Here is a 72,089-nt window from a genome sequence, read left to right on the forward strand (position 1 = left end):
GAGGGGGGACGGGAGGGGGGACGGGGAGGGGGAGAGGTTTCTTGACTCAAAAGAGGCAAACACCTTCAGGTTTTTCCTGTCCATTATCTCCACACAGAACAGTTCATAGTCAGTATGTAATCTGAATGAGAATTGGAATGGTTTCCACGTTTCTTCCTCATCCCCGCCGTCATGGGATTTGCGCTGTGTTGATGCTGCCATCTGCTCCCAACCTTCCATCCCAATGACCTCTGGGAGAGAAACGCTGTCCTTGAAGGACTGTAACTGGCACCATGCTGCTGCCTGAATTGTGTCCTTCAGGACAACATAATCTTCCTTGAAGAAGAGAGAAAAATTATTTGTGTCTGTACTTGACACCCTACTCTCCCAAAACCACAAAATGGTATGCAAACAAAGGCTACTACTACTGATGAGTTTTCAGTGATAAAAAACACTATTCAACTAGTCATCAGACTATTTCATCTGGCTATACATACAACCTCCAACATTACACACATATTACATACCAGGTTCCCAGGTTCCAATTCCTGGTCTTCAGTTTTGTCTGGAAATAAAACAGATTGATGTCTGTAATGTTGAGTAGGCCAATACAATGGAATAATAAAAGTAGGCCCTAGTATGCAATAGATCAGCCATGGAGTAGGCTATAACTTGTATATTGATGGAGATATGTGTACAACTTAATTTGGAAGTAGAAGCCTAATAGAATCAATCATATCTCACAAATACTCTGAATATGTGTAGGCCTACATGGATTCACCTGGATTAACAGTCTATACATGACCTGATCCTTCAGAGCTGGATGCTGTTGGAGCAACTCTAGCCCTTTTTGTGCAGAGATCTTTAACCTGAAATGTATTAGTGGTGGGAGGGTGGTAAGACTATAGTCTTTCAAAATTGCTCTAAGACAACATCACACATTACAGTATATGACACGTACCTGTAGCTTTTTTTCCTCCCGTCTTCTCTTCCTGCTTCCTGAAAGCTCCTCTGCAGACCTTGGTGAGTAAACGGCATACATTACATACATACAAATATATAATAACAATATATAAATATTAATAATAATAAAAAATTAAGAAAATGTACCTCTGTATTTAACCGAGGCATGGCATTTAATGTGATGGTCGATATCACATTTTGACCCTTTGTATCTGCAGAAGGGGCAGTGATGTAGACCGCTGCTGTCCAGCTGTATTTCAGGGCTCTCGCCATTCACAATTACACTGACGTGTCTCTAAAAGTCAAAGAAAACCAGTATAAACAGAAAAGCAGTTTTCTACAAAAAAACATTGCAGCGTTTCGGTTTTCTATTTTTCGGCTGCTTTGTATAAGATGGCTTGTGCATATACACAATGTAATTAGACTAAAATAATATTGATATTCGATTTCTGTGGACTCTTATGAACATTTCAAGACCCAACATGAAGTATCAACTCATTGCTAAGGATATCCACAACTACGATAAAGTTAGAATGGACCAAGGGAGGAGGAGGTTGAGGGGGGCTATTTTGACCTAAGACACTAGGATATATTTGATCTATATTCACTAAACATATTTATTCCACCGAATGGTTGACATTGGTTGACATTCCTGAGATTCTAAGCTTTCAAACGGTGTATGACATCATGACTATATCACTCAACCTTATGATGCTGAAAATTGACCTAGCATGTTGGGGGGAACATGCTAGGTGTAACTAAAACTTCAAAGACGTTTAAGTAGTTAACAAGACATAATACATAATTGCATGAATATTACTAAATATATTAAGCATTTTGACAGACTCACTTACTTGCATGTTTTAGGCATCACTCGCTCGGGCGGGCACACTCTAATTTCAGGTAATTTCAGGTACATTTCAGCTAATTTCAGGTCAGAAACGGGATCAGAAATGCTGTTTGACCAGTCCTCAATGTGAACTGAGTGGCCGCCCCCTCGATGTGGACGGGCGTGGCGTCAGATCCGAGATCCGAGTCGGTTCGCAGTGAATACTCGAACGCAGCATGAGTATCCGCCCCCTCCATGTGGGCGGAGTGCCGGCCCCCTCCATGTGGACTCCGTCTGCGGGCTGCAGTCAGGGGCTTCTCAGACAGAACCGATCCCTTGGCATTGTCCGACGATATTCAGATTTCAGACTTTATTGTCATTGTGCAAACAACGAAATTGGGGTTCTCCATGAGAGATACAGATCAGAGGGTGTTCGTTATTTGATCGTCCTTTTGGACCTTATGTAGACAATGCTTACTGTTGCGCATTGTGTCTCCGTGACTGAGTGCTAGAGTGGAGGTAGCGCGTCAGTCTTGAATTTCTGCGCGGGTTCGACTCCCAAGTGACGCGAATTTATGTGAAGCTTCAAAAAGTCCAAATTCTCATGCATAAGGAATACTTATTCACTAAAGCTTATGGAATTATATTTTTGTGCTTATTTCGAACTTGAACCCATCCACTACGCTACAGCCGCTACCTCTCAGCGGTTGAAAACATGCAATAGGCTACATTTCTTACATAGGGTGTATTTAAAGTGAATTCCCTAAATGATAGAATAAGGCAGGATGGACGTTGTTTATGCATCTTTAAATCATCATCATTCTATTTGGATTAATGGCGAACAATTCTGCATTTGGCATAATTATTTTATAGACAATATGCAGAATCTTTTCACTTGTACGCACAACAGCTTTATAAAAACTAATTCCTCCTAGATCAAGCAAGGCAATGATCAAGGGAGAAAAAAGTGAGTCTGTAAAGACTCCGGCTCTATTCCGTGCTTCATGGAACCCATGAAAAGGAAAAGAAAACCAGAGCAACACGGTTTCCATTAGGTCCGCTACCAGCGGGGGCGGAGCTACGGAATTCGGCTCTCCAATAATGGGACTCTCTCGGCCGTTTCTTATTTGAAGAAAACGGCGGGAGTGCCTCACTGGTAAACAAAACCACCAGACAATTGGCGAGCCAATAGAAAACCCCCGAGCCTGTTTTTCATTTGAAAAAAGGTGGGAGAGTAAGAGACTGGTAATCAAGACCAACTCGCCAGCCGGCGAGAGGAAATCCAACCACACCGCTTTAAAGAACATGTCTATATTCTTAAGACGTAAAAGGGGTCCCGGACTCTAGTACAGAGTTGCCGAGTGAGCCCCTGGACATGTCTAACATGTAAAAACGGACAAAGGGGCCGGGGGAAGAACAAGACGCAGCCGCGCAGATGTCTTCCACCGAAACGCCCTTGAGTAGAGCCGTTGAAGCGGCCACGCTCCGTTTGGAGTGAGCTTTAACGCCCAACGGTGGCGCCAAGCCCTGCCGAGAGTAGGCTAGGCAAACACCCTCACATACCCAGCGAGAAAACCGCTGCTTAGAGAGAGCGCGGCCCCTGCTAGCGTCGCTATAACACACAAACAACTGTTGTGTGGAGCGGAACGCTGCCGAGCGATTCACGTACATAGCCAACGCCCGAACCGGGCACAGGAGATGCAACTCTGCCTCCGCCTCACTAGAATGAGGCGGGGGGTGAAAAGCCTTAAGCACAATATCCCTCGACCGAAAATAACTATTAATGTTCTTCGGGAGGAACGCAGGATTAGGTCTGAGCAACGCGAAGGAGCTGTCCTCGTTTAGCAACAAGCAACTCGGGCTGACAGACAGAGCGGTTAGCTCACCGGCCCGCTTGGCAGAAACCAAGGCCAACAAGAGGGCCGTCTTAAATGACAGGGCATCCAAAGGGGCCTGGGAGAGAGGCTCGAAAGAATCCCTGGACAATCCGCGCAACACGGTGGGGAGATCCCAGCGTGGTGTAAGCACGCGTGAAACAGGCCTAACCCGTCTAGCCCCACGCAAGAATCTCTTGACCAGTGGATGGCTGAAGATCGGTCCACCATCACAGCCTGCATGGCCAGCCGAAACAGCTGCCGCATAGACCTTGATAGTGGAGAAGGCCAAACCTTTTTCCAATAAGTTTTGCAGAAACGAAAGCACGCTTCCCACCTCGCATTGAGATGGGACAGCGTGGTTCGTCTCACACCAATTAGAGAAGGCGCACCACTTCGCCGCATAGAGGGAAGAAGTAAAAGGCGCACGAGCACTCTGAATAGTGTTGATAACCGTCTCAGGCAAACCTTTGCCCTGCAGGATTAACCTCTCAGGAGCCAAACCAACAGCCGTCCCGAGACATCGGGCGGGTGGTGCACCGTCCCGTGGGCCTGTGAAAGCGCATCCGGCCTGAATGGTACTGGCCAAGGCGCCGACCGCGAGAGCGCGGCCAGCTCTGGAAACCACAGAGCTGAACGGTTCTCCGGGGCCACTAATATCAGGGACAGTCTCTCCTGTCTGACCCGTTCCAGAAGAGGAAGGATCAGCTGGAGCGGGGGAAACGCATACAAGAGAGCCCGCGGCCAAGGTGTGTGTGCCAACGCATCTACCCCCAACGGGGGAAGATCCCGAGGGCTGAGGGAGAACCACCACCTGCAGTGCGTGTTCTCCCGGGACGCGAAGAGGTCCACCTGCGCTGTCCCGAACCTCTGCCAGATCAGTCTGACAATGTCGGGATGTAACCGCCACTCGTCTCGGCGGGGACCGTCTCGAGACATGAGGTCCGCCCCAAAGTTCTGGGCGCCCGCGATATGCAGGGCTCTCAGACTGCGGAGATACTGATGAGCCCAAAGCCAGTGCTCGACCGCCTTTCGGTGGAGAGCAGGGGAGCGGACTCCCCCCTGTCTGTTGATGTACGCCGCCGCCGACACGCTGTCTGTCCTGATCAGAACGTGGCGGCCGCGCACCAGGTGAAAGAAATGCAACAGCACTTTCCGCACAGCGTCGAACTCCAACACATTTATCTGTGCTGTAGGGGGCGTGCGCCACTCGTCTCCGACCGAGTGAGAGAGGCACGTTCCTCCCCAACCCGTCAACGAGGCGTCCGTGAAGACCACTACGTAGGACGCCACCCTGCCCAGTGGAACACCCTTGAGAAGGGCGGAGGGTCCTTTCCAATATTCCAGGTCTGGCGACACCGAACGGGGGAGGAGGAGCACCCTGAGCTTGTGTCGCCTGGGGTCCAACCGTTGGCGAGCAAACCACCGCTGGAGTCTGCGCATAAAAAGCAGACCCAGGGGGACCACGGGGTGGCAGCTGCCATCAGCCCCAACAGGCGCATGGTGGACAGTGCGGTCACGTTTCTGCGAACGTGAAAACGGGAGAGCGCCGACAGGATGGCGTCTCGCCGAGGAGGCGAAAGCATCGCAGTCATGGTGGCTGAGTCTAGGCAAAGCCCCAAGTAGACTGTCTGCCGGCTGGGGATCGGGGAGCTCTTCTCCCAGTTGATGGCAAAACCCAGGAAGGAGAGATGGTTTATCACCAACATGGTGTCCCTTCTCGCGGTCTCTTCTGAGTTGCTCAGAATAAGCAGATCGACTAGGTAGAAGAGAATCCTCTTTCCCTGACGTCTGAGCGGTTCCAACGCCGTCTCCACACACTTCGAGAAGGTGCGCGGAGCCAGGGAATAGCCGAACGGCAGACACTGGTACTCGTACGCCATCCCCATAAAGGCAAAGCGGAGAAACTTCCTGTGCGCCTGCCGAACAGGGACGTGGAAGTAAGACAATCTGCTTCTGGAGGCGGTCGGGGGGCAGCGGCTTTTCGTTAAGGAGCCATCCGGCGCCCGGACAGAGAAGCGCTGCCAGGGGAGGCTCCAGACGAGGGATCCCCCTCGCCTGAGCATCGGCCCACCCCTCCACGTTGGTGAAATCCGTGTAGGATCTTACCGGAGCCTTCAGGGTCGAAGGGTCCTCACCGGCAGCAATAAACAAGTGCTGCAAAGGCGGGAACAAGGGGCACTGGGTAACCCGCCGGGAAAAAGATGGGGTGCGAAAGCACTCGCCCTGCATATCGTCAGATACGGGGGCGAGAGGCGGGGCCGGCATGGGAATCCCTTTGATGGCCGCCGCCTCACCCATGATCTCCCGGAAGAGATCGGTCATCCGGCGCGGACCCTCGTGTTGTATGACGGTGGCGGTTATAACCCGAGAGCGGGAAAAACCGGACGCCGAGTCGCCCAAGACGTCGTCCAGGGAGGCGTCGATGATGCCATCGTCGACGTCAGGTCCGAATATGTCGATGGCGTCAGCCATTTCCACCGCAGGGGAAAAGAAGAGATGCCTGGAGAGGATCCCCTCTTCAGGCAGCTCCCGGCAGGCGACACAGGAGACGGGGGCCGCCATAGCAGCCACGGCGTGGTCGGCGCCGAGGCACCAAAAGCACGCCAAGTGCCCGTCACCCGGTGCCAGGGAGGCGGGACAGGAGGCGCATAGGAGTCCTGAAAAGGACCTAGCTCTAGGAGCGCTTTCAGGTGGCCCTGAAAAGGGCCGTTTGTCCGCGGCCTCGCCCGAGCCGCTGCCACCGGCTTGGGAGATCCGTGTTGAAGTTCTCATCTTCTTAATAGTAGTTCTCAATTTCTCGCTGATAAGCACAAGTGCTGAAAGAAAAGGGAGGATGAGCGACGGTATACACCACGTTATATAGACACGATACCGTGGGAAATGTGGGCGGTGCCCACGCTGATAGGTGCATAGTTTGAATTTTCAGCACGCGCAGGCGCGCGCACGGGACAAGCCCATAAGGCGAAGCCTAGACGGCGTAGCCTACATGAAATAGAACCTGGTTCAACTAATTTAATCTAAAGTGAGCTTCGTAGTACCATTTAACTCTGATTGCGAGTTGCGGCTCTGTCGAGCCAGGTTTTCCCAAGAAAGCCTGGGTATGTTCAGCGAGGTTCGTGGTATACCCCCCTGGTGTCGTTTTGTTTACAAACGTATCCGAACGGTAAAGGTAGAAATGTATTTATTAACAACCACGGTAATAATATAGACCACATGTATCTCGATTTCCGGGGAATCGCAACCAAATCACGTCAAGTCAAATCCCGCGATACCCACTCATAATACGGTAACTCTGTAGGGTCAAACAGTTAGACAGTACATCTATCTACATCCCCCTTCTTAAGCTGTAGCTCCTGAACATGGGAAACATAAAACCTTACACTTCTGCACTAACAGCAGTTTTATAATATAAATATAAATATGATCAGCTCCTGAACATGGGAAACATAAAACCTTGTACTTCTGCACTAACAGCAGTTTTATAATAGAAATGTAAATATGATCTGGTTTTAAAATTAACTGAGTGCCCCACAACTAAATGCATCATCAACAGAATAGAACATTATGCAGAAGTCAAATAACAAAGCCTTACTTCTGACATTTTGGATTCAATAAACTACAACAGCTAGCTCAGTTCATATACTTCCTATTTGGCCTAGAGGCTCTGCCGGACCTAGTGCAAAACATAGGATTGGCTCCTTGAACTGGGTTTTTGGCCTGCGGTCCGACACATTGCTCGGATCCCAGTCCACGCCTTGCTGGGATACACTTAGGGCTGTAACGATACACAAACTCACGATTCGGTTTGTATCACGATTTTTGACCCACGGTTCGATACATCCCACGATTTTTTTTAATTTAAAAGTTCATTTATTTTATTCAAACAACACTCATATACCAATTAACTTAACGTAACATTTAGTATCAAATAATTTGGAACACTGAACAGATTTGAACAGGGAGAACAGAAAGAATACTATTAAAGTATAGCTTAATTAATAAAGAAATAACCAAAGATTGCAGTTGGAGGATGCTTTTTACTGGTAGGCAAAAACCCTGAACTGTTTGGTTGGTTTAGTCAAATATCCTTATTAGCGCTTCTTATTAGGCTATGAAGCTTAAATAATGACATAATCAGGCCGTATAGAATGCAACATGTTTAATAGCCTAACTTTCAATAGATGGGGAAAAACATGAACGTCTAACATGAACGTCGCAATAACGGGGCATAGTGTTATGAGTAGCATATGTGTGTGCGCGAGAATGGCAGTGTGCGTATGCGTGTGTGAGTGACGTCAGCGAGTGAGTGGACGAGCGAGGAGAGCGAGTGGTAGCGCGTGTGTCTAGTGAAGAAGCGAACGAGTCCGGTAGAATAAAGTACCCATCCTGTCAATAATCGGTGGCCGCTTCATTCCGATCTATAAGCAGACAAACTGCCAGTCAAATCACACAAAAAAATAGAGACAGGATCACACAGGCAATTTTTTTCGCGCTTGGCCCACTCTGGATAAATGTCGTTCATATCGCATATCTGAGGACTTCGACGGCTGTGGAGAAATGCAATCCTCCGTAGCAACGGAGAGCTGTCATCACAGAGAGCGCATCTTGTCGCATACTTACGGCATCGATAGGAGGGGGCGCTGTCAGCAGACTATTTTTTAGACAAATTATTAGCAATTTCAATCGGACAATTTGACCGGAGAGTTAGAAAGGGCTTATCGCGCTTCTGCCTTCTCACACTGCGAGACAGGTTTGTGGCTTTGAGTGTCGTGATTTCGGTTTCGATACGCGTAAACGCGTAAACGACGCGAGTGATGCGAGCGACGCGCTTCCTTTCATAGTCTACACAGCATACGCGAACGACGCGGGCAAAGCATTACATGCAATACACCACTCACGCCACGGGCGGCAGCAGAATCACCAGTGTTTTCGCGGCTTATATTGCGGGTGACATTCCGAGTGCCATTCCGATCAAAATGTCTACGGAAGAATTTTATTGCTCCTTTTACATCGGCAACGACAACGCAGGATGCGCAGAGATAGGCGGTGGTATGGGCGCCCTTTGAATACCACACGAGATCCGGATGGGGAATTTGTTTCTCTGGTGCTTCCAATGCGAAGCATGGACGAGGAGAGGCATTTCCAATATTTTCGTATGTCGGCGCCAAAGTTCGATGATCTCCTTTCGCGAGTCATCCGTAATCTTCCCGACTCTCACCAAATCCACCGGAACCCGATCGGGGCTTCCCAAAGGCTTGCCGTTACCTTGAGGTACCTGGCAACCGGCATCGGCCAGCAAGCTCTTTCGGCCAGCTACAAGATGGGCACCAGCACTGTGTCGGGCATCGTGGAGGAGATGTGTTCTGCCATCTGGGACACCCTTCAGGGGGAGTTCATGGCCTTTCCTTCCCGCGGTCAGTGGCAGGACATAGCGGAGGACTTTTGGAGGCAGTGGCAGTTTCCCCTGTGTGTCGGGGCGATTGACGGGAAGCATGTCAGACTCAGAGCTCCAGCACGATCGGGAAGTGACTTCTATAATTACAAAGTTTTTTTTTCAATTGCCCTCATGGCTGCTGCTGATGCCAACTATAGATATATTTATGTTGATGTTGGCGCATACGGGCGTGAGAGCGATGGAGGTGTCTTGGGTCGCAGTGCCTTCGGATCCAGACTGGCAGAGGGCAACCTCAATCTACCCGCCCCTGCTGTCCTACCAGGCACCACAACGCCCAGTCCTTATTTTTTTCTGGGGGATGAGGCCTTTCCCCTACAGGTGAACCTGATGCGTCCCTATCCAGGTGAGAATAAAAATATTGAATAGCTATTTATTGTTTTTATTACATCAATTAATTATACATGATTTAATTAATTATACATGAATTAGTTTAACGAAAAAAAAGGCATAGCCTACCCAGGCAGGCACACAGTGCGCGCAATGGCACACTTGACCATTACTATTCAAAAGCCGTGTTAAGTTGGAGTCAGCCAAGTCATCTGTTCTCTCATCTGTTCTGTGTTCCTGCATGACACTTATTTGTCTTCTCATTAGATACTAACCTGCAGGATAGGAAGCGCATCTACAACTACCGACAGGCCAGGGCGAGACGCGTAGTGGAGAATGCCTTTGGCATATTGGCTGCTCGCTTCCGAATCTTTGGCCGTCCAATTGACTGCCAACCTGAAAAGGCGGTGAAAATTGTGAAGGCGTGCGTGGCTCTCCACAACTTCCTGGCATCCACCGAACGAGCCAGATACATGCCCGCCTCCTTTGTGGTTACGACCGCTGACACCGGAGAGGTCCAGCCTGGAGAGAGGAGGCAGCATGTTGAGGGGGACCGGAATATGGTCGACGGACCACGGTGTTCGGTCGGCAGAGCCAGACCATCTCAAAGAGCGGCCCTTGTCAGGGAGCAGCTGGCAGATTATTTTCTGTCAGATGCTGGCGTGTTTCCCCACCAGTACAATGTGCTACGTTTGGGTATGCGCACTGACCAATAAACGTATTTTTCCCTTGGAAGCATGACTTTTAATTTATTAGTTATCACATTACACAAGTTAACTAATTTGGTTTACGTCAAACTCATTAATTCATATCCATATGAAATGTTTATACAACGAGCTACTGCCTTGACAGATGAAGGAATTATTTAAGTGTACGCCTATAGCCAAAGCTTGCCGCATAATGTCCACAGAAATTATATGGTCGGAAACATTATTAGAGAAAAGGGGTTTATTTATCAAACACAGAAACTTGACCCACCATGCATGCACACATTTTTCATTCACTCACGCTTTCAAATTTCATTCACTCAAAGAGGCTATATACTGAACTTATGTTTCAAACAGAACATGAACACACAGAACATGAACACACAGAACGTGAACACAAAACATTACGTAATTAATTAAAATAGGCTAAAACAAATAAGGCAAGTAATAGAAAGAATATCGGGTGAGAAGAAAATGATTAAATTGGCTCATAATCCCGCATCAACTGTTTGATGTCGCGCATCAAAAAAGCACTTTGCCCCTGTGGAAGCGTTCGCATGAATTGGCACAGGTAATTGGTAAAGGAGAAGTGAATGTCATTCATATCTCTTTCCCTCATCCTCTCTCTCTCATTCTCTCTCTCCCTCTCTTCCACCCTTTCTCTCTCCCTTTCTCTCGCCTTCTCCATTTCCTTCTCTCTATCCTGTCGAATTTCCTGCAGCCTATCGAGGAGGGCAGTCTCGCATGGATCCGTATTCGGCCTGACGCTTTTCCTCTTTCTTTTACCCCCACGGGAGGCTGATGATGTCAGGGTAGGGGGATGAGATGATGGGGTAACTGACTGAGGAACGGTCGAAGCCACTGCAGTCAGGGTGGTGGGAGGGTGGGGTTGAAGAAGAGAAGAGGTAGAGGCAGAAGTCATCAGAGTGGTGGTAAGGTAAGATAGTGAGGAAGAGGTAGCAGAAGCCACTCGTGTCGCGGTGGGAGGGTGGGGTGGAAGAAGGGAAGAGGTAGAGGTAGAAGGGTGAGATGTGGAAGAGGTAGTGGTTAGAGGGTCAGATAGAAGTGAAATTTGGGATAGGGATGAGGCAGGGTTGGGGGTTGATGGAGGTGCCTGATCTGCCTGCAAATTAGGCCTTTCCTCCTCCTCCTCCTCATCGTCTTCCTCACCTGCCTACAGAAAGACACCTGTTTTCAAACATCCTGACCAAGTAAATAGCCGGATGAACTCGCTCAACCAGCTAAGTTGGGTCAGGATTTTAGGATAGCCGAAAGTTATTTGCCCAGCACCACTTCTGCACGCAATCTTCCATTTTTTATGCGCTCTGGCGTATTTGTCCCGGACAGCTTTCCAGTCTGTTTTAACTTTTGCAACCGATTTTTTCATTGCACTTGCAACCTCCCTCCACGCATTCTCCAAAGCATTCTTTTTGGAATGTAACATGGATGAAGTGTCATATAAATGCTCATATAATCTAATTTGCTCGCACAATTTTTCCTCTTCGCCCGCCATTTCATTCAAATTTTCTTCCGTTAATATAACCTATAGTTGAAATTAACATACAATATTTGCAGTATCGCCCCCACCGGCAACGCATGGTATTGCATGGATCGGCGCGTCGCGTATCAAAAATTTGGAGGACGTGTTTTGCTACGCATCGACGCATAATGGCGGCCGAAGCGTCGCGTAGCCTTTTGGACGCGTATGCGTAGCGATGCGTCGACTATGTAAGGGCCCTAAGTGTGTAACCTGTTGTGTTCAATTCATGCACTGCAATCACCTCAAACTCTGGCCGTTCTGCCTTCTGGGGGCTGACGTTGTACCTCGGTGCACGTGAAAGGGTGTCAGCTAAGTAGAGGTGCTTTCCTTTTTTGTAGGTGAGAGTCAGGTCGAATCATTGCAACTGTAACATCATGCGTTGCAGACGAGCTGGGATGGTGTGAAATCGCTTGTTGTGAATGGTGACCAAGGGCTGGTGGTCAGTCTCAATCACAACCGGCTTGCCTTAGATGTAGTCATAGAACTCGTGGCAGGCGAAGACCACTGCCAGAAGTTATTTTTCGATTTGAGCATATCTCGTCTCCGTCTGGGTCAGTGTGCGAGACGCGTATGCCACGGGATTCTCCTCTTGGAGGCAAGCGGCCCCTAAACCATATTGTGATGCATCGCAGGTGAGTGTCACCGGTTGCCTCACATCGTAGTAATGGAGTACAGGTGGGCTGCTGATGCAGGTCTGGAGCCTGTCAAAAGCATTCTGTTGATGCTCCGTCCAATTCCACACCACTTCCTTGTGGAGCAGCTGACGTAGTGGTGTGGTTAGTTCACTTAGGTTTGGAATGAACTTGCCCAAGTAGTTTACCATCCCTAAGAAACGCTGAAGAGCTGGCTTGTCCTCTGGGGGTGGTATTTCACTGATTGCTGTTATTTTTTTAGGGTCTGCTTTCAGTCTGTTTCACCTGCCTGGCACGATCCAGAACCTTTTTCAGGTTTCTTTCATGCTCATCAGGGTCTTTGCCACCGATGATGATGTCGTCCACGATTATAGCACATGGATTTCCTGCGAAGATTTGTTCCATGGCTCTTTGAAACACTTCTGAGGCTGTGCAAATTCCGAACGGCATCTTTAAGAACCTGAATCGTCCATACGGAGTGAATGTCGTGCGGAGGGATGAGGCATCATCCAGTCTGACTTGCCAGAAGGAGCTTTTAACATCAAGGACGGAGAAGATAGTGGCACCTGACATCTGAGCGGCAACTTCCTCCACCGTGCGCATGGGATGGTGAGGGCGAATGAGGGCCTTGTTTAGGTTTCTGGGGTCTATGCAGATGCGCACGTCACCCGTCTCTTTCTTGTGTGTGGCCACTAAATTTGAAACCCATTCCATGGGCTCATCTACAGGTTCAATTACAAGGGTTTGCATTCTTCTGAGCTCTTGTTCCACTTTTCTTTGCATTGCAGCTGGGATACGACGTGGAGGACTGACAACCGGTGTTATCCCTGGATCTACCTTCATCGAGTGTGTTACAGGTAGGTCACCGATCTCATCTTCGAACAGGTCTGCATATGCCTTAAACATCTTCTGCGACAGGGTGTGATCCTTTACACAGTCCAGGTTGAACACCTCCCTGCTGAAGGCGACAAGCTTCATATGAAGGCTGTCCTGTAGGCCAAGAATGGAGTGAACACTTCCTTTCACGACTTGAAACTGTAGGTTATACAGCTGTTCATCTAGCTTGCATGGTAATGTCACTGTGCCAATTGGTGTGATCATAGATCCGCCAAATGCTACAAGAATGACCTGCTTAATTGGCATTTGCAGTTCTTCATTGTGCCTGACAAGTTTGTATGTGTTAAAGGACATAACGTTACATTTCGCCCCTGTGTCCACTTTTAGGTTTAATTGTTTGTCATTAACTGTCACAAAACAATGTCCTTCCTTGTCAATCTTCTGCTCATCATCATGCAGGGACAAGCCTTCGATGGTGAATGTGTCTTCACTTTCACTGCTGGAGTTTGTTTCGGCATATAGCTGGTTTATCTGTCTGTTTGGTCTGCTTGACTTTGTAGACCTGCATTGACTTTTAAAGTGGTTCTGCTTACCACAGTTGTGGCACTGTTGGCCGAAAGCCGGACATTGGTCACGTTTCGCTGGATGGGTTCCCCCACAATTCCTGCAGCAGGAGTTTGATGGAATTTCCCTCATAGTGCGCTTCATTTTGCTGTAGATGTTTCTATGTTTTATTTGTACAGCATCCACACTGGCGGTTGCAGCAGTTTTAGGCGTGGAGAGGGCTTTGCTATGTTTTTCAGTGAGCTCGCTAATTTGGCGTAGTGCTCTAGAGTCTAGAGCACTACGCATTTGCCAAATTAGCGAAATAGAGACTGAACTAACACTGTCTAGAGTCTAGACAGTGTTAGTTCAGTCTCTTTTAATAATAATAATAATAATTCATTTTATTTGTTGAGCACTCTTCATTCTAGCAGAATCTCAGAGTGCTAGTATACAATTTTTAAAAAGTAGGAAATGCCTTTATGAATAAAAAGGTTTTTAGGCCAGTCTTAAAACAGGCTAGTGTTTGTGTTGCCCTTAAGTGGTCCGGGAGGCTGTTCCACAGTCGAGGGGCTGCAGCGGCGAAGGCCCGGTCGCCCATGGTGCGTAGCCTGGTGTTTGGGATCTGCAGGGACAGAATGTTATTGGATCTGAGGGGGCGGGTTGATTTTTGGGGAGTGATGAGTTCTTGCAGGTAAGGGGGGGCATGACCGTTTATGCATTGGTAGGTGAGTAGGAGGACTTTGTAGTTGACGCGGGATGAGACAGGGAGCCAGTGCAGTGAGTGTAAAATGGGGGTTATATGGTTGTATTTCCTGACTCTCATCAGGATCCTTGCAGCGCTGTTCTGGATGTACTGCAGCTTTTGCTTTTAGCAGCGTTCGTCTGACACCGTCGCTACTTATTCCACAGACCAGTTTGTCTCTTATCAGTTCGTTTTTGTTGGGCAAAATAACCTGCTGAGCACATCACATGTACATTATAAATATAGCTAACTCCTACCCTAGCTTAATGAGCACATCACATGGCAGTCACCTTATAATATAGTCAACTTTTAACACATAACACATACATGAGAATATAGTCAGGTCAGGGCCGGAGCCAGGGCCCCATTTCTCCTCCCGGCAGATGGTAGACACTCAGACAATGCACCAGTCATCCTCAAGAACGGGAGGACCACAACAGGAGATGCTCTGAAGCTCTCCCCCGTGAGGAGGAACACAAGAAGATATACATGCATACACTAGTGCCTGGGAGCCAAGGTCAAGTAAAAACACACAGAACCACACACATCTCAAACGCACACACCTCATCACGAGGAGATACAGCATAAGACTGTATCACTCTGAGACTCTTCACCTTCTTCTGAAGCAGACCTTCCACGGAGGCGAAGCTCCGGACGAACCATCAGCGCTGATTAGGGACTTAGACATATTCGATTTCTCACGCTTATGACTCTGTATAACCGTTGCCACTTTACTTAATAAATCCAAGGTCCTCGTGCCGACAGACTTTATTACCTCTCCGTCTCATTTTATCTGGTCCAGTAACTAGACAGACCGTTTTTCCCTTCAATTTGGTGACCCACGACGTGATTTTTCTAAATTGGACCGCAACTGGGAAACGAGAGACGGAGAGCGGCACGACCTCGGGACCCCGGAGCACCGGACCGATTCCTGCAGTCTCACCTCGCGCGCGCCCAACAAAAGGTAGGCAGAACCTGTTGATAAAATCCAAACTCTGCATAGTTATATAGGAACCACATTAGGAGGTGAGACTGTGAGAACGGTTCGCTACGGGATATCTCGTGGGGACGAATAGAACTGCACCCCAGCATTTCCCCATAAAACCCGATTGACCCTGAACGCGTGACACATCGAATATCGGCTCGTTGCATGGTGAAAGAATACCCTCGAGACCATAGGGCCTATAAGAATCGGTCATAGTGATACAAGACTACCGATGGCCAAAGTAATAAATGCCTGGGCCACAGAGTGGACTCAGAAGGATGCCTGGACCGAGGGTGGAACCAGAGGGAATAATAAATACCTGGGCCATAGAGTGGACCCAGAGGGATGCCTGGCCCGAGGGGGGAACCAGAGGGAATAATAAATGCCTGGGCCACAGAGTGGACTCAGAAGGATGCCTGGACCGAGGATGGAACCAGAGGGAATAATAAATACCTGGGCCATAGAGTGGACCCAGAGGGATGCCTGGCCCGAGGGGGGAACCAGAGGGAATAATAAATACCTGGGCCATAGAGTGGACCCAGAGGGATGCCTGGACCGAGGGGGGAACCAGAGGAAAAAACTAGGCTCGTTGCATGGTGGAAAAATACCCTCGAGACCCTAGGGCCTATAAGAATCGGTCATAGTGATACAAGACTACCGATGGCCGAGTATTGGATGTGTATTAAATAATTCTATGTGGTGAGAAGGTTGGAGTCCTTTATCAGGGTTAAAGTCCCTTTGCAAAAAGAAACAGTGTGTGTATGCGCGAGTGAAAAAGAAACAGTGTGTGTATGCGCGAGTGAAAGAGAGACAGCGTGTGTATGCGCGAGTGAAAGAGAGACAGCGTGTGTATGCGCGAGTGAACGAGAGACAGTGTGTGTGTGAGAGAAAGAAAGAGAGCGAGCGTATTTTTGGGCCGGCTGAAATATGGAAATAAATCAATCAGTGATAACCCGGCTATGTGTGCAACGCTTGCTTGCTTTGCTATGCTTAACGCTATTTTGCCGTGTCTGATGATTCTGGGTGCGGGACACAGAATGAGAAGTCTGTCGATATGTTTCTGTGTGCGTCTGCGAGAAAGAGGGAATCTGTGAGTGACTCAGTGGGTGTGTATGCGTGATCCGCTCTATCTTTGCCCGCTAAAACGGGTAAATGTAAGAATAGATAGATTGATAATAATGAATAATGTCTCTCTGACGTATTACGTTGCCCTATGGCGTAACCTGCGGAAATAGATAAATTGACAATGATAAATAACCTTTTTTACTGTGTCGCTTCAATTTACTGTTTGAACCGTTAAAACTAGACCTAGATAAGTTGACAAGGATAAATGATATCTCTTTTTTCTCTGTGTTTCTTTGAATTACTGCCGGACCTGTCGCATTGATAAACTACGATACTAAATAACATCTCTTTGCCGCGTTGGTTGACGGTTTAGTCTGTTGAAGCAGATTAATCAATAAAGATAGATAACGATTATTGGCTATGAAGAATATCTGGATGTATTGAATAACGTCTTTAGGCCCTGTTGTTGTTTTTTGCTTCCCTCCCCCCTGTTTTTTCCTCCTTTTTTCTCGTTCTCCTCCTCCAAGAGTGACAAAAGTTACCCCCTAGTCTCTCATCCGCTCTCGTGTGTTAGACAAGCCACACAGAGTTATAGCATCACGGCCGCCATTTTTTGAGTTCTCTCACTCAGTCCCAAGCCACACCTCCCCCTCCGCCAAAGTTGGACCACTCCAACCTTACCCTTCCCCAACTAGACTGCCCCCTGCTGGACCACTCCAACCTTACCCTTCCCCAACTACAGCGCCCCCTGCTGGACCACTCCAACCTTACCCTTCCCCAACTACAGCGCCCCCTGCTGGACCACTCCAACCTTACCCTTCCCCAACTACAGCGCCCCCTGCTGGACCACTCCAACCTTACCCTTCCCCAACTAGACTGCCCCCTGCTGGACCACTCCAACCTTACCCTTCCCCAACTAGACTGCCCCCTGCTGGACCACTCCAACCTTACCCTTCCCCAACTAGACTGCCCCCTGCCGGACCACTCCAACCGTACCCTTCCCCAACTAGACTGCCCCCTACTGGACAACTCCAACCTTACCCTTCCCCAACTAGACTGCCCCCTGCTGGACAACAACAACCCTGCCCTTCCCCAACTACACCGCCCCCCAATGGACAGCATCAATACCAATCCAACCCCGACTCTCGATCACCCCCTGCTAGAAGAATTATCCCGGTTACTAATAAATATAAAGAGACAAACCTCCCCGCACCCGGCCTTCAGTGCACGGGCGTCCACAACCCCGACCACCCCCATTTGTCGACCTACACCATTAAGGCAGTACAGAGAGACACACTAACACACAGTACAGAGAAAGGAAATAGAGAGTGTGTTCAACTGAAAGCGTGTGATGGCCATACGCCATAAAATACCACATATCCAAGGAATACAGGTAGAGCTCTGTTGAGTTTTCAGGCTTTGATAAATTTGTAGTTCCCCGTCTGCCATGTTTGAAGTTCTTTGTAGTCTCTGTCCATAGGTTTCACCTGAACAACCCCTCTGCTGGCCGAGAAAAGGAACTACCACTGGTTTCTCTCACACCCAGCCCCCAGAGCACGCTCGCTTTCAAGGCGTTATGGCCGCAGGGAGACACGCAGAGAGAGAGAGAAGCCACATTCCACCCTTATCTGTTGTCTTGCCCCAAACAGCACCCCGTACTGAGGAGGGAGAGAGAGCGTGTTCTCCTGAAGGAGGGAGAGAGTCACAGGGAGACACGCAGTGGATATTCACATTATGGCTAATTTGTTGTTCTTTAAGTTTAGTTTTTATTTTGTTTTTTGTCTTCCTAGGACAAAAGTAATGATAATCTAATGCAATTGGACTAAAGAAGGTGTTGCTATTAACTAAGTGATTATTATTATTTTCACACAGGAAAGAATAATTGAATAAATATGGATATGATAAAGATGAGGATAATAATTAAAAATATATGCATAAAGTAAAAACGTAATCTTGATAAACTGTACAAGTAGGACTACACCAATTAAAATATAGGGTAAATCTCTTTGGTCAAGGATGACGGGGATTAGCGCTACATCTGCTGGGAAGGGATCCCACATGCTATGTTGTCAATTTGGATTCGGAATTAGTGGGTTTACCTTTCAAATGCCACTACTGCTGCTGCAACACTTTAATCATTTTAACTCTGATAAATGACTTTTTGTTTTATAGTTTCCCTGAGGTGTATCTTTTACGCACACACACGCTGCATAGGGCAGAAGCGGCTGAAGACTGTCTCCATCCCTCCACCTTGCGATCTATACCACCATATAGGTGGGGATTGATCGTATCCCAGGCACGGCATCCTGCAATAAGCCAGTATGGAAGGCTGGTTAGCCAACGACGGGTAAGATCCCACCTTGACACCCGGGACGACCTAAGGCAGGCACAGTCACGATTACTTGGCAAAGTCGCTGTGGGCACTGGCTTACTTGATCATGAAGTCACAAGCTGCAACAATCATAGGAAGTGCCGGGTGGGGTGTAGGGTGGAGGAGGAACAGGCGTCAGATATGTCAGCTCTTGCAGCAGAGGTGGTCTTGGAACGGGGCATGTCGCGTTTTATTTTATTTTATTTTACCTTTGTGGTATAGAAGGCCACTAACGCATGTACGTTTTTTCGGTTTAGTGCATGACTTTGGAACAGCGTGGTTTCAGGCGGCTGATGGTAAACCCACCCATATTGGGCTTTGGATTTGGACATACTGGTTTCGATTTCCCTTCCCAAAAGATTGGCTTTAATTTGCTGATGGTTAAGGTTAGACGTTTCGACGTTGGTTGCACCAACGGCGTTCTTAGATTTGCTTATCATTTAATGCGCATGGTGTTGACCATTGCGCAAGGGGTGAGGTATTGAGGAGAATTAAAAAAATAAAATAAATAATAATAATAATAATTAGAAAACAAGGTTTTTCTTCACCATACTTGCAAACAATGATTGACATCCAGCTAAATGAGTGTGAAATACAGTGTTCAACAGATGGGTAGAAGCAGTCCCATCAAAAGACCAAAGTGCGACTACAGTAATCAAGTTTCTGACTGGAGAAGTCAAGACACGGTTTGGAATTCCGTCAGAAATAAGCTCAGACAAAACGTTTATTCAGAGAACACTCAAACATGTGATTCAACATTTGCATGTCAAATAAAGACTAGATTACGCCCCAATCCTCAACCACAAGGTATGGTGGAGAGAGGAATGGGACGCTTAAGACAAAGATTAACAAAATTAAATTAGAGTACTAAATTAAAGGACTAATGCACTACGACTGACACTAATGAGTTATCGCATGAAAACTAACAGAACGACGCATCTAACCCCGCATGAAATGCTTAAGGGTCGACCCATGCCTTCACTTAACATTCAAGGGTCCCAAAAGGGACTTCCATTAGAGTAATTAGAAATAGAATTAAGGAAAATATGTTTGAACATCTAACTGTTGTACATAAGTTTGTAATTCCAGCAAGAGAAACACAAAGTTCCAGGGCCAGAGGAGGAGCCAGATGCAGACACGCCCGGAGCCGACCAACTACCCAAGGATGATGCAATCAAATTTCAGCTGGGTTACAGTCCCTCAGATTAGAGTTGGCAGAGAGCTCCGGCATTAATGACCCCTTCACAGGATGGATGGAGAGCCCAATGAGCGATGGGCGCTCCAGGTGCAGCAGGTGCCATCCAAGCTTACCTGGGGATCGAGTATACACCGGAGAGTTTGGACGAGGGACCACCAGAGGGGCCCGACCTGATCTGGCTGGAGAACATAGAATAGACCCCCTGCACCATTGTCCAAGAGCCCCCACGCCATGCAGCGCACCAATACATGAAGATCCCCTGATAATTTTTGTGGTGTTGACTTTCAATGCATGCTGAAAGTGTAGGACTTTGCGTCACATATATTTAGAGTTATTTGTTGTGATTTTGATTCTTATTTTGTTTATGGTTACACCTATTTGTATGCCCTCTTGGATTTACTTATTGATTTACTATTTGATTTATTATTGCTTTACTATTTCATTATTCATTTACCAATCATTAATTGTTGACAGTGGTCTGTATTTCCTGTGCAAACTTTGACTGTGAGTATGGCCTCCCTCACCCTGCACCCTTTGACTTTGAGTACGAGCTCCCCTACACACTCCCAACCTACGCCTCCGAAGAGACACTCCCAACCCCCGCCATCTACTGTGTCCCCGCCGAGCCGGACATCTACCCGTGAGTGCTAGTGGCCTCTCCAGGTGCACGGCCCCGGCGTCCTGTTTCCATCACCGTCGGCTGACACCCCACCGCAACACCCCTTCCCTCTTCCCCCCCGCCTGTGACGTGCTAGTAACCTCTCCAGGTGGGCTGCCCCATTCCCGTCCCCGCCAACGGCATCACCCCCCTCCCACCTGAAGCACCCACGACGCCCGGACCAGGGATCTGCGTTCCGGTACCAGGGGCTGCGGCCCGCTCCCTTAAGGCTTGAGGGCACCCCTGGCTGTATTCGCTTCTGTACGCTTCACTGTTTTTAGCCGCTCCCATATCTATGCCCGCGTCTACGCAACCGACGCCGGGAACGTAAATGTTGTTGTTTATATCGCTGTCCCACTAGATGGAGCTCGGGGACACACACGGGCGAGATTCCAGGGGCCTTGATTGCCCGTTTATCAGATGAGGTCCTGAGCGCAGTTGAATAAAAGGGTCTAATGCTCAGGTGGCGCCTTGCGACCACCTGCCCATGATGACGCTCAGGACTATTCCATGGTTTCAGTTGTTCCCGTGCCCCGAGCCTACCCTGGATGCCCCATGCGTGTGATTGCTTGTTGTAACACGACCAGTCAACTCCTCCTCACATCCTTAGTGTGTGGTCCTCTAGGGATGGGTTGAGGGGGATTGCCATTCGTTATCTACCTCATATCTTCGCTATTATTTAGGGACACGTTTCGTGGTTACATTTCTTTCCTGTGATCGTTAGTGTAGTATTTGTGTGATTGTTGCATTTTTATATTGTTATTGTTTACTGTTCGTTTTATTGTTGCATTTTGTTGTTATGTTTGGAGTTTGTTTTATTGTTGCATTTTGTTGTTATTGTTATGGTTTGGTGTTGGTTTTGTTATGTGGCCAGCTTTGTTGTTGGTTGTTGTTTTTGGTGTTTGTTTTTGTATTATTGTATGTTTATGGTATGTTTTGTGTATTATCTGCTGCTATTATTGTTGGTATTGTTTGCTCGCAATGTAGGGCCGGGGTGGATGCCACCCCCTAGGTGGGGTGTGTATGGCATGCCCATGTCTGAAGCATGGGTGGCGTTTCTCCCACGTGGTTCCCCATACACCCGGTTCAGCGAGCTGTTTTCGTCCCAGGCTCATGGTTATTTGTTTTTATGGTCATTTGCCTTCTTTCTGTTACTTCTAATAATGTTATAATGCTAGTCCCGCGCTGGAGTCCTATCCCTCGTACCCCTAAGGAGTAGAAGTCGTCTTGCGACGACTTGAGGGGGATATGTTGGGCAAAATAACCTGCTGAGCACATCACATGTACATTATAAATATAGCTAACTCCTACCCTAGCTTAATGAGCACATCACATGGCAGTCACCTTATAATATAGTCAACTTTTAACACATAACACATACATGAGAATATAGTCAGGTCAGGGCCGGAGCCAGGGCCCCATTTCTCCTCCCGGCAGATGGTAGACACTCAGACAATGCACCAGTCATCCTCAAGAACGGGAGGACCACAACAGGAGATGCTCTGAAGCTCTCCCCCGTGAGGAGGAACACAAGAAGATATACATGCATACACTAGTGCCTGGGAGCCAAGGTCAAGTAAAAACACACAGAACCACACACATCTCAAACGCACACACCTCATCACGAGGAGATACAGCATAAGACTGTATCACTCTGAGACTCTTCACCTTCTTCTGAAGCAGACCTTCCACGGAGGCGAAGCTCCGGACGAACCATCAGCGCTGATTAGGGACTTAGACATATTCGATTTCTCACGCTTATGACTCTGTATAACCGTTGCCACTTTACTTAATAAATCCAAGGTCCTCGTGCCGACAGACTTTATTACCTCTCCGTCTCATTTTATCTGGTCCAGTAACTAGACAGACCGTTTTTCCCTTCATTTTCCAATGCGCCGAAGTTGCAGTTTTTAGCCTGATTTCGTAGTGTACTCACGTATGCCTCGATTGTTTCGCCAGGTTTTTGGTGTCTGGTGTTGAAGTTGTGCCTCTCCATTATCACGTTTGATTCCGGGTTGCATATTTCTTTAAACTTTCTTTTAAGACACTCGGTGTCCTCTCTAGATTCTGCTGGAACGACGACGTCATCATCTTCTTCTAGTACGGCGGGCGCATAGGTGAATGACCGCTCTCTCTCTATAGCCTCCGGTCCTGCGAGATTGAGGAGTATATAAGCTCTCGTTCGAGCAGGTTTATCGCTGTGTGCAGCGGCAATGAAAATCTCATATTCTCGTTCAAACTTGCGCCAGTGCACTGCCACATTCTCATCGAAAACGAGAGGGTCCGGACGTCTGAATCCATCTGCCATTTCGATGGTGTCGCTTCCCACGGTCGAGACTTCAAAGTTGACGTTCCGAGAGATGAAGTCGTCCAAGTGATGTCTTCAGGAAGAATCCCACTTCTGTCACCATGTCGTTTTGTTTACAAACGTATCTGAACGGTAAAGGTAAAAATGTATTTATTAACAACCACGGTAATAACATAGACCACATGTATCTCGAGTTCCAGGTAATCGCAACCAAATCACGTCAAGTCAAATCCCGCGGGACCCACTCATAATACGGTAACTCTTTAGGGTCAAACAGTTAGACAGGACATCTATCTACACCTGGCAAGGGACATACCATGATCAAGAAGGTGGTTCACCCATAGCGAGGCTCAGCCATTGCACTGAGGCTGTTGACTGCCTGGGAATACCAGGTGCTGTATGCTATATTCTGTAGGAGTGCTGAGGTCCGATCACTAAGATATGATCAAAGCAAGCTGTGGTCAAGGGTGTAGGACTATTTCACAATTTGATCACACAACCTCAAACGTTGCAGTCTGTTACTGTTCGAACAACTGATAGACTTGCGGTCGCTAAGCACCATTGTCCTGGCCAAGCGGTTAAGCTGATGCACTAGAAATACATTGGATCCCCCTCTCCATGTATGAAATCTGCCGCACCAGTTTACCACCTCTGCTTTTAGAAGGCAGGCCAAATATCTGCATCTTTTAAGATGGCCTAGTGCATGTCAACCACGATGTTTATGATTGAATCCCATTTATAAGGTAGAGGTCAAAAATGATCCGATCACGAAACATTGCTGAATGTTACTGTTTAATGAATGTTTAAACAAAATGAGGTCATGCAATGCTTTACCTATCAAAAATGTTGCAGAATGCTAACGTTTGAAAAAGATAGAGAATTGTAATGTCAAAAGTGTGTTGCCATGGTCGAGTGGTTAAGGCGATGGACTAGAAATCCGTTGGGTTCTCCCCGCGCAGGTTCGATTCCTGCCGTCAATGGTACAGATTAATAAGTGTATGTATAGTGGACTGTTTAAAGAATCAACAGAAATATGTCATTGTACTGCAGACCTCTTTCGTAGTCTTCCCAATCATTTGCTGAAGCATTTCTCCTGAACTGAGAGGGTTGCTGTGGCTTTGACGGTCATAGTGACTGTCTAGTTCACAGAGTAGGCAGTGTTATAATTAACTGTATAATGAAAGTAACCCACTCAATTGGAATTCCTTTAGCCGGCAGTTCTGATCGCTTAACACATGATCAGGTCACGCTACATGAGACCTTTTTCATTGGTGTCTCAAGTATACATTGCAAAAGGGGTACTGTGGCTTACCTGGTCAAAGCACCTGTCTTGTAAATCGGAGACCCTGGGTTCATCTCCCAGCACTGCCTATACTTTTTGCAACAGCATCATCTGGTGTAGATGTGATATACGTTTTTCTTGCAGTTAAAAGAAAAGGAATTGTCCTAACTGGCAATCTTGCTTGCGGTTGTAAACTTGCAATCCATCAATGCAATAGACTTCCCATCAATGACAACGGCGGCAGGCAAGCAAAATTCTCTATAAAATATATGATACCCTAGTGCCAGCTGATGACCTATTTGTCCCTTCTGTCATTAAGCAAAGCTTCAGGAATCAGTTTTACAGATGTACAATTTAAGTAACACAGGGGACGTCTCTCAACGGCAAAGCGTATGCTTCTCATGTAGAAGGCCTGAGGTTCAATGCCTGCCGTCTCCAAGATGTGATCAAAGCTAGCTTCAGTCAATTTGAAGACTATTTCAAAATTAGATCAAGCAAGGCTTAACCTACCCTAAATGTTCCAGACTCTTCCTGTTCCAAAAAGCCGCAGACTTGGAACTCTGAAAGTGTGTTGTCGTGGCCGAGTGATTAAGGTGATGTACTAGAAATTCAGTGGGGTCTCCTCGCACAGGTTTGAATCCTGCCCACAACGGTTGTATCTGAATACGGTTTTTCATTCCCTTGTTCAGCCAACACACACACATATTACGGTGAAACTGCATGAATTCAGTGCAAATATGTTTATCTAACCATGTAGCAGGCGCCATCTTTAAAACCAGGCATTATCTGGACACGCTCTTAGCATCCAATGTTTATGACAACATGTTCTCCAAACATAAAATGTTAATATTCAAAGGTCTGATAGATCCGAAGACTAGTGTTGTCAGGTCCAAGTGCTGAATGCCATGGACGAGAAAACCCTTAGTGTTTTCCGAAGCAGGTTTAAAATGTACATACATCAGCAGTAAGGGGTTTAGCTCAGTGGTTGGGCGCATGCTTTGCATGTATGAGGCCCCGGGTTCAAACCCCAGCTCCTCAATTCGATTGCCCTAGGAAAGTCTGGTGAGTGCTATTTTGATCAAAATGAGGTCACGCAATGCTTAACCTACCAAAAATGTTGCCGAATGCTAATGTTCGAAACAAGTGAGAGAATTGAAACTGGGTTGTCGTCAACGTTACAGGTTAATCAGTGCGTGCGATTTCAAAAGCTAGTGCCGGTCAACACGTTGATATGAGTACGTAACGTTTATGCACTAAGCGTGACAGCCACAGAAGAGAAAAACATTGTTGTGTCACGACGAAGATTCAGGCCTGCCGACAAGCGTTGGCCAGTTCTGCTATCTGTACGCAGAATATTCCTCTAAGAAATGTATGATACCGTACTGTCAGTCAATAACTGATTTCCCCTCTTGTATCGTCAAGCAAACTTTCATGATTCGGTTGCACACATGTACAATTGAAGTAATCTGTTTTCGGCTCATCTGTAAAGCTTCTCATGTAGGAGTGCTGAGGTCCGATCACTAAGATGTGATCAAAGCAAGCTGTGGTCAAGGGTTTAGGACTATTTCACAATTTGATCACAGAACCTCAAACGTTGCACTGTTACTGTTCGAACAACTGATAGACTTGAGGTCGCTAAGCACCATTGTCCTGGCCAAGCGGTTAAGCTGATGCACTAGAAGTCCATTGGATCCCCCTCTCAATGTTTGAAATCTGCCGCACCAGTTTACCACCTCTGCTTTTAGCAGGCAGGCCAAATATCTGCATCTCTTAGAATGGCCTAGTGCAAGTCAACCTATTGATTGGCTGTATCATTAAGCAAAGCTAGGTATTAATAGTAGAGATGTACTATTTTAAAAAAATTGGGGTTGTAGCTCACGCATGCTTCGCATGTATGAGGTCCCGTGTTCAATCCCTGGTATCTCCATATTGTAGTGAAGATGACGCTTTGAATATGATTGAATCCCATTTATAAGGGAGAAGTCAAAAATGATCCGATCACGAAACACTGCTGAATGTTACTGTTTAATGAATGTGTAAACAGAACGAAGTCATGCAATGCTTTACCTACCAAAAATGTTGCAGAACGCTAACATTTGAGCAAGATAGATATTGTTGCCTGTCACTGAATGGACTGCCTAACAGTTCCTAACAAAGTCCTAACATGTCCTAACAGTTCCTAACAAAGTCCTAACAAGTCCTAACAAAGTCCTAACACAGCGCTAATGCTCCAAACCAGTGGGGCAAAAGAGCCAATCAGATCCCCAGAAATCTCTGGGTCGACGGACAGTACTTGACAGGTCCCATTCAACACCTTTGGACGACTGCAGTGTTATCTTTCTCCGAAACCTTTGACGCTAATTTATCAGGTATACGTTTAGCGATTTACAGGAAGGTTGATGAAAAAGACATCATAAGTAAGTACTAAAATGAACGCATACATGCTTAAATCGGGAAATCGCTATACTGTACATGCATTATGTCAGGGGTATGCATATCCTACTATTTCTGAAATCTTGATCGGACTATAAACCGTGCCTTTTTTCCCCATTTTTCGAATCTGCGGTTTATATAACGGTGCGGCTAATCTATGGATTTTTACAGCTAACGGCCACTCGGAAAATTAGTATTCGAAGTTTAAATCAGCAAGCCTACACATCATTCAATTTAGCTGCTGCGGTTTATACTCCGGTGCGCCTTATAGTGCGGAAAATACGGTATATAGTTTTACTTGAATGATCCGTGATGAAGTAGTCTAGGCCAGGATATTTACAGCTTTTGCCTAATAACAGCTGTTTTTCATGTCCTTATCTTTAGAAATGACGAAGACTGGGAAACCAGACTCACACTGGGCAGGTGTGATGACCCTGTATGCTCAGGGGAAATATACATTTTCAACAGGCCAGAGACCGGGAGGCAGGAGATGGAGGGCGGTAATACAGCGGATTAATGCTTGTCCCTCGACCCCCGTGTTCAGTCAAACTCCCCGCAAATATGATATTTTTGGGAAAAAGATCAACTGTGAGTGCGGATATCATGAGGTAGGTGGTATTGTTACGTATTTCAAGAATCTAAGCTACCCACACATAGACTCAATGAAGCAGGACCAAACATATAAGCCGTAAATACTATACATAGCCACAAGGGGAGCAAGACCTTATTGGAGGCTGCTCCAGCCACAGATAGCAGCACCTATAAATATATGAAGAAGCCGAAGCCATTACGGCACCCCGGCCACGCCCACTAGGTCACGCCCACTTGACGGTCTCTACCTGTGCACACTAGGTGGAGAGCGTGAGATTTTCAGCGACACCCGCGAGGGGGCATGGGCCTTAGCCCATGGCCCGTAGTAGCCAGAGTTATTATCTCTCACACGTGTTCGACACGATTCCTAGACTTTCGTTCCATAGCCAGTTACCATACCGAAACATGCCTACTTTAACAATAAAGTCAGTTAAAAGCAATCCCGGATTTGAACCCTTTCCTTGAAGAACTACTCAGCATTTGGTGACCCCTGGCGTTCTTGGAAAAGTTCTAAGGACCGAGACTCGAGCCACGCGGCCATCGAGACGCAGTACAGGCTGGTTGAAGGCGCCACTGAAAGGTAAACAGAACCTGTTGTTAATGACCAAACTCTGTAATAGTTAGAATAGTAACATTTAGGTGAATAGCTTGTACTGCCTCCGTCTGGTTGCGTGGTCCCGGGGTCTCGGCCATCCGATTGTAATTCAAAACAGCCGGTTACTTGGACGGCCTCATATACGCTAACAGATTAAATAAAATAATTATATTAAAGGAACAAAGGGCTAGGAGTGTGTTTTTATGGGTTTGTAGATAGACTGTATCCAATCCCGTCTAGATCTAATGTTTGTACCACGTGGGAGAAATATTACCTGTGGTTAAGTGTTGGATGGTGAATGTACGGATGTAAAGCCAGTACAGGCCAAGATATTATTTATTACCGGCCAAAAACGTTCCAAACTCTTTTCTGCAAAAACTTGCAGAAATCTCATACTTTTTATAGAGATCCAATACAGTGCGTTTGACCAGTGCTATCTGGGTCGAACCAAACCAGTTTGAATCTACCGCGGACGTTGGGTGTAACACGTGGGGTAGGATTTAAAGAGACAACGCGTCTTGGTGACGTGGGTTTCCTTTGTCCAGACGTCCGCCATCTTGGGTCTTGCAGAGACCAAGAGCAGCGGGGAGCCCAACTACAATGTTACATTCTCTCCCTCTCCCTCTCCATCCCTACCTCCCTCCCCCTCTCTCTCTCTCCCTCCCCCTCTCTCTCTCGCCCTCCCTCTCTCTCTCTCCCTCCCCCTCTCTATCTCTCTCCCCCCCCTCTCTATCTCTCTCCCCCCCCTCTCTCTCTCCCCCCCCTCTCTCTCTCCCCCCCTCTCTCTCTCCCTCCCCCCCTCTCTCTCTCCCTCCCCTCCCTCCCTCTCTCTTCCTCCCTCTCTCTCTCAATTCAATTCAATTTTATTTGTATAGCCCTTAATCACCATTACAGTCTCAAAGGGCTTAACAGGCCAAATATTTGTGACACCCCCCTTTACCCATGCCCCCACACGGGCAAGAAAAAACTCCCTTGAATCAGCAAGGAAGAAATCATGAGAAGAAACGCAGTGTAGGGGAGCCCTTCTTCCAGGGATGGTCAGGAGTGCAATGGGTGCCACAATTGACATACAGGTAAATACATGCACATCATATTGAAATGGTGATGGGGTTCTGGCCGGTTATCCATGAGGAGAGTCCAGGCATCCAGTCCAGTACCCGCAACACGCTAGAACAGACAGAATAGTGAATTAGAACGGAAAAGTACATAGTGGGTATGTATAATGTAATAAGAAAAGCACAAGCAAACAGAGTAGTCTTCACTTCGCATCTGTCGTTTTCACACTCCAAATGCAAGATTATAGAGGTGCGTTTTGAGCTTTCCTTTGAATAGCTCCACAGAGTCAGCTTCCCTGATCACTGATGGCAGCCTATTCCATAGGAAGGGGGCTCGATAGGCAAACGCTCTCTGTCCAGCCGATTTCTTTTTAACCTTCGGCAATGAAAGAAGGCCCGCTCCCGAAGACCGGAGGGACAGAGAAGGACTATAAGGAATAATCAGGTCCTTCAGGTAGGATGGAGATAATCCATGCAAGGCTTTATAGGTTAGCAATAGCACCTTAAAGTCTGATCTGAAAGTTATCGGCAACCAGTGCAAAGAGGCGAGAATAGGTGTAATATGATCAAACTTTCTCGTTCTGGTCAGCAGTCTAGCTGCCGCATTGTGTACCAGCTGTAGACCTTTTGTGGTAGAGTTCGGTAATCCCGAGAACAGTGCATTGCAATAGTCCAGTCTTGACGAAACAAATGCATGAATCAGTGTCTCTGCATCCACTGCAGATAACATTGGTCTGATTCTTGCAATGTTTCTCAGATGGAAAAAGGCAATTCTAGTTATACTTCTTATATGTTGGTCAAAGCATAATTGAGGGTCAAACAGGACACCAAGATTTTTGACGGACGCACTCTGTGGGATGGCGAAGCCATCCAACCACAGAGAGACATCCTCAAACTCTTCCCGGTCCCGCTTCGAGCCGATAACTATCAGCTCTGTCTTCCCAGAATTAAGCTGTAGGAAGTTTTGTGACATCCAGCCCTTCACAGCAGCCAGACAGGACTCAACCCCTTGAATCTGGGCCGAGTCCCCGGAATCTACAGGAATGTAGAGCTGGGTGTCATCCGCATAGCAATGGAAACTAATTCCGAAGCCCAGAGGAAGCATGTAAATTGCAAAAAGTAATGGACCAAGAACCGACCCTTGTGGTACGCCGAAGCGCAATTTACAGTGCTTTGATTCTGCACCCTCATGAAGCACAAATTGGGTTCTATCTGTGAGGTACGATTCAAGCCAACCAAGAGCCGTACCCCCGAAACCAACATAGTGTTCAAGACGATGAAGAAGAGTGCTGTGATCGATCGTATCAAATGCAGCGCTGAGATCCAATAGCACCAGCATTGTGCTTGTATTTTTATCCAAAGCTAAAAGGATGTCATTTACGACTCTTGTAATAGCAGTTTCAGTTGAGTGGAAATTCCTGAACCCTGACTGGAAAGGTTCAAAGAGATTGTTCCTCGTCAAATGATCAACGATTTGCTTTGCTACAATCCTTTCCTGTACCTTGGACAGGAAGGGCAGATTCGATATAGGCCGATAGTTCCTGACTAATTCAGGATCTAGGCCAGGCTTTTTGAGTAGCGGTTTTAAAACCGCAGCCTTGAAATTGGAGGGAACAATTCCTGTTGAAAATTAAAGATTCATAAGCGAGAGGATTGCAGGCCCCACCGTTGGAAGAAGTTCCTTAAGAACCCTGGAAGGGAGAGGATCCAACATACAAGTTGTTGGCTTTGATGCTTTTATCACCCTTTCAAGTTCCACCAAAGGAATTGCCTTGAACTCCAAGAGAGTTGAGTCAGAGTTCACCATCCTACTTGGCAGGACCCCATCCTGCCCCACAGGATGTGTAGGATTAGCCGCATGGCAAGCATCAATTTCCTCTCTAATTGATTGAATCTTATTCTCAAAGAAATCCATGAATTCACCTGCCACGATCGATGAGCCTACGGTCTGAGTTTGTTTCTGAGTGAGACTCCTCACCGTGTCAAAAAGAAACTTAGGATTGTTTCTATTCAAATTGATGATACTGGAAAAGTAGGCATTCCTGGCAATAGTCAGCGCACCCTTATAGGTGAGCAGACTGTTATGCCATGCAAGATGAAAGACCTCAAGTTTAGTCGAGCGCCATTTGCGTTCAAGGATCCTGCAATTTCGCTTCAAAATGCGCGTTTCTGTATTTAACCAAGGGGCTGGTTTTTTCAATGTTCGTTTTTTAGTTACGTTCGGAGCAACTGAATCAATGGCAACAGACAAGGCAATGTTGAGGTCATCAGTAAGGCACTCCACAGAACCACTATAGTTACAGAGAGGTGCAAGTGAACCAGATAACTTATCTGCCATAGCTGTAATGGTTGTGAGGGGAAAAACGGTCTGTCTAGTTACTGGACCAGATAAAATGAGACGGAGAGGTAATAAAGTCTGTCGGCACGAGGACCTTGGATTTATTAAGTAAAGTGGCAACGGTTATACAGAGTCATAAAGCGTGAGAAATCAAATATGTCTAAGTCCCTAATCAGCGCTGATGGTTCGTCCGGAGCTTCGCCTCCGTGGAAGGTCTGCTTCAGAAGAAGGTGAAGAGTCCCTGTGTGATACAGTTTTATGCTGTATCCTCCTCTCGATGAGGTGTGTGCGTTTGAGGTGTGTGTGGTTCTGTGTGTTTTTGCTTGGCCTTGGCTCCCAGGCCCTGGTGTGTATCCCTTGTGTTCTTCCTAACGGGGGAGAGCTCCTCGTGTCTCTGGTGTGATAAATTAAAACGGGGGAGTGCCCCCCCCGAAGTGTCTCGTGTGTGATAATTTAATGTGGCTCTCAGGCCCTTGGTATGGGCAGGTGTTTCTCTTGGTTCCTTCTAACGGGGGAGAGCTTCAAAGTGTCTCCTGTGTGATAAATTAATGTGGCTCTCCCGTTCTTGAGGATGACTGGTGCATTGTCTGAGTGTCCACCATCTGCCAGCCTGGGAAATGGGGCCTTCGGCTCCGGCCTTGACCTGACTATATATTATCATGTTTGTGTTTGTTGGGTTAGAGCAAGAGTTGACTATATATTGTAATGTGTCTCCCATGTGATGTGCTCATCAGGCTAGGGTAGGAGTTAGCTATATTTATAATGTACATGTGATGTACTCAGCAGGTTATTTTGCCCAACATATCCCCCTCAAGTCGTCGCAAGACGACTTTTACTCATTAGGGGTACGAGGGATAGGACTCCAGCGCGGGACTACCATTATAACACTATTAGAAATAACAGAAAGAAGGCAAATGACCATAAAACAAACAACCATGAGCATGGGACTAAAACAACTCGCTGGACCGGGTGTATGGGGAAACCACGTGGGAGAAACGCTACCCATGCTTCAGACATGGGTATGCCATACACACCCCACCTAGGGGGTGGCATCCACCCCGGCCTTACATCGCAAGCAGACAATACCAACAATACTGGCAGCAGATGATACACAACAAAACCAACACCAAATCATAACAACAACAACAAAATGCAACAACAAAACTAACAGTAAACAATAACGATATAAACAAAATGCAACCATCACACAAACACTACACAATAACAATCACAGGAAAGAAATGTAACCATGAAACGTGTCCCTCAATAATAATAATAATATCAGAAAGATATGAGGTACACAACGAATGGCAATCCCCCTCAACCCATCCCTAGATGACCACACACTAAGGATGTGAGGAGGAGTTAACTGGTCGTGTAACAATAAGCAATCACACGCATGGGGTATCCAGGGTAGGCCCGGGGCACGGGAACAACTGAAACCACGGAATAGTCCTGAGCGTCATCACGGGCAGGTGGTCGCTGAGCATTAGACCCTTTTATTCAACTGCGCTCAGGACCTCATCTGATAAACGGGCAATCAAGGCCCCTGGAATCTCGCCCGTGTGTATCCCCGAGCTCCATCTAGTGGGACAGCGATATAAACAACAACATTTGCGTTCCCGGCGTCGGTTGCGTAGACGCGGGCATAGATATGGGAGCGGCTAAAAACAGTGAAGCGTACAGAAGCGAATACAGCCAGGGGCGCCCTCAAGCCTTAAGGGAACGGGCCGCAGCCCCTGGTACCGGAACGCAGATCCCTGGTCCGGGCGACGTGGGTGCATCAGGTGGGAGGGGGGTGGTGCCGTTGGCGGGGACGGGAATGGGGCAGCCCACCTGGAGAGGTTACTAGCACGTCACAGGCGGGGGGGGGGAGGGGGGTGTGGTGGTGGGGCTCTTGGACAATGGTGCAGGGGGTCTATTCTATGTTCTCCAGCCAGATCAGGTCGGGCCCCTCTGGTGGTCCCTCGTCCAAACTCTCCGGTGTATACTCGATCCCCAGGTAAGCTTGGATGGCACCTGCTGCACCTGTAGCACCCATCGCTCATTGGGCTCTCCATCCATCCTGTGAAGGGGTCATTAATGCCGGAGCTCTCTGCCAACTCTAATCTGAGGGACTGTAACCCTGCCAGCGCCCTGGCCACCGACCCATCCGTACTGTGTTATTGGGGATAAAAGTACAACATGTTGTCCTTATCATCCCACACACCCCTCCTTGCTCTGCCAATAGCATATCTATATCTATATAGTCCCTTGACCTTATCCGTGGAAAAATTGGCAAAACGTTGCTGATTATAGTATATATTATTTATCCAATCAACATTTTTGTTAATAGTGGACCACCAAAACAGGACTGATTCAAACCCTGCCGAAATCTGATTGCATCATCCTTGGGTAGTTGGTCGGCTCCGGGCGTGTCTGCATCTGGCTCCTCCTCTGGCCCTGGAACTTTGTGTTTCTCTTGCTGGAATTACAAACTTATGTACAACAGTTAGATGTTCAAACATATTTTCCTTAATTCTATTTCTAATTACTCTAATGGAAGTCCCTTTTGGCACCCTCGAATGTTAGGTGAAGGCATGGGTCGACCCTTAAGCATTTCATGCGGGGTTAGATGTGTCGTTCTGTTAGTTTTTAACTCATTAGTGCCAGTGGTAGTGCATCAATTCAATTTAGTGCTTGCACAAATGTTGTTAATTTTTAGTCTTGAGCGTCCCATTCACTCTTTCCACCTTACCTTGTGGTTGAGGATTGGGGCGTAATCTAGTCTTTATTTGACATGCAAATGTTGAATCACTTGTTTGAGTGTTCTCTGAACAAACGTTTTGTCTGAGCTTATTTCTGACGGAATTCCAAACCTTGTCTTGACTTCTCCAGTCAGAAACTTGATTACTGTAGTCGCACTTTGGTCTTTTGATGGGACTGCTTCTACCCATCTGTTGAACACTGTATTTCACACTCATTTAGCCGGATGTCAATCATTGTTTGCAAGTATGGTGAAGAAAAACCTTGTTTTCTAATTATTATTATTATTATTATTATTTTTTAATTCTCCTCAATACCTCACCCCTTGCGCAATGGTCAAAACCATGCGCATTAAATGATAAGCAAATCTAAGAACGCCGTTGGTGCAACCAACGTCGAAACGTCTAACCTTAACCATCAGCAAATTAAAGCCAATCTTTAGGGAAGGGAAATCGAACCAGTGTGTCCAAAACCAAAGCCCAATATGGGTGGGTTTACCATCAGCCGCCTGAGACCACGCTGTTCCAAAGTCATGCACTAAACCGAAAAACGTACATGCGTTAGTGGGCTTCTATACCACAAAGGTAAAAAAATAAATAAATAAAATGCGACATGCCCTGTTCCAAGACCACCTCTGCTGCCAGAGCTGACATATCTGACGCCTGTTCCTCCTCCACCTTACATCCCACCCGGCACTTCCTATGATTGTTGCAGCTCGTGACTTCATGATCAAGTAAGCCAGTGCCCACAGCGACTCTGCCAAGTAATCGTGACTGTGCCTGCCTTAGGTCGTCCCGGGTGTCAAGGTGGGATCTTACCCGTCGTTGGCTAACCAGCCTTCCATACTGGCTCGCTGCAGGATGCCATACCTGGGATACAATCAATCCCCACCCATATGGTGGTATAGATCGCAAAGTGGAGGGATGGAAACAGAGTCTTCAGCCCCATCTGTTCTATGCAGCCAAGTGTGTGCGTATTGGATACACATCAGGGAAACTATAAAACAAAAAGTAATTTATCAGGATTAAAATTATTAAAGTGTTGCAGCAGCAGTAGTGGCATTTGAAAGGAAAACCCACTACTTCCGAATCCAAATTGACAACATAGCATGTAGGATCCCTTCCCAGCAGATGTAGCGCTAATCCCCGTCATCCTTGACCAAAGAGATTTACCCTATATTTTAATTGGTGTAGTCCTATTGTACAGTTTATCAAGATTACGTTTTTACTTTATGTATATTTTTTAATTATTATCCTCATCTTTATCATATCCATATTTATTCAATTATTCGTTCCTGAGTGAAAATAATATGAATCACTTAGATAATAGCAACACCCTCTTTAGTCCAATTGCATTAGATTATCATTACTGTTGTCCTAGGAAGACAGAAAAAAAAAAAAAAAAAATAATAATAAAAAAATAAAAAATAAACTTAAAGAAAAACAAATTAGCCCAGTGTTTCCCCCAGTAAATGTCTCAGTCAAGGTGGTAAGCAGTCGGTGGTGTTGTTGTCGCGGCGCAAAGCGCCGCTGCGAAAAATTTTGGGGGTATTTTGCTCAAAGATGCCAGTACGCATGAATGAAATAAACGACGTTGTTTATTTCCATATAAATAAACAACAGTAGGTACAAATGTTGTGCAAACATGCAGACACTACAAAATAAAATTAAAGAAAAGTGCAAATTAAATACAAATAATGGACAATACACTTAACTTTTTTGTGTGTGTGTGTGTGTGTGTGTGTGTGTGTGTGTGTGTGTGTGTGTGTGTGAGTGAAAGGGAGGAACTTATTTGAAATCGGCCGTGCGTGCCTGTTTGTTGTTTATTGTTTTTGATTTAACAATATATAGGTTTAGAGAAATCTGGCTTTCAGAACTCAGTGCCTACCCACTCACTGACCTCACCGCACGTCACTGGCGGTAGATTGACAGGTGACTATGATAGACTATGCAACAATATATTCAACCACCAGATGTCGCCGTCTCAATTACACTCAAAAAAATGTATTGGCACGACTAATGTTGTAAACAGTATTACCTGAGTATTAGGAATGCCATTTCTTTTTTTTTTTTTTTCAATTTTTTTTTTTTTTTTTTTTTCAATACATTGGTAGTCAAGGCGGGGCCCTAGTCTTGTTAAGGCGGCCGCCTTAACAAGATAGTGCTGGGGGAAACCCTGTAGCCATAATGTGAATATCCGCTGCGTGTCTCCCTGTGACTCTCTCCCTCCTTCAGGAGAACACGCTCTCTCTCCCTCCTCAGTACGGGGTGCTGTTTGGTGCAAGACAACAGATAAGGGTGGAATGTGGCTTCTCTCTCTCTCTGCGTGTCTCCCTCCCACTTTGGGTGCTGGGTGTGGGAGAAACCAGTGGTAGTTCCTTTTCTCGGCCAGCAGAGGGGTTGTTCAGGTGAAATCTATGGACAGAGACTACAAAGAACTTCAAACATGGCAGACGGGGAACTACAAATTTATCAAAGCCTGAAAACTCAACAGAGCTCTACCTGTATTCCTTGGATATGTGGTATTTTATGGCGTATGGCCACCACACGCTTTCAGTTGAACACACTCTCTATTTCCTTTCTCTGTACTGTGTGTTAGTGTGTCTCTCTGTACTGCCTTAATGGTGTAGGTCGACAAATGGGGGTGAAATGTGTTCGCTCTCTTATTCTTCCTCACTCCCCTTAGGGTCAAGCAGCACCTAGGATTGTTAAAAGATAAGCCTGGAATGCAACATCCTGAACTCCCCATCATGGAATAAGGCCTTATAACTATCTCTCACACACAAAAAGAACCTTCTGTCCCTTCATTCACAAATAACTTTTCACTTTATTATAAATAACTTAATACTGCTCCCCCTTTCCAAATTTCTATATACACAAAACTACGAAGCTGACCACCGAAATTGGTACAGGCCTCGTCAGTCCGAACCAAAACACCCTCACAGGTTCTAACTTCCATACAATTCTAGGGAGGTGAACTACAACATGAGGTGGAGTAGAGGACTTCAAATATGGTGGACGGGGACCTCAAATGGGAGGACTACACATATGGGAAAGGGGATTACACTCTGGCCCTGAAAACTATACAGAGTCCCTTCTCGTGGTCCTGAAACAACCGTTCATTGTTAGAAAAACACGCACTCTATCGCTACCTCCAACTGACTCGATCGTCCTCCGACTTTAGCTCTCCTTGCTGTCTCTCCTTGCTATCTCTCTCGCTCCCTCTCACACAAACGCACATTGACATGTACATGCTGTCACGCACATTCACACTGACTTCCCACACGGCTCCTCTCATTCTGTCTCCCGCAGACACACACACATAAACGCACGTTGACGCATACTCGCTGACACGCACGTACACACTGACGTACACACACATGCACATTTATGAGGGGCCGTTTAGGACATAACTAATTGAGACACTCTCACACACATACCTATGAAACACTCTTACACTCACTACTGAAACGCTCACACACTCACTACTGAAAGTTCACACATACATACATACTCTTCTGAAACACTTACACATACATATGAGAAACACACACGCATACATACATACATACCTCTGTGGCATATACACATACATATGAAATGCTTACATTCATGCAAGTGAAACATTTATACGTGTCTATCTGAAACACTCATGCAAGCACATATTTGTATAAATGTTTCAAATGTATGAATACGTTTTTCAGTTATATGTATGTATGCTCTTACATGAGGATGTGCAAGCGTTTCACATGTAGTATTCATACCAGTAATTTCAGTAGTGACGGTGAGAGCGTTTCAATAGTGAATGTAAGAGTGTTTCATAGGTATGTGTGCATGAAATTCCAAGGTCAAGGTCGGCATTTAAACCGGAAGGCGGGAACAAAGAGGGCCGGTTTCTAAGCCTAACGGTGAAGAGTGTGACATTTCAGTCACGCTCTTCACCGTTGGCTTAGATTGGCTGAAATGTCACACTCTTCACCGTTGGCTTAGAAACCGGCACTCTTTGTTCCCGCCTTCCGGTTTAAATGCCGACCTTGACCTTGGAATTTCATGCACACATACCTATGAAACACTCTTACATTCACTATTGAAACGCTCTCACCGTCACTACTGAAACACTCACACATACATACATACTCTTCTGAAACGCTTGCACATCCTCATGTAAGAGCATGCATACATATAACTGAAAAACGTATTCATACATTTGAAACATTTATACAAATATGTGCTTGCATGAGTGTTTCAGATAGATACGTATAAATGTTTCACTTGTATGAAAGTAAGCATTTCATATGTATGTGTATAGGCCTATGCCACAGAGGTATGTATGTATGCGTGTGTGTTTCTCATATGTATATGTAAGTGTTTCAGAAGAGTATGTATGTATGTGTGAGTGTTTCAGTAGTGAGTGTGTGAGCGTTTCAGTAGTGAGTGTAAGAGTGTTTCATAGGTATGTGTGTGAGTGTCTCAATTAGTTATGTCCTAAACGGCCCCTCATACACATTGCCTCCTGACACGCAGAATCGCTCACTCTCTTTCTTTCTCTCTCTCTGGGCCACTTACACACACAGCCACTCTGTTTCTCTCTTTCACACGCACACACACACTGTCTCTCTGTCTCTCTTTTTCACACACACACACACACACTGTCTCTCTGGTCGTGAAGGTGGGGGTGAGAGGTCTCTGCTATCCCTAGTCTGCGTCAGTTCAGGTGTCTGTCCGTCAGTCCCCGCATATGCAATGAATATATGGCCAAGAAATCGTTGTGCTTCTTCGGGCACCTCAGATTCACTTATCAAGGGCGGCGAGCCTTAGGCCTCGAGGGTGTTCTTTCACCACGCAACGAGCCTAGTTTATCTTATTCTCTCTGTGTGTCACTCATGCCCCAGGCATACCGTTTCCTCTGCAAAGGGACTCTAACCCTGATAAAGGACTCTAACCTTCTTACCACATAGAATTATTTAATACACAAACGCCGGTGGGGATACTAAACCCTCTTTAAAACGCCGGTGGGGATACTAAACCCTCTTCAAAACGCCGGTGGGGATACTAAACCCTCTTTAACACGCCGGTGGGGATACTAAACCCTCTTCAAAACGCCGGTGGGGATACTAAACCCTCTTTAACACGCCGGTGGGGATCACAACTCTCTTAAAACGCCGGTGGGGATACTAAACCCTCTTTAACACGCCGGTGGGGATACTAAACCCTCTTCAAACGCCGGTGGGGATACTAAACCCTCTTTAACACGCCGGTGGGGATCACAACTCTCTTAAAACGCCGGTGGGGATACTAAACCCTCTTTAACACGCCGGTGGGGATACTAAACCCTCTTCAAAACGCCGGTGGGGATACTAAACCCTCTTTAACACGCCGGTGGGGATCACAACTCTCTTAAAACGCCGGTGGGGATACTAAACCCTCTTTAACACGCCGGTGGGGATACTAAACCCTCTTCAAAACGCCGGTGGGGATACTAAACCCTCTTTAACACGCCGGTGGGGATACTCAACCCTCTTCAAAACGCCGGTGGGGATACTAAACCATCTTTAACACGCCGGTGGGGATCACAACTCTCTTAAAACGCCGGTGGGGATACTAAACCCTCTTTAACACGCCGGTGGGGATACTAAACCCTCTTCAAAACGCCGGTGGGGATACTAAACCCTCTTTAACACGCCGGTGGGGATCAGAACTCTCTTAAAACGCTGGTGGGGATACTAAACCCTCTTTAACACGCCGGTGGGGATACTAAACCATCTTCAAAACGCCGGTGGGGATACTAAACCCTCTTTAAAACGCCGGTGGGGATCACAACTCTCTTAAAACGCCGGTGGGGATACTAAACCCTCTTCAAAACGCCGGTGGGGATACTAAACCCTCTTTAACACGCCGGTGGGGATCACAACTCTCTTAAAACGCCGGTGGGGATACTAAACCCTCTTTAACACGCCGGTGGGGATACTAAACCCTCTTCAAAACGCCGGTGGGGATACTAAACCCTCTTTAACACGCCGGTGGGGATCACAACTCTCTTAAAACGCCGGTGGGGATACTAAACCCTCTTTAACACGCCGGTGAGGATACTAAACCCTCTTCAAAACGCCGGTGGGGATACTAAACCCTCTTTAACACGCCGGTGGGGATCACAACTCTCTTAAAACGCCGGTGGGGATACTAAACCCTCTTTAACACGCTGGTGGGGATACTAAACCCTCTTCAAAACGCTGGTGGGGATACTAAACCCTCTTTAACACGCCAGTGGGGATCACAACTCTCTTAAAACGCAGGTGTATTTATTACACATCCATTACTTGGCCATCGGTAGTCTTGTATCACTATGCCCGATTCTTATAGGCCCTATGGTCTCGTGGGTATTCCTTCACCATGCAACGAGCCGATATTCGATGTGTCACGCGTTCAGGGTCAATCGGGTTTATGGGGAAATGCTGGGATACAGTCCTATTCGTCCCCACGAGATATCCCGTAGCGAACCGCTCTCACAGTCTCACCTCCTAATGTGGTTCCTATATAACTATGCAGAGTTTGGATTTTATCAACAGGTTCTGCCTACCTTTTGTTGGGCCCGAGGTGAGAATGCAGGAATCGGTCCGGCGCTCCGGGGTCCCGAGGTCGTGCCGCTCTCCGTCTCTCGTTTCCCAGTTGCGGTTCAATTTCAGAAAAAATATCACGTCGGGGTCACCAAATTGAGGGGAAAAACGGTCTGTCTAGTTACTGGACCAGATAAAATGAGACGGAGAGGTAATAAAGTCTGTCGGCACGAGGACCTTGGATTTATTAAGTAAAGTGGCAACGGTTATACAGAGTCATAAAGCGTGAGAAATCGAATATGTCTAAGTCCCTAATCAGCGCTGATGGTTCGTCCAGAGCTTCGCTTCCGTGGAAGGTCTGCTTCAGAAGAAGGTGAAGAGTCCCTGTGTGATACAGTTTTATGCTGTATCCTCCTCTCGATGAGGTGTGTGCGTTTGAGGTGTGTGTGGTTCTGTGTGTTTTTGCTTGGCCTTGGCTCCCAGGCCCTGGTGTGTATCCCTTGTGTTCTTCCTAACGGGGGAGAGCTCCTCGTGTCTCCGGTGTGATAAATTAAAACGGGGGAGTGCCCCCCCCGAAGTGTCTCGTGTGTGATAATTTAATGTGGCTCTCAGGCCCTTGGTATGGGCAGGTGTTTCTCTTGGTTCCTTCTAACGGGGGAGAGCTTCAAAGGGTCTCCTGTGTGATAAATTAATGTGGCTCTCCCGTTCTTGAGGATGACTGGTGCATTGTCTGAGTGTCCACCATCTGCCAGCCTGGGAAATGGGGCCTTCGGCTCCGGCCTTGACCTGACTATATATTATCATGTTTGTGTTCGTTGGGTTAGAGCAAGAGTTGACTATATTGTAATGTGTCTGCCATGTGATGTGCTCATCAGGCTAGGGTAGGAGTTAGCTATATTTATAATGTACATGTGATGTACTCTGCAGGTTATTTTGCCCAACAGTTGCAGGTGTGATGCAGCGACAGCTTAAAGTAGCTTGCTGATCGTCACAGGGGCAGGATACCACCACCTGGAAAGTGAGCAAAAAGTGGTCTGATAAAGCTGAGGTGTAGGAAGAGACCACTAGCTGTGAAATGTCTACACCGCGGGTCAGAACGAGATCCAGCGTGTTTCCACCGATGTGGGTTGGGTGCTGGACGAGCTGTTTGAAGCCAAGCGTATCTGTAATGGACAGAAAAGCCCTTGCGAGGGCATCAGAGGGGTTATTCACATGAATGTTGAAATCCCCAATAAGCAAAACATTGTCTGAGTATGTAGCCAGATCAGCTGCAAAGTCAGAAAACTCATCAACAAAAACTGAATACGGTCCTGGGGGACGGTATACTACAGCTAAAACGAAAGAGTCTGGAACTCGTTTCGCTTCTCGGGGAGCTGAGGTGCAGAGCGCTAGCACCTCAAAGGATCTGAAAATATATATATTCTTTGGCTTTAAATTAAGCTTAGAATTAGATATCAGGGCTACTCCACCACCTTTCTTAAATTCTCTAGATACTGGGGTGCTAACGTAATGGGGTGGAGTAGCTTCGTTTAGGGCTAGAAACTCATCTGGTTTTAACCAGGTTTCACAAAGCCCCAGTATGTCAATCTTTTTATCAATAATTAGATCATGGACCAAGAGCGCCTTCGATGAAAGCGACCTTATGTTCATGAACCCTATTCTGAGTGCTTCCTTTTTATTATTTTCAGAGGGAGTCCGGTTAACACTCTGCTCTGAAGCAGTCAAGGGAATGCCGCGGTTTCGACATACTGATTGCGGCCCTCGCCTGCGGGTTTTACGCCTCGAGACAGCGCGAGGCCGCACCACCGTACATATAGGTGCAGCGTTATTTCCAGAGGGAGTCTGGTTAACACTCAGCTCTGAGGCGATCAATGGGATCGCGAGAATTTCGACATACTGGTCGCGGCCCTCGCCTGCGGGTTTTACACCTCGAGACAGTGCGAGGCCGCACCACCGTACATATAGGTACAGTGTTAATTTCAGGGGGAGTCCGGTTAGTTGTTAGTATTTGATTTGACGTGCGGTTTATCATGCGATTTGCCATGCGATTTTGCACGCCTGTACTAGGTACAGCGTTAATTTCAGAGGGAGTGCGGTTAACACTCAGCTCTGTCATGCGATTTAACATGCGATTTACCATGCGATTTTGCACGACCGTACATATAGGTACAGCGTTAATTTCAGAGGGAGTGCGGTTAACACTCAGCTCTGTCATGCGATTTACCATGCGATTTGACATGCGATTTGACATGCGGTTTTGCACCACCGTACATATAGGTACAGCGTTAATTGCAGAGGGAGTCCGGTTAACACTCAGCTCTGAAACAATTGGTGCAATAGATCCTGGTTCAGCTAACCCATCTGCTGTTCTAGACTCTGTTCTAGACTCTGCAACGTAGACTATCATGTTGCTAGCAGGTTTGCTAAACTCCTGCAGCCCAGCGTGCTGTGAGTGGATGAGTCACGCCTGACTAAGACATCTATCTATGTTTTTTGACATAATTGAGGCGCCTAACCCAGTAGGGTGTAGGCCGTCTCTCATGAGCACACCAGGGCGACCCCACAGGGAGGGCCAGTTATCTATGAAACCAAAGCCCTGCTCTGAACTATATCGTGCCAGCCAGCGATTTAGAGACAATAATCTACTATAACGCTCATCATTACCCTTATCGGGCAGAGGGCCAGAGAGAATTAATCTATGCCGACACATCTTTCTGGCGAAGTCACAAAGCCTAGCTATGTTGCTTTTTGTGACCTCAGTTTGTCTTGTCCTAGCATCGTTGGTGCCGACATGGACTACAATGTTCTCGAAACTAGTGTCGGTGTTTGGTGCATCTAATCTAACTCCGTATGAGGTCTGACCGCATGTCAGCACCCTAAGTTTAGCTTCAATGTCGGGAGCCCTGGCCCCAGGTAGGCAAATAACTTTCGCTGGCGAGTGTAGCCTAACTTTACGTGTAACAGAGTCACCTATGACTAGCGTTTTTACCCCCGAAAAAGACTTAGGAGGCAGGGTACTGACCGCAACCTGCCTCGCAAGTGGTGCTGTCGTCAGGATTGCCTTGACGGAGTCACTGCTAACGATAGCGTTAGCTCCACGAGTCCGCCTGGCGGGTCTCTTCTCTATACTTTCTGGAGTATCTGTTTTCTTTATGCTCGCTACCCTTTCCTCCTCTAACTGACAGATACGTCTTTCTAGCAGAGCTATCTTATCCATGAGGAAGTCAGCGCAAGAACAAGAACAACCGGAATCCATGCTTACCGTGGTTTGATGCAGACGGAGCTCCAGCGAGGAAACAGCGAATACAATACAGAGTATGCAGAACAGGTCGCAGATATAAATACCGAAAATAGATACAAACCGAGATAGCAGGTCGACGCTAAGCGTCCTGCTAACCAAACCAAACAAACCAAGCCGGCAACCCGGAAGTTGTGTCTGCGGCGTCACACGGCTGCGTCTGCGGCGTCACACGGCAGCCTCGGGTCAGCCCTGTAGAGAGAGAGCACAGGTTACTCCCTCTCTCTCTCTCTCTCGCTCCCTCTTCCTCTCTCTCGCTCTCTCTCTCACTTTGACACTCACTCACTCACTCACACACCTCTCTCTCTTTCTCTCTCTCTCTCTCTCTCTCTTCTGCAAGTACGGTAGGGGCCATCTTGTCTGTTGTTAAGACTGCGTGGTCTCTGACCTGGGACAATAGCAGACCTCTCTCGCTCTCTCTCTCACTTTGACACTCACTCACTCGCTCACACACTCTCTCTCTCTCTCTCTCTCTTCTGCAAATAGGTAGGGACTGCAATGGTACATCTTTTGTTAAGACTGCATGATCTCTGACCTGGGCAATAGCAGATCTCTCTCCCCCTCTCCCTCTCTCTCTCTCTCTCTCTCTAGCTCACACTCTCTCTCTCTCTCTCTCTCTAGCTCACACTCTCCCTAGCTCACACTCTCTCTCTCTCTCTCTCTCTAGCTCTCTCTCTCTCTCTCTCTCTCTCTCTCTCTCTCTCTCTCTCTCTCTCTCTCTCTACCTCTCTCTCTCTCTAATTCAATTCAATTCAATTTTATTTGTATAGCCCTTAATCACCATTACAGTCTCAAAGGGCTTAACAGGCCAAATATTTGTGACACCCCCCTTTACCCATGCCCCCACACGGGCAAGAAAAAACTCCCTTGAATCAGCAAGGAAGAAATCTTGAGAAGAAACGCAGTGTAGGGGATCCCTTCTTCCAGGGATGGTCAGGAGTGCAATGGGTGCCACAATTGACATACAGGTAAATACATGCACATGATATTAAAATGGTGATGGGGTTCTGGCCGGTTATCCATAAGGAGAGTCCAGGCATCCAGTCCAGCACCCGCAACGCGCTACAACAGACAGAATAGTGAATTAGAACGGAAAAGTACATAGTGGGAATGAATAATGTAATAAGAAAAGCACAAGCAAACAGAGTAGTCTTCACTTCGCATCTGTTGTTTTCACACTCCAAATGCAAGATTGTAGAGGTGCGTTTTGAGCTTCCCTTTGAATAGCTCCACAGAGTCAGCTTCCCTGATCGCTGATGGCAGCCTGTTCCATAGAAAGGGGGCTCGATAGGCAAACGCTCGCAGTCCAGGCGATTTCTTTTTAACCTTCAGTAGTGAAAGAAGGCCGGCTCCCGAAGACCGGAGGGACCGAGAAGGACTATAAGGAATGATCAGGTCCTTCAGGTACGATGGAGATAATCCATGCAAGGCTTTATAGGTTAGCAATAGTACCTTAAAGTCTGATCTGAACGTTATTGGTAGCCAGTGTAAAGAGGCGAGAATGGGTGTAATATGATCAAACTTTCTCGTTCTGGTCAGCAGTCTAGCTGCCGCATTGTGTACCAGCTGTAGACTTTTTGTGGTAGAGTTCGGTAATCCCAAGAACAGTGCATTGCAATAGTCCAGTCTTGACGAAACAAATGCATGAATCAGTGTCTCTGCATCCGCTGCAGATAACATTGGTCTGATTCTTGCAATGTTTCTCAGATGGAAAAAGGCAATTCTAGTTATACTTCTTATATGTTGGTCAAAGCATAATTGAGGGTCAAACAGGACACCAAGATTTCTGACGGATGCGCTCTGTGGGATGGCGAAGCCATCCAACCACAGATAGACATCCTCAAACTTTTCCCGGTCCCGGTTCGAGCCGATAATCATCAGCTCTGTCTTCCCAGTATTAAGCTGTAGGAAGTTTTGTGACATCCAGCCCTTCACAGCAGCCAGACAGGACTCAACCCTTTCAATCTGGGCCGAGTCCCCGGAATCTACAGGAATGTAGAGCTGGGTGTCATCCGCATAGCAATGGAAACTAATTCCGAAGCCGCGGATAACATCACCCAGGGGAAGCATATAAATTGCAAAAAGTAATGGACCAAGAACCGACCCTTGTGGTACGCCAAAGCGCAATTTACAGTGCTTTGATTCTGCACCCTCATGAAGCACAAATTGGGTTCTATCTGTGAGGTACGATTCAAGCCAACCAAGAGCCGTACCCCCGAAACCAACATAGTGTTCAAGACGGTGAAGAAGAGTGCTGTGGTCGATCGTATCAAACGCAGCGCTCAGATCCAACAGCACAAGCATTGTGCTTGTATTTTTATCCAAAGCTAAAAGGATGTCATTTACAACTCTTGTAATAGCAGTTTCAGTTGAGTGGAAATTCCTGAACCCCGACTGGAAAGGTTCGAAGAGATTATTCCTTCTCAGATAATCAACGATTTGCTTCGCTACAATCCTTTCCTGTACCTTGGACAGGAAGGGCAGATTCGATATAGGCCGATAGTTCCTGACTAGTTCAGGATCTAGGCCAGGCTTTTTGAGTAGCGGTTTTAACACCGCAGCCTTGAAATTGGAGGGAACAATTCCTGTTGAAAACGAAAGATTCATAAGCGAGAGGATAACAGGCCCCACCGTTGGAAGAAGTTCCTTAAGAACCCTGGAAGGGAGAGGATCCAACATACAAGTTGTTGGCTTTGAGGCCTTTATCACCCTTTCAAGTTCCACCAAAGAAATTGCCTTAAACTCCAAAAGAGATGCGTCAGAGTTCACCATCCTACTTGGCAGAACCACATCCTGCCCCACAGGATGTGTAGGATTAGCCGCATGGCAAGCATCAATTTCCTCTCTAATTGATTGAATCTTATTCTCTAAGAAATCCATGAATTCACCTGCCACGATCGAGGAGCCTACGGTCTGATTCTGTTCAAAATTCTGAGTGAGACTCCTCACCGTGTCAAATAGAAACTTAGGATTATTTCTATTCAAATGAATGATACTAGAAAAGTAGGCGTTCCTGGCAATAGTCAGCGCACCCTTATAGGTGATCAGACTATTATGCCATGCAAGATGAAAGGCCTCAAGTTTAGTCGAGCGCCCTTTGCGTTCAAGGATCCTGCAGTTTCGCTTCAAAATGAGCGTTTCTGCATTAATTCAAGGAGCTGGTTTTTTCAATGTTCGTTTTTTAGTTACGTGCGGAGCAACTGAATCAATGGCAACAGACAAGGCAATGTTGAGGTCATCAGTAATGCACTCCACAGAACCACTATAGTTACAGAGAGGTGAAAGTGAACCAGATAACTTATCTGCCATAGCTGTAATGGTTGCAGGTGTGATGCGGCGACCGCTGAAAGTAGCTTGCTGATCGTCGCAGGGGCAGGATACCACCACCTGGAAAGTGAGCAAAAAGTGGTCTGATAAAGCTGAGGTGTAGGAAGAGACCACTAGCTGTGAAATGTCTATACCGCGGGTCAGAACGAGATCCAGCGTGTTTCCACCGATGTGGGTTGGGTGCTGGACGAGCTGTTTGAAGCCAAGCGTATCTGTAATGGACAGAAAAGACCTTGTGAGGGCATCAGACGGGTTATTCACGTGAATGTTATTCTCTAGAGATATGTTCTCTCTATCTCTCTCCAAGCACACACTTATTGAAGGCAACAAGTGTCATTTTTGACCTGGGTGCTCCTGGCTGTTTGATAAGGCAATGGTAGCCTGCACAAAGGGACCCCCGGTCTGTCTGTCTGTCTGTCTGTCTGTCTGTCTGTCTGTCTGTCTGTCTGTCTGTCTGTCTGTCTGTCTGTCTGTCTCTAGAGATATGTTCTCTCCTCTCTCCATTAATATATTCCTTTAAAGATCCATCATTTCAAATGATAATAATGTTTTGCCAACTACTTATTCAGCCAATGGTGCAAGTATAATTGTCACATTTCACTAGTCAATAGCTGGAGGTATTATATTGTATATTTCATTCCAATATTTGGGGTATTTAGTTTAATTTTGATTTAAATATCAAATTTGACATCATAACTACAGTTTCCGCACGCTCATTAAGTGCCCTCATCCTCTACATTTCATTAAATCCATAGCAATAAGTTGAAAACCATCGGTAAAGACACTAGTTTCTGAACACATAATATTTTGGCTAAAATGTTGTAACTAAAAGCATTCAACATCTTTGGAAGAATAATATTTATGTATACATGTGGTAATATCTGTAAATCCACTTTGTTTGTACAGACATATTACTTTTGGGCAACCAGGAAGGTTGTTGCAATATGGAATATTGAAAAGTAATTAAAGTTGTACAATCTTGTAACTCTCCCAGTCTCTCTCTCTTTCTCCCTCTGTCGGCCTGCCTGTCTAAAGGTAGGCCCTCCCCCACCCCCTCATGAAGACACCTTCCCATCTGCGTTCCCCCCCCCCACAGAATAGCTTTGTCTTTAATGCCCCACTCTGGCGTCGTTTTGAGTACTCGTCGTTAACGATTGTTCATGGTTATAGGTGGGAGGCAAGGTCCTCCACTATCGGTCTCTGTGAAGATCGAGCCACAATAGAACATTAACGAGAGTTCCAATCATTATTATCTTTCACTTCTCCCATTCTTCTGAACTTTCCTGAGGCCGGCACGGTCTGTGTTCCTAAGCAGTAGCTCCATAGCAGATGTTCAGAGTAAATACGATCCTATCTGCTGATCCGCTAATACCATCCAATATGCATGTGTAACCCAGGTAGTAAATCTTCCAGGCTATTACCTCCATTATTTTGGAAAATTAAGCTGCATTCCATGTGATTTGTTGTTAAATTTTGTTTTTTAAAGAAATAACCCATTTCCCAATTCAGTCACAAGGTGGCAGCAGAGGTGCAGTCAATACACTCTTTAAGTTGCGAAGAAAAAACGCTACGATACTCACACATGCGTTCTTTGTTCTTCCTCTTGCCTGCTACGCAGTTCGTGTGGATGTTGGAGAAACAACATAGCTGTACCTTGATAAAACTGAGTCAGAAAGTTGATAACTGAAATAGAAAGTAAATATTGATAAACATTGAGACGATTGAGAAGCTGTGGACATCGTGTAGAACTCTGTTGAACTATTGATATTCCGGTGAGTTATGGCCGCTGCTCAGCATGATACGTTAGCATGCTAACTGTATTAGCGATTTGTTGCGCGCTGCTAAAACCACAGAGATTAGCCTTGAACTTTAATCAAAAACCAGTCGGGATATTGTTGAAAAGGTGGTAACATGACTATATGAACATGTGATAAGTGTATATGTGCTGTGTTTATGTGTATGTGGACATTTATTATGGACCTAATGAATATTTTTCCTGCACGTTGTGCAGGCTGGTTTTTCTTGTGGAGCCCTTCAGAGGACCGTCATCTGTCCATATCCCCATCCTGGTTGCTTTCCATCTTCTGCCAGGGGATCATCATTCACATTGCCATTCCATCCTGCAATACTCTTCCTGGACTGCCTCATCTGACATCCATTGGGGTGGTAGGACTTCCGGGGTGGACTCAAATTTTTATTATTATTTTTATTATTTATTTTTCCTGAGATCTCAGAGGTTTTTGTTTGGTACAATTTCATTTAAGAAAACCACTTGTGGCTCACCAGAACTCAAAGAAAAAAGATATTGAAGGTTTAAGGTTCTTTGTGAATTTAACTATATTACTGTGTTATACTAAATTGTTTATTTCTATTACTAGAAGTGTGGTACTTTCGTGCATTAGCAGTATTTTGTTCTTCATTCCATCATATTTCTAGGTATATCTGCATTGTGGAATACTGACTCCATAAGTTTTGGTTTCAATATATATATTTTCTTCAAACTAATCGTCGGTTGTCGTGTGAGTTATTTGGGGTGGATATTACAGGTATATCCTTACAGTACCAGGAAAGATAACAACCAATCTCCTCATCGAATCTAAAAAAGATAATGACCCCTGCCTCTTGGTTTTATAAACACACTAGCTTAAGGACTTAGGTGTCAGAGGGGTTACACATGCTTACATTTTACATTCAAGTCTGTTGATATTTTGTTATTAAAGACGCAAATTATTTATCTACGAGTCCCTCCTAACCCTTTACACTCGTAAAGTCCCCACCACCCCCCTCCAGGCCCAGTCTAACACCCCGTCCCCTCACTGGCCTCTCTCTCTCTCTCTCTCTCTCTCTCTCTCTCTCTCTCTCTCTCTCTCTCTCTCTCTCTCTCTCTCTCTCTCTCTCTCTCTCTCTCTCTCTCTCTCTCTCTCTCTCTCTCTCTCTCTCTCCCCAACCCCGTCTCGCTTCTCCTCCTCCACTGTCTTAATGAACACACCACCACCAATCTTCCTCCCGCTAAACCCTCCTCGTAAATCAAACCCTCAGCCTCTCCCACGACACATCTCTCTCTCTGTCGCTATTTTTAACAACGATAACTTCTATTTGTAGTTCCCCTTATCATCCAAGGATCTCATAGGGCTATCTGTGTACATATAAATGTACACACAGCGCAGAAACAACGGTATTGAGAACACAAATTGCGGTTAAGTGGTAGCCTTATGCCATAAGGTACCACAGTTTTCAGCCGGACAGATAGAACTCAGAAGTTTCTGTAGTCGGCTGATACGCATGTAGTTTGCACCGCAGCCATATTTGTAGTTCTTGGTAGTGAATCCAACCCCCCCCTGTCCCCTCCCTTCGATCCCCCTTCATGGATCTCCTCCTCGTCTCTTCCTCACGCCTGAACCTCCTCGTAAAGACCAACCCCCACCCCTCCCACGACACCTCTCACTCTCTCTCTCTGTCTCTGTGTGTGTGTTGCTATTTTTAACAACGATAACTTGTATTTGTAGTTCCCCTTCAGGGGTTTTTCTAGAAAAATTCACAAGGGGGAAAACATCATGCGTGGTGCGGAGCTTTTGAAAACTGAGGTAGAAATGGATCATTCTGAGGCTTGTGAAGGACCAGTATGTTGACTCGTATAGTAAGGCGAAATTACTCAAAATGGCTAAGTTACCATAGATGCAGAACATTACATACAGTAATGCATATAGAAAAAAAAACACGTACTTCGGGAACCTGCTGGAAGAACACTTTCTTTATTATTTAAATTAGTATTTTTCTATTCCTCAGCCCCCCCCAACGCTCCACTGCTTGGTCAAAGTTGAATTGGCCGATCTCGCTTCCGCCATCTCTCTTAGGTTCCTGACAGTAAAACGACGTGATCTTCTTCTGCCCCAGACAATCCTTGCTTTTCTTCCCCCCGCGGCACGACATTTTAAAAACACTGTGAACTAAGTCACCAAACGCTATATTTCTTTATTCTCAGACACACTCAGATTCACTGAACTGATAAATTTGGTTCGGGAGAAGAGATAAAAGCCCGCCTACACTGTAAACTGATTGGTTGACTTACCGATCCAGGCCAATCAGGAGGCGCCTGAGGCTCACGTGCACACTGCCTCATGCACAGTTTCTAGATCCCTCTCTGTTGTGCTGCGCGCTCGCTACACAGATGCGAACGCGGTTAGGAGCACGTCTGTCTCCTGTGCGCGGTCTTGCTCGCTCGCTCTCCATTCCGGGAGATTTTAAGTAATTTAAAATTTTCGACAAGGAGGCGCTGGGTTGAAACAAGGAGGCGCAGCGCCCCTCTTTCCCGGTTTAGATTAACCCCTGCCCTTATCATCCAAGGATCTCATAGGGCTATCTGTGTACATATAAATGTACACACAGCGCAGAGACAGTCTATTGAAAAACACAAATTGCGGTTAAATGGTAGCCTTATGCTATAACAGGGTGTCCGCGGAGGTCTTAAAAGTCTTAAAAAGTCTTAAATTCATTTTTCTAAATTTAAGGCCTTAAAAAGTCTTAAATTCGTCTAAAATGTCATTTGCTGGTCTTAAATTTATAACTCGGAGGTCTTAAATTTGTCGGGGCAGGGTAATTAAATTTTTATTTTTCTCGCGGGACTTTTCGGGAAGGAGATGTACGAGGGGCTACTTTCTTGCTAGCTGCATATATAAACGGATGTCTGCGCGCTTGCTAGCTAGTCTGCAACAATGGGTAAATGCAAGTTCAACTTCAGTTGGCTGGAAGACGTCCGTTTCCGAGGTTGGCTAGCGTCCGTTGCCAACCCAGAACAGGCCAGATGCATTCCGTGCAAAAGTAGCCTGCATTCAAGCTCGGCACCATGGGGATTAAGGCTGTCGTCAGCCATATGCAGAGCCAAAAACATAAAACCTCTGCCAGGAACCACACACAGACCCCAGCCATTTCTACGTTTTGCATCTCTGCCCCGGCGCCACCGCCGCAGACGGTCCGCGCTGCTGGCACTGACCTGAGGGTAGCATTTGGTGCGACACCAACACTGAAAGCGGAGGTGTTGTGGATTCTAAACACAGTTTTTTTGCACATGTTGAACATTTTATGACCTTGTTGCACATAACCAAAAGTATTAGCTCAGGACCAAACATGTAAGCCGTAAATACTATACATAGCCACAAGGGGAGCAAGACCTTATTGGAGGCTGCTCCAGCCACAGATAGCAGCACCTTTAAATATATGAAGAAGCCGAAGCCATTACGGCACCCCGGCCACGCCCACTAGGTCACGCCCACTTGACGGTCTCTACCTGTGCATGCTAGGTGGAGAGCGTGAGAGATTTTCAGCGACACCCGCGAGGGGGCATGGGCCTTAGCCCATGGCCCGTAGTAGCCAGAGTTATTATCTCTCACACGTGTTCGACACGATTCCTAGACTTTCGTTCCATAGCCAGTTACCATACCGAAACAGGCCTACTTTAACAATAAAGTCAGTTAAAAGCAATCCCGGATTTGAACCCTTTCCTTGAAGAACTACTCAGCAGTATTATACAACAATTGAGTTATATGGAATGTTTCATTTGTTTCAGATTTGACAACAGACATCCCATGAATTTTTTCCCAGTCTGACTTTTCAATACAATAATCTGGTGTTTTAAGGTTAATTAGTTGACAGTAGAATTGTTGTATAAAAGGAATATATGCTTATGTACTCGGCCTCCGGCCTTGTGGCTACGGCCAAACAACACCCGGTGGTATATCCATTACAAACACCACTCATGCTATATTGCTTAAACATTTTTATCTGTGATACAAATGTACTGGAAAAAGGTTGTATTTGGTGTCAGTGTCTAACAGTGTGAGTACATAATTATTTGGATGCAGACTACTGTCTGGCTTAAGGGAAATGTACTGTAAATGTAAACCCAGTTTTGTTCTCCCCAGTCACCAGAGAAGGCTGGGGCAGCATCAGCCAGTTTAGGTAAGCTGAGTGCCCCGGGGGCAAGTGCTGCAGCGGGAAGAGCTCCTGAGGAACCAGCCAGTGCAGCGGCAGAGGGGAGGGCTCCTGGTGAACTGGCCAGCACAAGTGCAGCAGCTGTAGGTCAGAAAAACCCAGCTCTCTGCAGGATTGTCACGTGCTCGCTGTGTACTCGGGAGGTGATGGGTGAGGACTACACGCAGCACCTTCAGTTGGCTGGAAGACGTCCATTTCCGAGGTTGGCTAGCGTCCGTTGCCGACCCAGAACAGGCCAGATGCATTCCGTGCAAAAGTAGCCTACATTCAAGCTCGGCACCATGGGGATTAAGGCTGTCGTCAGCCATATGCAGAGCCAAAAACATAAAACCTCTGCCAGGAACCACACACAGACCCCAGCCATTTCTACGTTTTGCATCTCTGCCCCGGCGCCACCGCCGCAGACGGTCCGCGCTGCTGGCACTGACCTGAGGGTAGCATTTGGTGCGACACCAACACTGAAAGCGGAGGTGTTGTGGATTCTAAACACAGTGGTCAAGCACCAGTCCTACAACTCGAATGAGGGGATAGGAGATCTCTTCGGTTTGATGTTCCCTGACTCTCAAATCGCGAGCACCTTTACTGCTGGAAGGGACAAAACGGCGTATATAACTCGCTTCGGACCAGCGCCTTTCATCCGAAACGAGCGAATCTGCAGCGTCAACAAGGCTGATTTTGTTTTGATATTTGAGACGTTGAACCACGCCAATAAAAGCAAGCAACTTGACGTGCACGTTCGATATTGGGTCGGAGATCGAGTGCATTCCCGGTACTTGGGCTCGCAATTCATGGGGCCCCACATATATGGAGGTAAAAGGGATGATGATACATAATATTTTGTAGACAATATGCAGAATCTTTTCACTTACGAATTAACACGGTTGGCTATTTTTGCCAGCACGCCACCCTAGCCATATTATGGGCAACCGTGTTCCCCTTGGCTGTGATTTAAACTTTGAATTCCTCGTAGGAGTTCATAATAATACATTGCTCGCCTTGGATGAAATACAACGCTCTTGCGCGATTTATTTTGCATAAGGGTGATTCAAATGACGCGAGAAACGCCCCTTTTATGTGAACGCGCATTGAACCTAAAGCGGAAAACCTGGTTCAACTAATTGAATCTAAAGTGAGCGTCGTGGTACCATTTAACTGTGATTGCGAGTTGCGGCTCTGTCGAGCCAGGTTTTCCCAAGAAAGCCTGGGTATGTTCAACGAGGTTCGTGGTATACCCCCCAGGTCTTACTGAAGGCATTTATTTAATGGTGAAAATATTATTAATAAGTGGCGTAAATATCGACGGTGCAACCTGTGCAGCTGCCCGGTGCAACTACAGCCCAGACGCTGTCACCCTCCTCTCAACAACTTACAACTTGGGTGCACCATAAATACATGCTGGTGCACCCAAATTAAAAATTTAGGCGCACCAGTGCACCCAAGGAAAAAGTTAGTCCGGAGCCCTGGAGTATCACTTTATGTTCAATAAACAGACAAAAAGTAAAATTGAATGAGTCTCATCGAGTGACACACATGCTATGCTTGGGTTGTAATACAGCGGGATCCCCCCGCCATCGCGGGTTTAAGGTCTTAAATTTCATTCAAGGTGGTATTAAAAAGGTCTTAAAAAGTCTTAAATTTGACTTGCTGAAACCTGCAGATACCCTGTATAAGGTACCACAGTTTTCAGCCGGACAGATAGAACTCAGAGAAGTTTTCTGTAGTTGGCTGATACGTATGTAGTATGCACCGCAGCCATATTTGTAGTTCTTGGTAGTGCCCCCTACTCGTTAACACGAGATTATTCCTAATTACATCTCAACATCTCCAAATGTACCACAAGAATATAACTATTATAAGTCCCAACTAGACGACCCCCAGCTTTCCAAGTAGTCTATCTACTGTTTTTCCCCTCATCCAGCTCAAGAATCCCCTTAATTGTCTGCCCCCACCAAACGAGACCAAATTTGCCTTGCAACAATAGGGTAATTAAATAGCCGTTCAAAACCCCTCTTGACTTTAACATTCATACTGAATCAGAGGGATCTAATACATTTATATACACACCTATGCCACATCAACTTCATAAACAAAGACCTATTGATTTCCCTGCAGATCACACAGCCCTGCAACTTAAAGAGGAACACACCTAGGCTGTACCTTCAAACGCTCTCTACCACACACTGCCTTATTTACATTGCTTAAAGAAGGAGACTAAACCCCTTCCTATTGTCAGTTAAATTGAAGTCTTACCACATTGTTCTTTCTCCCCCTTGCCCCCTCCCACCCCTAACACCTGGTAATATGTTGGAACCAAAATGTAAATTTGGTATATGTGTTTGTGTATTTGAGGGTCTGTGTGTCTTGGTGCTGAAAATACAGGGAGCCAGTCCCTAGTTGATATCGGCAAAACACGCAAATATTTGTGTAGGTTGTAATCAATGTTTTTTGATTCACCAACATTAATAGTTTAAACGATCTATAAATGTCTTGCATTTAAACTAAATTTGTTCTCTTTTCTCGTCAGGCCTTTGCAACCCGAGCAGTAATGGATGCCCGACATTCATCATTTTAATCGTTAACATTACTACAAATATTCTCTTTTCTAATCAGGGAGTGGCAACACAACGATCAGTTGCCCACGATCATCATTTGACTTCTGTGCATAAAATCTTAATTCTCTTTTCTCTTTAGGAGGTGGCAACACAAGCATTATAGTTGCCAATATCACAAGTGTGAATATTAAATCAAGGTTGAAGGTTGAAATCAGCTCAGAATAAGGAATGGAACACTAAAAAAAAAAAAAATTAAAATCCGTCCAAGCACTAAATAGAATTGGTTAGATGAAGGAATACAAATGAGGCATTATCAATTATAATACAAACATATTTGAAACGCATACAATTTTCAGGTCCAATGTTTCCAGAAGCAAGATGAGTACCGTGTATCACTCTGACACAGCTAACTTTGCACGTAATGCTTACGGTTAGATTCATGCTTACACTTACATTTCTAGGGTCCCATAATGGACTTCCACCACTCTGGCATTTACAGGAAAGTGAGAGAAGTGATAGATGTGGACTCCTGATATTATCTGGTAGGTGGAGACTACCCAAGGTGCAGTAAATGCATGATCCCTGTCTGCCCTTGGAGTAGTGAGATCTTGCAGCAGCTGGATCCCTCCCACCGTAACAAGTTTCCTGCTGTCCTAACAACACAGCAGACACTGGACAGGAAGTGTGTCACAATGTTGCGACCACGCACGGTGGGGAACAGCTCCAGCTACTCACGACAGGTCTTGCAGGAGGTGCACAGCGAGGAGTGGGCAAGGCGGACTATCGACTACCTCACTGATTGTGAGGTCCATAAAAAGTTGTGTGTCCTCAGTCCGAACCTGTATACCAACCGCCACCCACCTTCAGTCGTCTGCCCCTGGCTCAGTGGTATGAAACCGTCCACACAAATGAGGTTCTTGGCCACCTGGATGAGTTGAAAGGTGTTATAACCTCAACTTATGGCAGAATCTTAAAGCTGGACTCCACCAAGAAGGTTAACTGATGTAAATTTGTTCTCATTCGTGTTTATTAGTATGTCCAATGATTTGCTATTGAGAACACGGCCACGTGGATGAGCAACATCGGCAATGAACTTGGCCAAGTTCATCATCTTTGGCAGTACCTGCCGGTTTTTGGACTGCCTCCGAGGTCCTAACACATGACAAAAGGTCCGAACAAATCCGAACGAGGTCCTAACCTGCTCCTAACCAGGTCCGAACATATTCCTTCAGAGATCAAAGAGTTTCGAATGAGATCCGAACACAGTTCCGAACAGTATAGGTCACGTGACGCGGGAGGGGCGGGAATATACGATGAACATCGCGTTAGAGTGGCAGCCATTTTTTCCACCGCTTACGGGAGATAAAACATCGGTAGAAAGGTAATAACGTATTTATTTGTCGTATAAACGAAATAGTTGTGCCAAGTTTCATCCCCTCCGGTAATGGAGTCTTGTTATGTGCTTGAACAGCGCAAACAGGGGTATGAAACAAGTTTAATTGTGCCAAGTTTAATTATCAACAATAATGATCCTTTAGTTTGCCGGCTTTTATTTTGTGAAGCACTTTGTGCTACAATGTCTTCGTATGAAAATATTGATTGATTAAATAATACAAATAATGATGATAACATTGATATTATTAGAACTTTATTTGTATAGTAATAAAACAGTAATGTAAAACATACCTACCCACCTACAAACATACATATATATATATATAAATACATGCACATGTATCATTTCTACTAATCTGTCTGTCTGTACACACACATAGCCTAGCTCGACATTAACCTGTTTTACATTTGATGTTTGCAGATGAAGGAAGCAAAGCCTGAATCCTATTGGAGGGATGTATGCCTTAAGTATGCTCGGGGCCAATTCCATTTTACCACAGGCAAACGGCCAGGGGCCACAAAATGGAAAAAGGCCTTAGAAAAAATATGCTTGCCCGCTGCAGAAGCAAATGAACACCAAGGATCTGTTTGGGAGAAGCCTTAAGTGCTCCTGTGGGTTCCACAAGGTAAGTGAAATTATTTACTAATTGATTGTTTGCTGGTTTGTTTGTTTGTTTTTTCCTCTGGTGGGCTTCAGTGATTTTGCAGTAATGCCTCTGATGTTTTTAAAGCCTGTTTGCTTTTTATTGATTTTCTTTTAACATGTCAGAATAAACACTATTCAATACATCCTTCTATTTTGTGTATTTATTAATTGAACAATATGTATCTTTACCATTCTGGAGAAAACTAGTATAGTAGTGTAGGATTCTTAGATGCATGTAGCATAGCATGTCCCTCTTTTTGTAACCCCCCCCCCCCCCCAGCCAGCAGGGGGGGGGGGGGGGAAGGTTTCCCCCGCCAGCGCACTCTAGCGGCAAACAAGTCTCCGCCATCTCCACCTCCCCAGTTCCCTCCAAAATTTGGGCCAGCTCCTCCATTTCCTCATCTTCCCCCATATCCGCACTTTCCATTTCCATATCCTCATGCACCTCCACTTCCTCATGCTCCTCCATTTTACATTTCTACTCCATATCCTCATGCTCCTCCATATGCTCCTCCATATCCTCATGCTCCTCCATATGCTCCTCCATATCCTCATGCTCCTCCATTTCATGCTCCTCCACTTCCTCAAGCTCCTCCGTTTCCTAATTCCCTATCTCCTGATGCTCCTCCATCCCAGCCAAGGCAACGCGCCTGGAGGCTCAATAAAGCTGCCCAGGAGGATGAGGAGCTTACGTCAAGGGGGGATCCGGCACGAAAGAGGCTGAGAAAAGAAAACTACCACTATACTTGCAAGGGGTGCGGCCAGGCCAAAAATAAAGTCACTGGACACACCCAGCTGAAGGGGCGATGGTATTGTCCTGCCTCAGGAATGACCCTGGAAGAGTGGAGGAATAGTGTGTAGTTGCTGTCTTTCTGTCTGTCTGTCTCTCTGTTGTTTGTCTCTGTCTCTCTGTCTGTCTCTCTGATGTTCGTCTCTGTCGTTAAAATAAAGTTTAATAATTGTATTTGAGCCAAGAACAGCCTTCACGTCTTTATTTAATTTCCTCTTGAATACCAGGACAGTGAGTGTCATCCATAATTGAATGTGATTGTTAAAACTAAAGCCAGTCAATCAGAATAAGCTTTATTGCCAGGAAGGTTTGCATCAACCAGGAATTCTTTGTGGGTAAGTTCAAGTTCAAGTGTTTTTATTTGTCACATACAATAAATTGAAGTGAAATGTTAAAGGGTCAATGCTCCACACTGTGCAAAAATAAATAAAAATATAAAATAAATTAGTTAATTTATTTAGATAAAATAAAAAAAGTAAATAAAATCAAATTTAACTAGAACTGCAAGCAGTTATGCAGGGGTCCAAGAAATGTGCATTTCCCCGGCACAACGCGAAGCATGTGTTCAAAACAAATGGGCACGGCGTGTGCCAAAAGTTGCAGCTGACTCCAGTGAATCTGTGGATATAAAGGTTTTGACTGTGGGAGGTTCGTTGTGGGAGTTATAGCCCAAAACGCGTTTTCAGAACATTCCATTGGCCAGTTAGGAGATATATTATTTTGTCGTTTTTTTTCGCCCCCTTGACAATTTTCCAAAGACAATTTTCCTTTGCCAAATAACTCCCGCCCACATTAATAATTCTTGGCCATATTTTTTATATAGACTCGGGTTTGCCCCTTGATGGTTCCCTTATAGTTTGAAGAACATTCCTCAGGCCAATTAGAAGATATACAATTTCCTCGTTTATTGCGCCCCCTAATGGCGAAATATTCCGAATTCTTTATTGAACGCCATTAAGGGTAGCACCGACATGTGTCTAAAATTTGGACTTAATCTGATGTCTAATTTTGGTATTTTTTGATTTTTTGCGTTTCGACAGAAAACGTAGCTAATAAACCAATGTTCAAAACGCTACCGTTTCGTCGTCGAAGGTCGGATCAAAAAAGTAATGCAGGATTCCTTTTTGTGTGCGTCTGAAGATGCCGTGTGCAAAGTTTGGTGTTGATTGGTCAAGAAATGTGGGAGGAGTAGCGAAAATACAGTTTTGCGGTTTTCGCGATTTTGCGAAAAAAAAATTATCGACGCAAATGGGCGTGGCCTATGCCAAAAGATGCAGCAGACTCCAGTGAATAGGTGGGTACAAGTTTTTGACTGTGGGAGGTTCGGTGTGGGAGTTATAGCCCCAAACGCGTATTCCTTGGTATAGCGCCACCTAGTGACCGGCGTGTCTGGATTTTGTTCTCTGCGTAGTCCGAAGAGATCTGGATCAAGTCATGCAATTGGCTTGTCGGCACCATTTACGGTTTGGGCTGTGGTCCCACTTTTAGGGAGGTAAGTATAATAGGAAACTAGAACTGCAAGCAGTTATGCAGGGGTCCAAGAAGTGTGCATTTCGCCGGCACAACGCGACAAGAAATGTGCGTTTCGCCGGCACAACGCGAAGCATGTGTTCAAAACGCTACCCTGAACCTGTGGATACAAAGGATTTGACTCTGGTAGGAGTAGCGAGAAGTCAGTGTGGCGTTTTCGCGGCGAAATTTTGCAGAAGATATACAATTTCCTCGTTTATTGCGCCCCCTAATGGCGAAATTTTCCGATTTTTTTATCGAACGACATTAAGGTCAACACCAACATGTGTGTACAATTTGGACTCGATCCGATGTCTAATTTTGGATTTCTTTGGATTTTTGATTTTCCACGTCTAATTTAGCTCATAAACCAATATTCAAAACGCTACCGTATCGTCGTCGAAGGTCGGATCAAAAAACTGTCTCACGATTCCTTTGCGTGTGCGTCTGAAGATGTCGTGTGCAAAGTTTGGTGTCGATTGGTCAAGAAATGTGGGAGGAGTAGGGAAAAAACAGTTTTGCGGTTTTCGCGATTTTGCGAAAAAAAATTATAGACGCAAATGGGCGTGGCCTATGTCAAAAGATGCAGCAGACTCCAGTGAATATGTGGGTACAAGTTTTTGACTGTGGGAGGTTCGGTGTGGGAGTTATAGCCCCAAACGCGTATTCCTTGGTATAGCGCCACCTAGTGGCCGGCATGTCTGGATTTTGTCGTCTGCCGTCACCTCACGGACCTGGATCTAGTCATGTAATTGGCTTGTGTGCACCATTTACGGTTTGGGCTGTAGTACCACTTCTAACGAAGGAAGTATAACAAGAAGTGTGCATTTCGCCGGCACAACGCGACAAGAAATGTGCGTTTCGCCGGCACAACGCGAAGCAAGTATTGAAAACGCTACCGTGAACAACATGTGGATATAAAGGTTTTGACTGTGGGAGCTTCGGTGTGGGAGTTATAGCCTAAAACGCGTTTTCAAAACATTCCATTGGCCAAATAGGAGATAGACAATGTCGTCGTTTTTTGGCGCCGCCCTATGGCGACATTTTCCAAAGACAATTTTCCTTTGCCAAATAACTCCCGCCCACATTAATAATTCTTGGCCATATTTTCTATATAGGCTCGGGTTTGCCCCTTGATGGTTTCCCTTGAGTTTGAAGAACATTCCTTTGGCCAATTAGAAGATATACAATTTCCTCGTTTATTGCGCCCCCTAATGGCGAAATTATCCGAAATTTTTATCGTACGACATTAAGGTTGGCACCAACATGTGTGTACAATTTGGACTCGTTCCGATGTCTAATTTTGGATTTCTTTGGATTTTTGATTTTCCACGTCTAATTTAGCTCATAAACCAATATTCAAAACGCTACCGTTTCGTCGTCGAAGGTCGGATCAAAAAACTGTCTCACGATTCCTTTGCGTGTGCGTCTGAAGATGTCGTGTGCAAAGTTTGGTGTCGATTGGTCAAGAAATGTGGGAGGAGTAGGGAAAAAACAGTTTTGCGGTTTTCGCGATTTTGCGAAAAAAAATTCTAGACGCAAATGGGCGTGGCCTATGTCAAAAGATGCAGCAGACTCCAGTGAATATGTGGGTACAAGTTTTTGACTGTGGGAGGTTCGGTGTGGGAGTTATAGCCCCAAACGCGTATTCCTTGGTATAGCGCCACCTAGTGGCCGGCATGTCTGGATTTTGTCGTCTGCCGTCAGCTCACGGACCTGGATCTAGTCATGTAATTGGCTTGTGTGCACCATTTACGGTTTGGGCTGTAGTACCACTTCAAACGAAGGAAGTATAATAATCCGTACAAAAACAATAGGGATCCAACCTGTTGGCTTGGACCCCTAACTAGAACTGCAAGCAGTTATGCAGGGGTCCAAGAAGTGTGCATTTCGCCGGCACAACGCGAAGCATGTGTTCGAAATTGAGAAACGGCGTATGCCAAAAGATGCAGCTGACTCCAGTGAATCTGTGGATATAAAGGTTTTGACTGTGGGAGGTTCGGTGTGGGAGTTATAGCCCAAAACGCGTTTTCAGAACATTCCATTGGCCAATTAGGAGATGTATTATTTCGTCGTTTTTTTGCGCCCTCTCGTGGCGAAATTTTCCAAAGACAATTTTCCTTTTCCAAATAACTCCCGCCCACATTAATAATTCTTGACCATAATTTTTATATAGACTCGGGTTTGCCCCTTGATGGTTCCCTCATAGTTTGAAGAACATTCCTTTGGCCAATTAGAAGATATACAATTTCCTCGTTTATTGCGCCCCCTAATGGTGACATTTTCCAAAAATTGTATCTAACGTCATTATGGTTAGCACCAACATGTGTGTACAATTTGGACTCGAGCCGATGCCTAATTTTGGATTTTTTTGGATTTTGGATTTTTCACGTCTAATTTAGCTAATAAACCAATATTCAAAACGCAACCGTTTCGTCGTCGAAGGTCGGATCAAAAAAGTGTCTCACGATTCCTTTGCGTGTGCGTCTGAAGATGTCGTGTGCAAAGTTTGGTGTCGATTGGTCAAGAAATGTGGGAGGAGTAGGGAAAAAACAGTTTTGCGGTTTTCGCGATTTTGCGAAAAAAAATTATAGACGCAAATGGGCGTGGCCTATGCCAAAAGATGCAGCAGACTCCAGTGAATATGTGGGTACAAGTTTTTGACTGTGGGAGGTTCAGTGTGGGAGTTATAGCCCCAAACGCGTATTCCTTGGTATAGCGCCACCTAGTGACCGGCGTGTCTGGATTTTGTCGTCTGCATAGTCCGAAGAGACCTGGATCTAGTCATGCAATTGGCGTGTCGGCACCATTTACGGTTTGGGCTGTGGGCACAGTTTCAGGGAGGTAAGTATAATAATAGGAAAAATCCTTACAAAAACAATAGGGATCCAACCTGTTGGCTTGGACCCCTAACTAGAACTGCAAGCAGTTATGCAGGGGTCCAAGAAGTGTGCCTTTCGCCGGCACAACGCGCAAGAAATGTGCATTTCGCCGGCACAACGCGAAGCAAGTATTCAAAACGTTACCGTGAACAACATGTGGATATAAAGGTTTTGACTGTGGGAGCTTCGGTGTGGGAGTTATAGCCTAAAACGCGTTTTCAGAACATTCCATTGGCCAAATAGGAGATAGACAATGTCGTCGTTTTTTGGCGCCGCCCTGTTGGCGAAATTTTCACAAGACAATTTTCCTTTGCCAAAAACTCCCGCCCACATTAATAATTCTTGGCCATATTTTCTATATAGATTCGGGTTTGCCCCTTGATGGTTTCCCTTGAGTTTGAAGAACATTCCTTTGGCCAATTAGAAGATATACAATTTCCTCGTTTATTGCGCCCCCTAATGGCGAAATATTCCGATTTTTTTATCGAACGACAGTAAGGCTAGCCCCGACATGTGTGTAAAATGTGGACTTGATCCGATGTCTAATTTTGTTTTTTTTTGGATTTTTGATTTTCCACGTCAAATTTAGCTAATAAACCAATATTCAAAACGCTACCGTGTCGTCGTCGAAAGTCGGATCAAAAAACTGTCTGAGGGTTTCTTTGCGTGTGCGTCTGAAGATGCCGTGTGCAAAGTTTGGTGTTGATTGGTCGAGAAATGTGGGAGGAGTACCGAAAAAACAGTTTTACGGTTTTCGCGATTTTGCGAAAGAAAATTCTAGACGCAAATGGGCGTGGCCTATGCCAAATGATGCAGCAGACTCCAGTGAATCTGTCTGTACAAGGTTTTGAATGTGGGAGGTTCGGTGTGGGAGTTATAGCCCCAAACGCGTCTTTCCTTGGAATAGCGCCACCTAGTGACCGGCGTGTCTGGATTTGGTTATCTGAGTAGCGGTACCGTACCTGGATCTAGTCATGCAATTGGCGCGTGTGCACCATTTACGGTTTGGGCTGTAGTCCCAAAAGTACGGGGGGAAGAATAAAAACTAGAACTGCAAGCAGTTATGCAGGGGTCCAAGAAGTGTGCATTTCGCCGGCACAACGCGACAAGAAATGTGCATTTCGCCGGCACAACGCGAAGCTTGTGATCAAAACGCTACCCTGAACCTGTGGATACAAAGGATTTGACTGTGGTAGGAGTAGCGAGAAGTCAGTGTAGCGTTTTCGCGGCTAAATTTTGTAGAAGATATACAATTTCCTCGTTTATTGCGCCCCCTAATGGCGAAATTTTCCGAAATTTTTATCGAACGACATTAAGGTTAACACCAACATTTGTGTAGAATTTGGACTCGATCCGATGTCTAATTTTGGATCTTTTTGGATTTTTAATTTTCCACGTCTAATTTAGCTAATAAACAAATATTCAAAACTCTACCGTTTCGTCGTCGAAGGTTGGATCAAAAAACTGTCTACCACTTCTTTGCATGTGCGTCTGAAGATGCCGTGTGCAAAGTTTGGTGTCGATTGGTCAAGAAATGTGGGAGGAGTAGGGAAAAAACAGTTTTGCGGTTTTCACGATTTTGCGAAAAAAAATTCTAGACGCAAATGGGCGTGGCCGAGGCCAAAAGATGCAGCAGACTCCAGTGCATCTGTGTGTACAAGTTTTTGGACTCTGGGAGGTTCGGTGTGGGAGTTATAGCCCCAAACGCGTATTCCTTGGTATAGCGCCACCTAGTGACTGGCGTGTCTGGATTTTGTTATCTGAGTAGCGGTGCCGGACCTGGATCCAGTCATGCTATTGGCATGTCCGCACCATTTACGGTTTGGGCTGTGGTCCCACAAGTACGGGGGGAAGTATAACTAGAACTGCAAGCAGTTATGCAGGGGTCCAAGAAGTGTGCATTTCGCCGGCACAACGCGACAAGAAATGTGCGTTTCGCCGGCACAGCGCGAAGCATGTGTTAAAAACGCTACCCTGAACCTGTGGATACAAAGGATTTGACTGTGGTAGGAATAGCGAGAAGTCAGTGTAGCGTTTTCGCGGCGAAATTTTGTAGAAGATATACAATTTCCTCGTTTATTGCGCCCCCTAATGGCGAAATATTCCGAAATTTTTATCGAACGTCATTAAGGTTAGCACCAACATGTGTGTAGAATTTGGACTCGATCCGAGGTCTAATTTTGGATTTTTTTGGATTTTTAATTTTCCACGTCTAATTTAGCTAATTAACAAATATTCAAAACTCTAACGTTTCGTCGTCGAAGGTTGGATCAAAAAACTGTCTACCATTTCTTTGCGTGTGCGTCTGAAGATGCCGTGTGCAAAGTTTGGTGTCAATTGGTCGAGAAATGTGGGAGGAGTAGCGAAAAAACAGTTTTGCGGTTTTCGCGATTTTGCGAAAAAAAATTCTAGACGCAAATGGGCGTGGCCTAGGCCAAAAGATGCAGCAGACTCCAGTGCATCTGTGTGTACAAGTTTTTGGACTCTGGGAGGTTCGGTGTGGGAGTTATAGCCCCAAACGCGTATTCCTTGGTATAGCGCCACCTAGGGACCGGCGTGTCTGGATTTTGTTATCTGCGTAGTGTTCACGGACCTGGATCTAGTCATGCAATTGGCGTGCGTGCACCATTTACGGTTTGGGCTGTAGTACCACTTCTAGGGGGGAAAAATAATAAAAAAAATCCTTACAAAAACAATAGGGATCCAACCTGTTGGCTTGGACCCCTAATAACTAGAACTGCAAGCAGTTATGCAGGGGTCCAAGAAGCGTGCATTTCGCCGGCACAATACGACAAGAAATGTGCATTTCGCCGGCACAACGCGAAGCAAGTATTCAAAGCGTTACCGTGAACAACATGTGGATATAAAGGTTTTGACTGTGGGAGCTTCGGTGTGGGAGTTATAGCCTAAAACGCGTTTTCAGAACATTCCATTGGCCAAATAGGAGATAGACAATGTCGTCGTTTTTTGGCGCCGCCCTGTTGGCGAAATTTTCCCAAGACAATTTTCCTTTGCCAAAAACTCCCGCCCACATTAATAATTCTTGGCCATATTTTCTATATAGATTCGGGTTTGCCCCTTGATGGTTTCCCTTGAGTTTGAAGAACATTCCTTTGGCCAATTAGAAGATATTCAATTTCCTCGTTTATTGCGCCCCCTAATGGCGAAATATTCCGAATTCTTTATTGAACGCCATTAAGGGTAGCACCGACATGTGTCTAAAATTTGGACTTGATCCGATGTCTAATTTTGGTATTTTCTGAATTTTTGCGTATCGACGTAAAACGTAGCTAATAAAGCAATATTCAAAACGCTACCGTTTCGTAGTCGAAGGTCGGATCAAAAAAGTATATAGTTTTTCTTTTCGTGTGCGTCTGACGATGTCGTGTGCAAAGTTTGGTGTCGATTGGTCAAGAAATGTGGGCGGAGTAGGGAAAAAACAGTTTTGCGGTTTTCGCGATTTTGCGAAAAAAAATTCTAGACGCAAATGGGCGTGGCCTATGCCAAAAGATGCAGCAGACTCCAGTGGATATGTGCGTACAAGTTTTTGACTGTGAGAGGTTCGGTGTGGGAGTTATAGCCCCAAACGCGTTTTCCCTTGGTATAGCGCCACCTAGTGGCCGGCGTGTCTGGATTTTGTCGTCTGCGTAGTCCGAAGAGATCTGGATCTAGTCATGCAATTGGCGTGTCGTCACCATTTACGGTTTGGGCTGTGGGCACACTTTTAGGGAGGTAAGAATAATAACTAGAACTGCAAGCAGTTATGCAGGGGTCCAAGAAGTGTGCATTTCGCCGGCACAACGCGACAAGAAATGTGCGTTTCGCCGGCACAACGCGAAGCAAGTATTCGAAACCATACCGTGAACAACATGTGGATATAAAGGTTTTGACTGTGGGAGCTTCGGTGTGGGAGTTATAGCCTAAAACGCGTTTTCAGAACATTCCATGGCCAAATAGGAGATAGACAATGTCGTCGTTTTTTGGCGCCGCCCTGTTGGCGAAATTTTCCCAAGACAATTTTCCTTTGCCAAAAACTCCCGCCCACATTAATAATTCTTGGCCATATTTTCTATATAGATTCGGGTTTGCCCCTTGATGGTTTCCCTTGAGTTTGAAGAACATTCCTTTGGCCAATTAGAAGATATACAATTTCCTCGTTTATTGCGCCCCCTAATGGCGAAATATTCCGAATTCTTTATTGAACGCCATTAAGGGTAGCACCGACATGTGTCTTAAATTTGGACTTGATCCGATGTCTAATTTTGGTATTTTCTGAATTTTTGCGTATCAACGTAAAACGTAGCTAATAAAGCAATATTCAAAACAATACCGTTTCGTAGTCGAAGGTCGGATCAAAAAAGTATATAGTTTTTCTTTTCGTGTGCGTCTGACGATGTCGTGTGCAAAGTTTGGTGTCGATTGGTCAAGAAATGTGGGCGGAGTAGGGAAAAAACAGTTTTGCGGTTTTCGCGATTTTGCGAAAAAAAATTCTAGACGCAAATGGGCGTGGCCTATGCCAAAAGATGCATCAGACTCCAGTGAATCTGTGTGTTCAAGGTTTTGAATGTGGGAGGTTCGGTGTGGGAGTTATAGCCCCAAACGCGATTTTCTTGTTATAGCGCCACCTAGTGGCCGGCAGGTCTGGATTTTGTCGTCTGCTTAGTCCGAACAGATCTGGGGTCTCATTTATAACCGTTGCGTACGCACAAAACGGGGCTGAAATTGGCGTACGTGACTTTTCACGCCAAGGTTGTGATCTATAAAAAACCAACTTGACGGGAAAATGTGCGCAGCCCTAAGCAAACTCTGACCCATGCGTACGCATGGTTTGGAGGAAAAGGAGAATTGGCGACACAGACGGTGTGGTGGTGAACTGAAGTCAGACCGAAGAATTGCAGAGTGAGAAGAACGATTATGTTTTATCATCGCCCTTCATCAATTTAATTTCAACCCGTATCATGCGTTAAATCCTAATCAGAATAATTTAAGTCCACTGCGTTATTTCTCAGTTATAACTCCAGAAATATCTCCTTAGAATAGAAATAAAAAGAAATTCCCTATATTTAATCCCGTCAATCCATACTGTCCACTGACGGCGCGACTGCATGGAATAAAGCATCTGTCCAACATGTGTCAATAACATAATATTTTTATGTGACACTGTAAACACATGATCGAATGTCAATTAAATCCCAAGTGTGAAAAACCAAGCCACACTCATCACAATCGTTGTCCGTTACTCTTGATGCTTTTCATGACAAATCAGGCATTAAAAAGGGGTTATGTTCAAGAACATTTTACGTGGGTAATTACAAACTGATTATCCAAGGCGTTCTCGTCAGTCTTATTACCGTAACCCTATAAATACAGAGGTGAGCGCCGTGGTAATGCTGCACCATATGGCACTTCTGGCGGACCATGCAAATGGCAGGATTCGGAGGGAGAGGGTATTTAGGGACCATAACGATTTATTGGTAGGCTAGATAAAAATATGTAACTATGTCAGACCACTTCTTTTTTTAATTCTGGGACAGTGCGCTCCGTGCTACTGACAGAGTTCACTGCTGCAGCAACATGTTGCCACTCACTCTGCTTTTTGTTGTTAGCGATCCCAATCCCGTGACCGCCGAACAAAACTACCTTTCGGGCCTCCATCTCACCCACAAGTGTCTCCACTTCAACCTCCGTGAAATTTCGCTTTTTTGATTTCTCAGTACTTCTGCCATTGTTTCCAACAAGACATAATACCGGCATCTGAGTCTGTTTTATATGCAGATCGCATTCATGAGGTCATTTGCATTGACCATTTATGGTTAAAAAGGGGCGTGTAGAGGGCGGAACGTGAAGCTGATTCAGCTGCGCACAATTGTAGTCAGTATGTGATTTATAAAGCAAAGATTGCGTACAGGTGTGCGTACGCAGTGTTTTATAAATCTGAATATTTTTTGGCGCACGCAAAACTTGGCTTCTGGGCGTACGCACATTTTTAGTAACGATCCTACGCACAGTTTTATAAATGAGACCCCTGGACCTAGTCATGCAATTTGCGTGTCGGCACCATTTACGGTTTGGGGTGTGGGCCCACTTTTAGGGGGGTAAGAATAACTAGAACTGCAAGCAGTTATGCAGGGGTCCAAGAAGTGTGCATTTCGCCGGCACAACGCGACAAGAAATGTGCGTTTCGCCGGCACAACGCGAAGCATGTGTTCAAAACGCTACCCTGAACCTGTGGATACAAAGGATTTGACTGTGGTAGGAGTAGCAAAGGTCAGTGTAGCGTTTTCGCGGCGAAATTTTGTAGAAGATATACAATTTCCTCGTTTATTGCGCCCCCTAATGGCGAATTTTTCCGATTTTTTTATCGAACGACATTAAGGTTAGCAGCAACATGTGTGTAGAATTTGGACTCGATCCGATGTCTAATTTTGGATTTTTTTGGATTTTTAATTTTCCACGTCTAATTTAGCTAATAAACAAATATTCAAAACTCTACCGTTTCGTCGTCGAAGGTTGGATCAAAAAACTGTCTACCATTTCTTTGCGTGTGCGTCTGAAGATGCCGTGTGCAAAGTTTGGTGTCAATTGGTCGAGAAATGTGGGAGGAGTAGCGAAGAAACAGTTTTGCGGTTTTCGCGATTTAGCGAAAAAAAATTCCAGACGCAAATGGGCGTGGCCTATGCCAAAAGATGCAGCAGACTCCAGTGCATCTGTGTGTACAAGTTTTTGGACTGTGGGAGGTTCGATGTGGGAGTTATAGCCCCAAACGCGTATTCCTTCGTATAGCGCCACCTAGGGACCGGCGTGTCTGGATTTTGTTATCTGAGTAGCGGTGCCGATTCTGGATCTAGTCATGCAATTGGCGCTTGTGCACCATTTACGGTTTGGGCTGTAGTTCCACTTTCACGGGGAGGTAGTATAATAAAAATCCTTACAAAAACAATAGGGATCCAACCTGTTGGCTTGGACCCCTAATAATAGGAATAATCCTTACAAAAACAATAGGGATCCAACCTGTTGGCTTGGACCCCTAATAATAATCCTTACAAAAACAATAGGGATCCAACCTGTTGGCTTGGACCCCTAAAAATAAAAAAAATCCTTACAAAAACAATAGGGATCCAACCTGTTGGCTTGGACCCCTAATAATCCTTACAAAAACAATAATAATCCTTACAAAAACAATAGGGATCCAACCTGTTGGCTTGGACCCCTAATAATAATAACTAGAACTGCAAGCAGTTATGCAGGGGTCCAAGAAGTGTGCATTTCGCCGGCACAACGCGACAAGAAATGTGCGTTTCGCCGGCACAACGCGAAGCATGTGTTCAAAACGCTACCCTGAACCTGTGGATACAAAGGATTTGACCGTGGTAGGAGTAGCGAGAAGTCAGTGTAGCGTTTTCGCGGCGAAATTTTGTAGAAGATACACAATTTCCTCGTTTATTGCGCCCCCTAATGGCGAAATGTTCTGAATTTTTTATCGAACGACATTAAGGTTGGCACCGACATGTGTGTAAAATTTGGACTTGATCCGATGTCTAATTTTGGTATTTTTCTGGATTTTTGATTTTCGACGTAAAACGTAGCTAATAAACAAATATTCAAAATGCTACCGTTTCGTAATCGATCAAAAAAGTGTTTGAGTTTTTCTTTTCGTGTGCGTCTGAAGATGTCGTGTGCAAAGTTTGGTGTTGATTGGTCAAGGAATGTGGGAGGAGTAGCGAAAAAACAGTTTAGCGGTTTTCGCGATTTTGCGAAAAAAAATTATTGACGCAAATGGGCGTGGCCTATGCCAAAAGATGCAGCAGACTCCAGTGAATATGTGGGTACAAGTTTTTGACTGTGGGAGGTTCGGTGTGGGAGCTATAGCCCCAAACGTGTTTCTCCTTGGTATAGCGCCACCTAGTGGCCGGCATGTCTGGATTTAGTCGTCTGCCGTCACCTCACGGACCTGGATCTAGTCATGTAATTGGCGTGTCGGCACCATTTACGGTTTGGGCTGTGGTACCACTTCTAGCTGGGAATAATAATAATAGGAAGAAAAATCCTTACAAAAACAATAGGGATCCAACCTGTTGGCTTGGACCCTTTCGCGATTTTGCGAAAAAGAATTATAGACGCAAATGGGCGTGGCCTATGCCAAAAGATGCAGCAGACTCCAGTGAATATGTGGGTACAAGTTTTTGACTGTGGGAGGTTCGGTGTGGGAGCTATAGCCCCAAACGTGTTTCTCCTTGGTATAGCGCCACCTAGTGGCCGGCATGTCTGGATTTAGTCGTCTGCCGTCACCTCACGGACCTGGATCTAGTCATGTAATTGGCGTGTCGGCACCATTTACGGTTTGGGCTGTGGTACCACTTCTAGCTGGGAATAATAATAATAGGAAGAAAAATCCTTACAAAAACAATAGGGATCCAACCTGTTGGCTTGGACCCTTTCGCGATTTTGCGAAAAAAAATTATAGACGCAAATGGGCGTGGCCTATGCCAAAAGATGCAGCAGACTCCAGTGAATATGTGGGTACAAGTTTTTGACTGTGGGAGGTTCGGTGTGGGAGCTATAGCCCCAAACGTGTTTCTCCTTGGTATAGCGCCACCTAGTGGCCGGCATGTCTGGATTTAGTCGTCTGCCGTCACCTCACGGACCTGGATCTAGTCATGTAATTGGCGTGTCGGCACCATTTACGGTTTGGGCTGTGGTACCACTTCTAGCTGGGAATAATAATAATAGGAAGAAAAATCCTTACAAAAACAATAGGGATCCAACCTGTTGGCTTGGACCCCTAATAATCCTTACAAAAACAATAGGGATCCAACCTGTTGGCTTGGACCCCTAACTAGAACTGCAAGCAGTTATGCAGGGGTCCAAGAAGTGTGCATTTCGCCGTCACAACACGACAAGAAATGTGCGTTTCGCCGGCACAACGCGAAGCATGTGTTCAAAACGCTACCCTGAACCTGTGGATACAAAGGATTTGACTGTGGTAGGAGTAGCGAGAAGTCAGTGTAACGTTTTCGCAGCTAAATTTTGTAGAAGATATACAATTTCCGCATTTATGGCGCCCCCTAATGGCGAAATTTTCCGAAATTTT

The 72,089-nt window shown here is 45.8% G+C and overlaps 1 long non-coding RNA gene, 1 other non-coding gene and 1 pseudogene across 2 annotated transcripts; 2 read left to right on the forward strand and 1 right to left on the reverse strand.

Moving 5' to 3' along the window:
• Positions 1-955: 955 nt before the first annotated feature.
• On the reverse strand, positions 956-1,968 carry LOC115532227 (uncharacterized). The gene is made up of 3 exons (XR_003973998.1): positions 1,797-1,968; positions 1,090-1,237; positions 956-998 (listed from the first exon to the last, which is right to left on the reverse strand). It is a non-coding gene; the product is annotated as an uncharacterized LOC115532227 (long non-coding RNA).
• A 21,343-nt stretch (positions 1,969-23,311) lies between these two features.
• LOC115532680 (uncharacterized) lies at positions 23,312-23,456 on the forward strand (annotated as a pseudogene).
• Positions 23,457-23,917: 461 nt separating this feature from the next.
• trnas-aga (transfer RNA serine (anticodon AGA)) lies at positions 23,918-23,999 on the forward strand. Its single transcript has one exon. It is a non-coding gene; the product is annotated as a tRNA-Ser (tRNA).
• The last annotated feature ends 48,090 nt before the right edge of the window (positions 24,000-72,089 follow it).

The sequence above is a fragment of the Gadus morhua genome, chromosome 19, assembly GCF_902167405.1.
Source record: "Gadus morhua chromosome 19, gadMor3.0, whole genome shotgun sequence".
Taxonomy (NCBI): domain Eukaryota; kingdom Metazoa; phylum Chordata; class Actinopteri; order Gadiformes; family Gadidae; genus Gadus; species Gadus morhua.